The 72,089-nt window shown below is 36.4% G+C and overlaps 2 protein-coding genes, 1 long non-coding RNA gene and 1 pseudogene across 5 annotated transcripts; 3 read left to right on the forward strand and 1 right to left on the reverse strand.

Annotated features, from left to right (window-relative positions):
- Positions 1–12,771: 12,771 nt before the first annotated feature.
- LOC122585734 lies at positions 12,772–17,694 on the reverse strand. Its single transcript, XR_006321772.1, has 3 exons — positions 17,612–17,694; positions 17,462–17,508; positions 12,772–13,052 (listed from the first exon to the last, which is right to left on the reverse strand). It is a non-coding gene; the product is annotated as an uncharacterized LOC122585734 (long non-coding RNA).
- LOC122604332 (caffeic acid 3-O-methyltransferase-like) lies at positions 15,300–17,366 on the forward strand. 3 transcript variants are annotated; one of them, XM_043777232.1, is made up of 5 exons: positions 15,300–15,394; positions 15,819–16,159; positions 16,397–16,707; positions 16,791–16,855; positions 16,937–17,366. In XM_043777232.1, the coding sequence occupies exons 2-5, from the start codon at positions 15,843–15,845 to the stop codon at positions 17,231–17,233; spliced, it is 990 nt and encodes a 329-aa protein (XP_043633167.1). In that variant the 5' UTR covers positions 15,300–15,394; positions 15,819–15,842; the 3' UTR covers positions 17,234–17,366. The 3 variants fall into 3 exon arrangements, with proteins under 3 accessions (XP_043633167.1, XP_043633163.1, XP_043633158.1); XM_043777228.1 differs by having other exon boundaries at positions 15,313–15,394; positions 15,806–16,159; XM_043777223.1 differs by lacking the exon at positions 15,300–15,394 and having other exon boundaries at positions 15,706–16,159.
- Positions 17,695–18,887: 1,193 nt separating the features above from the next.
- Positions 18,888–20,476, forward strand: LOC122585007 (caffeic acid 3-O-methyltransferase-like). The gene is made up of 4 exons (XM_043757100.1): positions 18,888–19,342; positions 19,517–19,827; positions 19,906–19,970; positions 20,048–20,476. The coding sequence occupies exons 1-4, from the start codon at positions 18,939–18,941 to the stop codon at positions 20,342–20,344; spliced, it is 1,077 nt and encodes a 358-aa protein (XP_043613035.1). The 5' UTR covers positions 18,888–18,938; the 3' UTR covers positions 20,345–20,476.
- A 4,440-nt stretch (positions 20,477–24,916) lies between these two features.
- Positions 24,917–26,682, forward strand: LOC122585993 (annotated as a pseudogene).
- The last annotated feature ends 45,407 nt before the right edge of the window (positions 26,683–72,089 follow it).

The raw sequence follows: 72,089 nt of genomic DNA on the forward strand, positions 1-72,089 counted from the left end.
TGTAAACAAGGAAAAATTCCAGAAATTCCAGAAACATAAACCTGTAGATACTCGTTACTAAAAACCTGTATCTACTCGAATATGTTATCATAAATCATCCGTACTAACTTGTCATCACAATAATGTATCAAATAAATCTTACATTATTATCTTGACATAAAATCGATCATTTCTTCATTGATGTTTAACTCAAACAAATACAAACGTACATCAAAACACATTTAATGTATAATGTATGACAAAATATCATATCAACAACCTATTACATTACATCTTAGGTTGTGATGTTGATAACAAAACTATAACCTATCACACTAAGTCTTAGGTTAGTAAAGCAGATCATCCTTGTATCACTTGTAATCTCTGTAGAAGCAATTTCTGTACACCTTTTGTTGTTCATTGCAATACAATTCAAAGGGCTGACAAAACAATTCTGCCTTTAATAAAAATTTTGATATCATATATTATGAGTTTATTATCTGTAACCTGCATATTAACAAACTTCATTAATGCATCAAAATCAATAAATATGCAAAACAACCAAAAGCTTAACCTATCGATAAAATAAAATCTAAGGCAAGTCAAATCTTTGTCAAGCATACTTATCTACCAAAAACAATTGAAATTTCAAAAATTTACATGAAACATATTCAAAAATATTTTGAGTTTTCAATTTTTAAAACATTTCATTTTCTAAATTAAACAACTTATGTATTAATTAGAAAATCCATCTTTAAAAACACTTATACCCTAAGCAACAAGACTTATATAATTCACTAAGAATTAGGACTTTTAATGCTTATAAAATCTCTCGTGCAATAAGAACTAGTTTGACACACAAACTGACACTTATTACAAAAATATAAATAAACACGAAACAAAAATAAAAATAAACTAAGCTACACTTTATTTATTTACAAGAAATTCTAAGTTTCTGCAGATTAGATCAGATTAGCATTTACATAAGTCTGCAATTGAGAAATAATTCTCTTATTATTAATTATGAACAGCGATTCAACCACGATTACCAGTATATTTGTCCTCTTAAACACTCGGTACTTCCAGTTTCCTTTGAGTTATGACACTTTCGACATACCCTGGCCAAGGACAGTCACCATGTATACCGAGTAGCCTAATATGCCATTGAATAATTTGCGAACTTATGTGACCCACATTCAGATATACTTCCGTAATCGATACAAGCACTAAGATAACAAAAATTCAATGTATGTTCAAAAACATCCTTAACAAATCATGAGACATTTTTTAGATAACTGAAATTAATTACTTTGTGATTTCACTTATATGCTTTTGCATTTCATTATTCATAAGGAACCCGTGATTTTCTATGAGACCCATGTAGCGAACTTTCTGACAACCTACCCAAGTTGGAAGCTTTAGGTAGGCTAGGTATACGAAGACACCCCGAGGACATACTTGTCCGAATCTAAAAGACCACATTAGCCCTTTAATCTTCATTTATTTCATTTGCATAATAATATCACATTTACTTTCATGCTCATGATTGGTAGAGGTTTTTGCCTATACATGGAACAAATCTTATAGTAATGCTACATCTTTCACAAAATTTAAGGACCAGATCAGTTCATTACTGAAAAGCAAGCATTCTCAGCCATATATCTGAATATGTTTCCCACAAGAACATTGTATAATTTAAGTTCAGATTAAGGAAACCTTGCTACTTTGTGTCTATCAATATATCCCAAATTGTAATCACTGAACTAAGCAGTTATATTACGATTAAGCAGACTTAAAAGCTAAGTATCCTCACTTCTAATCATCTTACAACATTAACTTAAATCTCTCCATATTTTTGTCATTTTCTCATTTTTCACATTTTTATGGTTTTTTATGACACTAAGAACTCTTTTGTATTTTTATGACTCTAGCTATTTACAGACACAAACTTACAAAATTAGTTCTTTGAGAGATTTATATGAATCAGCATTTTTCATCCCATTGAGAAGAATTAACTTCTCAAATCGAGTCTTATCAAATGCTTTGGTATATAGATCAGCTAAATTATCATCGGTTATAACCTTTTCCAAATGAATTAACTTCTTCTGGGCACAATCACGCAAGAAATGATGTCTAATATCAATATGCTTGGTGACCTTATGCATGACAGGGTTATTTGTAATGTCTATTGCTGACTTATTGTCTATTCTAATAGGAGTATCAAGAAAATCCATACCGTAGTCACGAAGTTGTTGCTGAATCCACAATACCTGCAACCATATACTCTGCCTCACATGAAGACTGAGCAACACATGTCTGCTTCTTGCATTGCCACGATACTAATCTCCCTCCTAACAACTGACAACCTCCAGTCGTAGACTTTCTGTCATTGTTACAACCGCCAAAATCCGAATCAGTATATGCAACAAAATCAAACGTTCCTCCCATTGGATACCTTAGACCAAGAGCTTGGTTTCCCTTAAGATAACGTAGAATACGTTTTGCTGCAGTCAAATGTGACTCTTTCAGACTAGCTTGAAATCTAGCGCAAAGATAAATAGCGAACATAATATCTGGACGCGAAGCAGTCAGATACATCAATGAGCCAATAATAGCACGATAATAAGTTGCATCCACAAGTTCATCTTTCGGATCAAGCACTCCTAAACCATGATTTTGCTGAATAGGAGTACCATATGTCTTGGACTCTAGCATTTGAAGCCTCTCCAAGATGTCATCGACATACTTAGACTGGTGAATAAAGAATCCATCTTTCCTTTGATCTACTTGTAATCCGAGGAAAAATTGTAATTCCCCCATAGCACTCATTTCAAAAACATTTTTCATGCTCATTTCAAACTCTTTGCACATCTTTATATTAGATGAACCAAAAATGATATCATCCACGTAAACTTGTACAATCAGATAATCTCGCTTCTTCCACTTGATAAACAATGTGCTGTCTATCGATCCTCTTGTAAAGCCATTTGTCAACAAGTGCGTTGACAACTTTTCATACCACACTCTGGGTGCTTGATGCAATCCATAAAGAGCCTTATCCAATCGATATGCTCTTCTTGGATAATTTGGATCTTCAAACCCCGGTGGTTGGTAAACATACACTTCTTCTTTAACTTCTCCATACAAGAAGGCACTCTTAACGTCTAACTGATACACCTTTATATCTTTGAAACTTGCAAAAGCTAAAAATAGCCTTATAGCTTCAATCCTAGCAACTGGTGCAAAAGTTTCGTTATAGTCATATCCTTCTCGTTGTGCAAAACCCTGAACAACCAAACGTGCTTTATTTCTGGTAACGATCCCTTTGTCATCTCGTTTACATTTATATACCCAACGAGTTCCAATCAGTTCTTTACCTCTAGGCACATCTACTAACTCCCAAACTCCAAGTTTTTCAAATTGAGCTAATTCTTCTTGCATAGCTTCAACCCAACATGGATCTTGAAGTGCTGCCTTAACATTCTTAGGTTCTACTTGTGAAATGAAACCAGATTATAAACACTCAGTTATCAATCCAGTGTCTTTCACTTCACAGAACAAACTAGTTAGATCCTTATTCAATTGATTTCTAGTTCGAACAGGTTCTGTAGCATTTCCAAGAATATTTTCAACTGGGTGATCCTTATTAATTCGATATTGAGGAACCGAATCAACATTCAAACTGTCTCCTAAATTTGTTCTAATCTGAAACTCTGGAGAGTTGAATTCATCTTCCGATTCTTCAGAAATAGGATCATCATCAGGCAGTGTAACCTTCGATGGAGTAGGTGGTGTAGTGTTTGCGGGTTCATTATTGTCTGAATCTGGTGTCTTATCCTTGTCCTTACCACTTTCATCAACATCGGTAGTAGACTGAATGTTGACTTGAGCAGTATCGACATTCCGAGTAGGCGGAGATATAGAATTATTATCCATGTGATCTCTTAAAATAATCACATCGTCAACTGTCTCAGGATCTGAATAAGAATCAGGACCATGTAGTAAACTAAACACACTATCATAATCGAAGTTTTTGCCACTTCCAGAATGTATAGCGGGCTTATGACTGACAATCTTGACATTTGTTCCCAAATCAACTTTGCCGGTCTGTTTGTTGTAAACCCGTCGAATTGATGTTCTCGGTTTATATCCCATGAGAAATCCCTCTTCAACCTTTGAATCAAACTTTGACTAAGGTAGATACTTTAAGAAAGTACACGGTACACCAAATGGTTCTACATTATGTAAATTTGGTTTCTTCTTATGTAGAAGCTCATAACATGTCTTATTATAACGCTTAACCACAGTAACCCTATTTAAAATATGACAAGCTGTATTCACCGCTTCCGCCCAAAACATAGTAGGAAGCCCTGAATCTGCAAGCATAGTTCTAGCTGTCTCGATTAGAGTCCTATTCTTTCTTTCAGCAACTCCATTTTGTTGTGGTTCATACGGAGAACTGTATTGATGTTGGATTCCCTTTGACAAACAAAAGACATCCATCACATTATTCTTGAATTCAGTTCCGTTGTCGCTCCTGATTCTCTTAACACGAACTCCATAAATGTTTTCAGTTTCGACAAAGAAATTTATCAAAATCTACGGAGTTTCATCTTTTGATTTAAGAAAGAATACCCATGAGAATCTTGAGTAATCATCAGTAACCACCAAACAGTAATACATCCCACCGATACTTCTTACATTTACTGGACCAAATAATTCCATGTGAAGTAACTCAAAAGGATTGGCAATAGAATTTTCTTGTTTCGGTTTATGTGCAGACTTTTGCTGTTTACCTTTCAGACAAGGTACACATTTGTCTTCCATTCTAAACCGTTTCATGGGAACGCCTTCAACCAAACCATGTTTGACAATGTCATTCATCTTTCGGAAATTGATATGTCCCATTCTTCTATTCCATAGTAATGATTCAGATTCATTTGCTTTCGATAACAAGCAAACAGACTCCTCTGGATTATCAACACCTAACACAAGGCCATAGATGTCTCTCTTCCTAGGAGCTTTCAGCAGGATCCAGTCTTCAGGAATAACATATCCCAGTTTCAAAATAAGTGCTTCTTTCTCATTAAAATGGACAGTATTACCCTTGTCACAAATCTGAGAAACACTTAATAGACTATGTGATAACTGTTCCACATAATTGACTTTCTCCAGCGTAATCTTCCCATTGACAACATCACCTTGGCCCGAGATGTTGCCGCCCTTGGGACCAGCGAAACTAACGTACGAACCATTTACATCTTCATAATTGGACAAAACATTCTTGTCCCCTGTCATGTGCCGAGAGCATCCACTGTCAACATACCAAAGACTAATAGGCTTCCTTGGTTCTCCGTGCACATTAGACGATAAGATGGTTAGTTTCTGAAGGGAACCCAAAGGTTTGCCGAATTCATCTCTAATGATTAATTCGGTCCAATATCCATCGCTCTTTAATGGAGCCTTGGATGAAGATGGTGTCATAGACTGTTTCTTAGGTGAGGTGAAACGAGTCTTAGGAGGAGAATTCCTTGGTGAGTGAGTACCAAATCTAGGTTGACTTCCTAATCGATCATAGAATTTAGACGAACTATTAATTCTAACAGGAGGGGATCGATTTTGTTGAGTCATCTTCCTAGGTGAATTACTCCTTTGAGGTGTACGAGAACGATTCGGACTTACACTACTAAAAGTAGTATTCTGTGAAGGTCCCTGTCGTTTTGGAGTCTTAGACCTATTATTATGAGCAACAATATCTGAGTCACTAGATCCACCAGAAGACATACCCTTATCAGGACATCTCCGTTTCCTATTTGGATAGCAACTATAAACATGTCCTACTTCATAACAATAGAAACACGATTTTTTAGCTCTTGTTTCTTAGCTTAACATCAAACTCAGCTGAAGTCATACCCAAACATTCTTAAGTTCAATTGTGGCTGACTGCTCTTTTGACAAACCAGTTAACTCATTTTTACCCAAAAAATGTACTTTCTTTGAGAATTTTATGAGTCTTGTATGGAGTTAAGGGAACTTCACTAGACGTAGATTCATCCTATTCCATACTTTATCAATCTTGTCATGATCGATCTTTTCAAAATCAATTTCATTTGATGTGAAAATAGTATCACATCCTTTCATTGTAAAACATTTAATGTTCTTATCTACCGGACAAGTTGATTTTACTTGACTAGATCCTTTAGAAGTACTAGCATCATAAATCCATTCTTAGGATCCATGGTTTAACAAATGAACTTCAAGCTTATGTTTCTTGTTAAGCTCCTTAATTTATCAATCGAGTTTTTCTAACTTTTAGGGGTCTTTGGATCAACATTTTGTTTTTCTGAAACGATTGAATCAACTTCACCACTGTCAATCTTTTCAGTAAGCTGTGTTAGAGATTCTGTATAATTATCATTGAACAGACCTCTAACTTCATTATAACTCATACCCAAACCACTTTTATCCTTTGAATCTCGTGGTACAGGTTTTTGCATTTGCATTGATCGTATTAAATCAGATCCCCTAATTTGATCTAGTCTCGTATTAAGCTTAACTATCTCCAATTTTGTGTCAACTAATTCTTTTTCCTTTTTAGAAAAATCTTCAGTTAGTTGAGCATATTGTTCATTTCCTACCTTTTCCATCAGAACTGACTCCTTTAGTTTTTCTTTTAATGCAAGAATATCCTTATCAGATGCACGAATCTTATCTTGATAAAGACTTTCTGTTTTACCAAACCAGAATTTTTGGCAAACAAAGAGTCGTTTTCCTTTTTAAACATGTTGTTCTGACTAGTTAAGTTAATAACTGACTTGTTCAAAATAAACACCTCAAGTTTTAAGTCTGACACCATTCTATATACATCAATTATAGAAGATAAAGAACATGATACCTTCTGATCTGCAGCCTTGCAATCTGCCATGTATGCAACGAAATCTTCAGTTGTCAAACTTTCAGGTATCTTAAAGTTCTTCATCTGTTCTTCAATGCTTTGCATAGAAATGTCATCAACAGGATTTGATGACTTTTTCTTTTCTTCAGATGCTTTTATTGCAGTCATTTGTTCACTCTCAGATCTTACTATCTCAGCAACATTACACATATTCTTCTATACTGTCTCAGATGCACTTTCTTCACTTGAGTACACAGCATAATCAATCGTTGCGGCTACCTCATCATATAATTCTACCATATAGGCATGATTCAAGGTATCATCGGATTGTGTATTCCATTGATAAGTACCATCTGGATTTTGAACAACAACAGCCTTTGAATCCGAAAATGGTGACGAAACAGGCTGCTGTGGAGTAACAGGATATGTAATCATTGCTTGCGTCTTATGATTATTTGGTGTAACACCCCCTTGATTATAATTTTGACGACCAACAACAGTATTATCAATCCTCTTAGGCCTTTGACACTCTCTTGCAAAATGACCAAATCCATCACAATTATAACATTTCACCTTGGATTTGTCAAAACCTTTAGTGCCATTACCTATAGGTCTACCAGTTCTCTGAGTGAATCTTCTGACCTTAATAGTAAGCATAACAAGCTGCCATTGTAGATCCATTTTTTCCAAATCATCAGGATCTAGTTGATTGTAATCCTCATCAATTACTGCAGGATCAGTAACCTTTCCCCCAATAAATGCTTCATGAGCATTACAAAAGGCTGAGTAAATACTCATTCTTCCCTCTGCAGAACTCATACTCATTGGCATAGAATGGAAAGATTGTGCATTGCTCTTAACATTTGAATTTGTATTGTCATAAGCAACATATCCGGCAATACCATCAGCATCTACTATTGGTGTAGCTTCTGCACCACTTAGAAATGCATTATTTCCTGAGCTGGAACTTGCTAAATGAACAGCCTTAGCATGATATAAGGATGGATCTTGTGTAAAATCTGAGTGAGTGTCCTTAATCCTTCTCTTCATATCTCTGTTCTTTAGCTTGGAGACTACCTTCTCAAAATCCCATGTACTGTATTCCTGATCATCTTGAAGTTGATGAACATAATCAGTCCAAGTTTTAGGCAGTGCATCCAGAAACTTATCAACTAGCTTAGTTTGAGGATAAACAACTTCAAAGTATGACAATTCAGTGGTTAGATGACTGAATCAAATAATAATCTCATCAAAAGATTCCCCTTTCAGTCCATTAAAGGCTTCATATTGACGCTTGAGAAGTTTGATACGGTTTTTCTTCAAAGTTACATCACCCTCACAATACCTTTCGAGAGCATCCCATAAATCCTTTGAAGTCGTGTACTTTTTAAACAGATGTACACTATCTTGAGGCAATGCCATAGTCAGAGTTGACAAAGCCTTTCCTTCAACAGCGTATCTTTTACGTTCTTCAATAGGCATATCAGCATAAGTATACCTACTGATTACTCCATTCTTCTTATATGAAGGCCAATCAAAACCTTGAGTTATTACTAGCCACATTTCCATGTCAGTGAGACGAATATAGTCTTCAAAACGTCTCTTCCACATCCAATAATTCTCCATACGGAAAAGATTTGGAGGTGTATTACCCCGACCAACCTCATGATCATGCATGATCATCTGGCTGATAAGTAAGGCATTAGGTGAGTTTGCGGCAGCTGGTAAAGTAGTCATTTCGAATCTTTTATTAACAAATTAAACGAAATAACACTAAGTTCGTGTGAGACGAAGTACACGTGGCACGAAGAACACGAGGTCACGCGAGAAGCTCGTGACACGAAGGACACGAGGTCACGTGAGAAGCACGTGACACAAAGAACACGAAGTCACACGAGAAGCACGTGACACGAAGACACACGAGGTCACGCACCTGAGCACGAAGATCAGTTCGTGCAGACGTGGCGCAAAGCTGACACGAAGTCAAGTTAGTGCTGACGTAGGCACTAAGCAAGGATCACCTCGTGCTGATGTAAGCACGAGGTCGCGCGAAGGTAGACACGAACACAAAGAAAAACACGAATTTCGAACTAATTTGCAATCAATAGCAAATCAAACGATCTTAAACCTTCTGGTAATCAACCTTAGGGCTCTGATACCACTTATAAGGTGCCCTATTGTTGCGTGGATCATAATAAGACGTGATTCGTTATGTCAAGAGTGCGGAATCCTCTTGAGATAACTAGATTACTATTGCCTTTCGTTGATTGATGAGCAATTAACCAACCCAAGGAGATGCACAAGGTTTGTGGTTCGTGTAGAAGAACACACGAAGGAACAATTAACCTTAGCTCGTAAATTCGTGAATAGCTATCAAGGCCGTCAATCATTAACCTAATTTCGTAGATTAGGTCTTGTATTTATACTAGTTACGTATTAGATCGTGTGGGCTTAGGCCTTAATTACGTATTAGGCCCAAAACAATTAACAACCGATCTGCCTCGTGCTGACGTCAGCACGAGGTTGTTCCTACATGCTGATGAAGTCAGCACGAGGGACAACCCTTTGTTCTTTATTTGACTTTTGTTTGACTCGTACATAACATCCAATCACCGTTTAAGTGTTCTACAACACTTATAAACCTTGATTCTATGTTCTTGTACCTGCAAAACAGTATATAACACACAAACACAATAATATTGAAGTTTAAATGTAATCATTAAATATCAACACAAGTTCTTATTTAAATGATTACAAACAAGTTCCTAAAAACGTAAACGATAATTAAATCTATGTTGCGATTGTCACAACGAATCTGCATCTACAAACTATAAGTGGAAAGGGAAGTTTTTGGTGACATAATAAGAGTCAATCCTGAAATTAAGTTAGTTGCTATATCTGACATGGTTATGAAGAAATATAAGTGTGTGGTTAGTCCCAATCAGGCTAGGATGGCTAAGACATATGAACTACATGAGTATGAGAAGTCACTGGTGGAACATTATGCCATGGTTAGATCATATGCACAAGAATTGTTAGAATCCAACCCTGGTTCAATTGTCAAGATTGGTGTAACAAGGGATCCTGATGACGAGGTATATTTTGATAGAATGTACATCTGTTTTGATGCTTTGAAGAAAGGATGGCTGAATGGTTGTAGAAAGGTGATTGCACTTAATGGGTGTTTTCTAAAGAAACCTAATCAAGGTGAGTTGTTGAGTGCCATAGGGAGAGATGGTAACAACCATATATATCCTATAGCATGGGCAGTTGTTGGTGTTGAGAATAAAGACAATTGGAGCTGTTGAGTGAAGATCTTGACCTTGGAGCTGGATCTGGTATAACTCTCATATCAGATCAACACAAAGTAGGTATGTTATTTAATTTCCTACATATATGTTATGTAATTATATGGCAGCATGTCTTAATTAGGTAATGTGATTATTTATAGGGTCTCATACAAGTAGTTAAGGATGTGTTGCCAAATGCTAAGCACAGACAACGTGCAAGGCATGTATGTGACAACTTTAGGAAGTATTACACTGGTGCATATCTGCAAGGTCTTTTTTGGGCAGCATCTAAAGCCTCATACCCACAACTGTTTAAGAGGATCATGAAGAAGATACATGTTGCTAATCCTGCTGCACATCAGTTCTTGGTTGAGAAAGACCCAAAAACATGGTCAAGGGCTTTCTTTGAACTACACAGGGTTGTGAATCTGTGGATTGTGGTTTTTCTGAGTGTTTTAGTTGTGATAGCATTGGTAAGACATAAGCCTATAATTACTATGTTAGAAGCTATTAGGACAATTGTATTGGAAAGGAACAATACTCTTAGAAGGTTGTGTGAGTCATGGACAAGTGATATATGCCCATCAATCATCAAAAGATTAGACTGGTGCGAGGATCAAAAGAGGTCATTTCTTTTTTATTATTTAGATTATGTATTAAATCACTAATAAAAGTGTATATGACAATATGGAATTACTTATGTAGATACTGGAAGGCATATCATTATGGTATGGATGAATGGGAGGTAAGACGAGCTGATGAAGGCTTCAAAGTGAATGAAGCAAGGATGACTTGTACTTGCAGGCTGTGGGAGCTAACTGGATTGCCATACCCTCATGCAGTATCTGTCATATTTAAACTGGCAAAGAATGTAGAGGATCATGTCCGTATATGGTTTAAGAAGACATTGTACCAAGAAACATATGGGTATCACATGCATGCAGTTGGGGGAATTACAACTTGGAAGTTTACTCCATATAACAACCATCTACCTCCCAAACACAGGGTGATGCCTGGTAGACCCAAGAAGAAGAGAATAAAGGCACAACATGAGAGCCATGTGACTCAAAGGGTAGTAAGACAAGAGTGACCAAGCATGGTGCTACAATGACATGCCAGAGATGTCTATAACCTGGTCACAACAAAAAAGGATGTAAGAATGATCTAGTGGAAAGGCCCCCTAAACAGAAAAAGAAAATGGGAAAACCACCCAAGAATGTGGGTCAAAGTAGCTAACCACAATTTCAAGGTGGACCAACAGATGGACCTACACAATCTCAACATGATGGACCATCTCAATCACAACATGCAGGACCATCTCATTCACAACAAGCAGGAACATCTCATTCATAACAAGCAGGACCATATCATTCTGAACATGTTGGACCAACAACTCATGAGGGTGGACCAACAGATTCTCAAGGTGGACCTCCTGATTGTCAATTGAAGAAAAAGCAAAAAGTGGGTGACAAAGGGACAGATCCAAATGTGCTGCATAGGTGGACCAAAAAAGCTGTTTATGTGGACAAAGTCCTTAGTCCAAATAAGAAGATTGGTAATGACAACTTTGTGATAGGATCTTGTAGTGCAGCAACAAAATCTGGAGTGGCCATTGGTGTTTCTAGTGTGGGGTTCAGGAATCCTAAATTCCTAGGTGTCAAAGGTATATTCTTGTACTTTGTTCACAATAACTTAGGAGTGATATATATACCTTAATTATTTACAACATCCCTTATTTACGCATTATACTATAGAACATACGATTATAATTTAGAACATCCCATAATGCAAGCATATTACATAATATATAGGTCTAAGGAAACACCCTAGTTGGTGGGGGGCAGGCATATGTGTTGACCCCAAAACTGGAGAACAATTCATAGGTGGTGGTGATGGGATCCCTGTCCCAATTTGGCCAAAGATGTGCCTATCCCAAGTGCTACAGAGTTGTGGAAGCAGAAACAGGCTTTGACAAATGATAATCAAGAGACAACTCAAAGGGATCAAGAGCCAATTGGGAGTGAACCTGTCAGAATGAATTAACCAAACAAGAAGAAGGATGCAACTCCAGAAGGAACACCAAAAGGGAAGAACACTGCTACTAGAGAAAGAACATCAACCAGGATGACAACTGCTACTGAAGAAGGAACATCAACAAAGAAGACAACTGGAACACCAAAAAAGAAGAAAACTGCTACCCAGAAAGGAGGAGTGCAAGGTTAGTTGAGGTGAAAAGAAGAGTCCCAAGTCAAAGAAATGTTCTAAAGAGGCTTGGAATGAAAATTGGAAGACATGGTTCAAGTTCAGAAGATCCAATATTTATGCCATGAAAACAATTAGTATGTATGTGTTTGAAATGTGTGTGTGAAAACAATTACTATGTATGTCATGAGACAATTAACATGTATATATGCATGTAATGAACTTGTAATGTCTGGCAGTAACATGTGGTCTAGAAGCTATTTTGTGTAACATATGTTTGCTTGGATAAACATGCATAAACTGCCTTAACTAATATTATGTCTTTTGTTTTAGTAAATGTGTTTCTGTATATTGTCTCTTCAAATCAAATTATGTTTATATTGCCTGACCTAATAAGTTGCAGTATGAAAACATGAATATGCTAATTTCATTGATAAAGGTGTTACAACATTCATTATGACAACTAAAAACAAGCCTACAAACACCCTCTCATACACTTGGATTTTTCCAGTTGCCAATTTCAAATTCTCTTTCGCCTTCAATCCTTCTTCATAAGTCTGATCAGATTCGGATTCAACTTTGTAAGCTTCCAAATCATGGTGCACATCATAAAATAGATCTTTGTAATAGTCAATAGGTAGTTCTTCATCCAAAAATTGATACGGCCTACACTTCCTTGTACTATTCTGGTAATAAGCAATAAACAACACTTACAACAACATAAACAAGAAAAACCGAATCTTTATTGTATACTTAACTATTGGGCAAGATATAAATCGTCTTCCAGGGTTTTTACTCGTCCATGAAGTTCTAGGGTTAATTCGATAGCCACAATAACATAGTGTCTCTCCATCGTGCAGCGCAACACTTCGATTGTTACGTCTTGGATGAAAACTTGCAGAATATGACATGGAGGATTTCTAGGGTTTTTTTTTAAAGAAAAAAGGGGAGAAGACGGGTGAAGAAGAAAGGGGATAGAGAGAGAGAGAGAGAGAGAGAGTGGGGTTGGGTGGAGTGATATAACTTTTCAATATATATATATATGTATATATATGTACAAGTGGAAATTTGACTTAATTATTTATTCATTTAAAAAATACATGTGGAAATTAATACTACGCGTGGACTATTAAAATAAATACATAAACCGAATAAAAATAATATTTAGCCGGTAAAATCTCAATATAATTGGTTTAGCCGGGTTTTTTTCCCCCAAAATAGGACTTTTTTTTTCCATCCTCAATAAAGTAAAATATGACAAGTTAAAGTAGTTTTCAAATAAAAAACCCTATTATTAATAATGACATAAAAAGAGTCACATTTCTCCTTTTGAAAAAAAAATATTCACTATTGCCAATAGTCTATTGGAACAATCACTACACGTTTTGTTGGACTCAAATATAGTCATAAAAGCTATGCAATGATTAATATTTCAATCATTTTAGTGAGGGCCTGAACAAACACAAATATGTCTTAAGTTACCAAAATAGAAAAACTTAAGTTACCAAAATAGAAAAATGCTTTAAAGTCATGAATCCATTTATGCACCTTTTTTTTTAATACTTTGTCCCAAACGAAGATGGTGTGTCGTTAGGTCCGGTGATGGAGTTTGTACAAACAGAAGTGTTCATCCAAAGTTGGCATGCTCAAATTCCTTTAATTCCATATTATAAGTACGTCATCTTAATATATATATATATATATTATATACTATAAGACAGCTGAACTAATAATTTATTAATTAATTACATCATTTAATTTCATTAAATTGACTTTTGATAATGTTATCATTTAGATAAACTACAAATTAAAAATCTTGATGATCATTATCCAAATATACTAGTATATTGATATTTATATTAATTTGTAGAAAAAGTCTCATTAATTTATACTTTTTTGTTTTCCATCAATAATTTACACTTTTTAGCTCTGAATACTTAATTTATATATATTTTTAGCCATCAACTTGAGAGAATTATTTAAAATTTGCAATCATTTAATTAATTAAAAAAAGTTCAACATATGAAATATTGTCTACAAAAATTTATTTCAAAACCTAATGACTTATTAACAAATATTAGATTAGATTTTTATAAATTATAAATATTAATATTTAGTTTAATATTTATTATATACATAAATTAAACTCTAGATACATATCTCAAACATAATAACAGATGACGATATATAATATCATCATTTTAAACACAATTGGAATTTCAAATCAAAAGTCTTAATTGTTATCAAAGAATATAGACACAATTCTAACTGTAATCAAATTATTATAGGACATGTGATTGAAAATAAACCTATGCGTGCTTCAGGTCCGCATTATGATCAAATACATATACTTGAATGTCAAGTACAGAATCACAAGTATGTTTATATTTTAATTCTTAAATATTTTTCATAATAATATCACATTATGAGTACAACTGATTTCAAAATATTCTAATAGAGAAATTATTATATATAATATGTGCCTTGTGAAATGACTACAACAAACATATCAATTAATATGTCTAGGCTAATAATGACAGTGACGAACCTATGATTATTGTACTACAACTTGCAAAATATAACACTTAAAACCGTATTTCTACAAAATTATAATTTATGACTTAAGTGTATGAAGATTTAATATTGATAATATCGTAAATCCCGTATTCAGTGTTGGACACGGGTCTAAAATCTAGTAGCCAAATATAGTAATAGTTTTTGTTTCACCAATTATGTAAATAGAAAATAATTTTTAAAAAATAAAACATAGAAAATAATTTTTAAAAAGTAAAATGTTTATAAGACATTGCTAATTACGTGAATGTGTAGAAGTTGGTTTCTCAAAAGTAAAAAATTTATATAACAATGCTAATCACATGAATTCAATCAATTCCTTTTTTATGGCTAACTAAAACAATGGCACCTCAATGTAAAAAGGTACACACATACCGGCCTAACTCAAATGCACGAAGCGTTTAGGCCACTTAATTCTACGTCCTAGAAAACTTACCCCCGAAACCCATTAAAGGTAAAACCTTATCGCCCTTAAGATCGATCAAAGTGTGTTGTTATTTCCGCATTTATCCATTGATTTTATACTGATGAATAATTGATTTGTTTAACTTATGTTAGCATCAAGTTTGTGAACAATATATCGGCTATAAGATTTTCTAATATTTTAATCTAGGCCTTTTTACAAAATTTTAGTTTAAACACGTTAATCTATTTCTTTTGATCATTCTTGACTTTATTTATTTTGTAAACTATTTGGTAATAGTCAGTAGTAAATATTGAATTGGGCACACGACCCTATATATCATTATATATCCTATCTCTGAAACATTGTAAATAAGTAAACCAATTAAAAGAGGCAGTACCTCATTCACAAAATGGACATGTTGTGCGAGAAGCTACCTTCAAATGATGATGAACAATTCAGTTGTGCAATGCAGTTGGTTACCATTTCATCATTACCCATGGTTTTGCTTACTGCAATCAAGCTCAAAGTCTTGGAAGTTATAGCTGAGGCCGGACCGGATGCCCAACTCTCGGCTAGTGAGATAGCATCCACTTTGTCAATCACCTATCCAGGTGCCCCGATTATGCTAGACCGAATGCTTCGTTTACTTGCCAGTCATTCAGTCGTTACTTGCACTCAAAGAGAACTTGAAGAGAAGCCAGTTAGAGCTTATGGGCTAACTCCTGTTGCCAAATACTTTGTCCCGAACGAAGATAGTGTGTCGTTAGCTCCGATGATGGAGTTGGTACAAGGAGAAGTGTTCATCCAAAGTTGGTATGCTCAAATTCCTTTAACTTCTTATTATATATCATAGCCAAAAAAAAAAGGTCACAATTATAGTGATTTTTTTTTACACCAATTTAGTCATCGGTTGAATTGGTCTACTTTTTTGTTTGACCTTGTTTCAACTGGTATAAGGAGTAATATAATACCATTCGACCTTTATTTTCATTTTCGCTTCTAACGCCGTTGGCTAAACAAGTAATTTTACTTCGTTGGTGCAAACCAAAGGTATAAGCTTAAGGATTGTGTGCTTGAAGGGGGGATTCCATTCGACGAGGTTCATGGAGCAAATACCTTTGAACTTCCAGCAGTCAATGGGAGCTTCAATGAAATTTTTAACAAGGCCATGGTGCACCATTCTACTATTGTGATCAAGGAAATGCTCAAGTGCTATCATGGTTTTGATAACCTCAAACGTGTGGTTGATGTCGGAGGTGGTTTAGGTGTTACCATCAAGATGATCGTATCAAAATATCCTTTTATTGAAGGAATTAATTACGATCTGCCTCACGTGATTCAACATGCACCTACCTATCCTGGTATGTTTGTCGTAACTAGCTTGTTTCATAAATTTGAAGACAATCTTACTATACAAAGCTTGTCTAAGAAAATTTTACTATAGGTATACAACATATAGGAGGTGATATGTTTCAAGATGTCCCACAAGGCGATGCTATTTTTCTGAAGGTATTTTTTGACTTGAATTATGCATGGTTTTAATTTAAATGTCTTCTCTAAACAAAAATTTCTGGAATATGACATATGTAGTGGATACTACATGACTGGAGTGATGATCATTGCTTGAAGTTGCTAAAGAACTGCTATAAAGCATTGCCAGACAATGGAATGGTTATTGTAGTTGATGCGATTCTTAGTTTTGTACCGGATTCAAGTGTTTCGACTAAAATGAACATGAACACAGACGCAATCATGATGACACAAGATCCTGGAGGAAAAGAGCGCACAGAGGATGAGTTTTTAGCATTGGCGAAAAAGGCAGGATTTAGTGGGATCAGAAAGCGGTGCTTGGTCTGCAATTTCTGGGTCATGGAATTCTATAAGTAACTAGAATTCTGCCTACTTATTTTATTTCCAAATCATTCTGATCACACATATGATCAATTATCTAATAAGTTGAAATAATGTTATGTTTTTTTTTTATGTTCAAAAAAGAAAATGTTATGTTTTGGGATCCCAACTAGTATTCATGTAACATGCTCCTTACAAGTAGTTCTAGTTTGTGGCGGATTCATAGACTAGTGTTATGCAAGGGCAAAAAAAAAAATAACTTACTTGAACATCCAAAGAGCTATAGCACGTCCGAACAACAACGATTACAACTGCAAAAAGAATCCAAATTGTAGCATAAGAGCAGAACAGGGTCCAAACAGCACCACAAATGGCTTAAAAATAGGTTCTCAAAACTATAACAATAACACCTACGATCGGTTCCAAAAGAGCACCAAAACAGCACTCAAACAACACCAAAACAGAAGCGAAACAGCTCCTGGACAACACCAAATAACTGCAAAACATAACGGCATCAAAACAGAATGTAAGCAACCAAACTATGGGCAAAACACAACGTTTTTTTCACTAAAACATGATAAAAATAAATTAAAAAGGGAAAGATAATAGATAATATTTGCTAGCTCCTGTGAATTGGAAAAGGGATTCAAGTTTTGGGAAATGTAGGCTTTTGTTGTATGTTGGGACCTATGAGCACGTCTAAACTACAGCCAATTCAGGTGCGAAAAGGATCTAGATGTAGCATTAACAGTTGGAAAGCAGGGTCCAAATAGTACCACAAATGACTTATAATTACACAACTTCCCAAAATTGCACATTAAAACCAAAGATCAGCTCCCAACCAACACCAAAACGACTGCAAGTTTGCAAAATAGCTCTTGGACAGGACCAAATTAACAACAAAACAGTAGCAAAAAACAACAAAAAAGAACGTAAGCAACAAAAATTAGCCAAAAAACAACGTTTATTTCACTAAACCATGATTTTTTTTTATTTTAAAAAAAGGTTAAAAACTGTAACTTTCCTTTACCCTTTTTGCTAAAGCGATCACTTACATTTTCATTTTTAACATTGGCTAAGCCTTCTTGCTTAGGGTGATATTTCAAAATACTTATCCTCTCGATGGGAATCTTAATGATAGTTGTTTATTATTATTCGAATTTTATTTGAAAGTTTCACACTGATAACTAGTACATACAATTCACAAATTAGATATAAATACTTATGATACAATTCGAATAACCCAAATTATGAGTCAAGAACTCAGGATTAACAAATTTACCTCTAATACAATGATGTAATATAGCGTCTGTGAATTGGATTTGTAAATCAGATTCTATGTTTTGGAATTATGGGCTTTGTTAGTGGGTTCGTGTATTTTAGGTTCGGGCCTAGTTAAAAAGTCAGGCTATTTTATTTTAATCGGTCGGGTCACTCAGGTGGTCAGTTCTGGTAAAAATGATTTGGGGTAAATTTAATCATGCTGTAAGTTTTGTTTTTTTATTTAATTTTTCAACAATCATTTAAGTTCAAATGGGAAATATTTTATAGTTTTGGTTTGATCAAAATCTTATCCATTCAACTTTATATCAATGTCTAATTGATTTGTTTGGTTTACATCAGCATCAAGTTTATTGTCATATATCTGCTAAAAAGATTTTCTAAAATTTAACTCTATGCATTCCTCTAGAACATTATAAACGTGTAAACATAATAGTACAACGAGTACCTCACTCACGCCATGGACGAGTTGTGTGAGATACTGCCTTCAAATAATGATGAGCAATTCAGCTATGCAATGCAATTGGTTACTATCTCATCATTACCCATGGTTTTGCTGAATACAATCAAGCTCAAACTCTTGGAAGTTATAGCTGAAGCCGGACCGGATGCCCAACTCTCGGCTAATGAGATAGCATCCACTTTGTCAATCACCTATCCAGGTGCCCCGGATATGATAGACCGAATGCTTCGTCTGCTTGCCAGTCATTCAGTTGTTACCTGCACTCAGAGAGACCATGGAAAGAAGCCGGTTAGAGCTTATGGGCTTACTCCTCTTGCTAAATACTTTGTCCCGAATGAAGATGGTGTATCGTTAGGTCCGGTGATGGAGTTCATACAAGAAGAAGCTTACATCAAAAGTTGGTATGCTCAAATTCCTTTCTAGAAAATACAGAGAAGTCCACATATATAGTGATGGGTTTTTTTTTTAATATCAGTTGAATTTCTTTTTTTTTGTTTCACCTTTTTTCCATGTTCCAACTTATATAATAAACACTGACCTCTATTTTTATATTACTTCTTTGTTACAAATAAAAGGTATAAGCTTAAAGATTGTGTGCTTGAAGGGGGTATTCCATTCAATGCGGCTCATGGAGAAAATACATTTGAACTCCCAACTCTCAATCTGAAGTTCAATGAAGCTTTGAACAAGGCCATGGTGCACCATTCTACTATTGTGATCAGGGAAATTCTCAAGTGCTACCATGGTTTTGATAACCTCAAATCTGTGGTTGACGTCGGAGGTGGTTTAGGAGTCACCATCAATATGATTGTATCAAAATATCCTTTTCTCAAAGGAATTAATTACGATTTGCCACACGTGATTCAACATGCACCCATATATCCTGGTATGTTTGACGTAACTAGCTTGTCTCATAAAACTTATTACAAACTGACTATACAAATTCATTACAATTGAACTATAGGTATAGAGCATGTAGGAGGTGATATGTTTCAATATGTCCCACAAGGCGATGCTATTTTTCTGAAGGTATTTTTCGACTTAAATATATGCATGCTATTAATTTATACGTCTTCCCTAAAGAATTCGAGATATGACATATGCAGTGGATACTACATGACTGGAGTGATGATCATTGCTTAAAGTTGCTAAAGAACTGCTATAAAGCACTGCCAAACAAAGGAATGGTTATTGTAGTGGATGCGATTCTTACGTTTGTACCAGATTCAAGTGTTTCTGCTAAAATAAACATGAATGTAGATGCAATCATGATGACACAAGCTCCTGGAGGAAAAGAGCGCACCGAGGATGAGTTTTTGTCATTTGTGAAAGAGGCTGGATTCAGGGGGATCCGAAAGCGATGCTTGGTTTGCAATTTATGGGTCATGGAATTCTATAAGTAGCTAGTATAATTCTGTCTACCTATCTATTTGTATACACAATATTGTCTTTCAAAGTCAACATATATTTTCATTGCAAATCACAAAAATGTAATCCATATATATAGATTTGAGTCAAGAAGGTAAATAAATAAACTTACTTGGACATCGAAAGAGCTATGAACACGTGCAAACAAGATCAAAAAAAGATGCGAAAAGGATCCAAACTGTAGCAATCATTGCTGCAAAACAGGGTGAAAATAACATCACAAATGGGTTAAAAATAGCTTCCTAAAACTTCAAGAATAACAACCGCGGAACAGATGCTAAACAGCTCCTAGACAACACCAAAATAACGGCAAAACAAGCAAAAAATAGCAAAAATAAACCTGCGGAAATAACATTAAAAAAAAAAACAGCAAAAAAGCAGTAAAAGACAATGTAAGCAACAAAAAATGGTTAAAAAAACAACGTTTCTTTCCTTAAATCATGATTAAAAAAATAAATATACAAAATAAATATAAAAAAAAGTTACAAACTACAATTTTCCTTTACAGGGTACCCATTTTGTAGTAATATGGCTAAATCTTCTTTTTATATCAGTTGGACAAGAACTAAAAAATCCATTGCCAATTTTCATCTCTTCGCTTAGGGTAATATTCCATATCCTCTCGACCAGATACCAATGAGGAGTGATGATTTTAAGCTACATTTTAATCACTTGATGATTTCTAAACAACAAATATAACAAGACTAACCCTGTGTTCTTGAGTTTTTTTTTAGAGAAAGAAAAGAAAACAAAACAAAACAAAGGATTATAATGATAAGATGACTTCTAATCATTTTATTTCCTTCATAATTTAAACAAAGAACATAGTGCAACTAATACATACAATTCACAAGTTAGATATAAATTATGAGTTATTATGCCCTAATAACAAATTTTATACCAAATTCACAGTCGCCCTGATAACAAATTTTATGACAAATTCATAGTCATACAATTCAAATAATCCAAAAGATAATGAGTTCGGATTTTAACTTTGAATTCAGTGTCGTAATGAATAATCTATACCCTTCCCCTTAAACTTTTAACAACCAGTCTAATTTATCATCCATATTTTCATTTTATATAATGTGACTAGAATATTCTTACACAATTTACACACATATACATAACAAAAACCCTAACTCCCTCGATTCACATCCCACCTCATACGTTGTCTATTTTTAACGCTGCAATGCGTAATCATCCATCTATCTATACTATCTAATAAAACAAATCACCTATTTATTTTCCTAAAACTTTCTACCTTTGAAAAACCAAAAATACCCTTATCTTTTATTCATTAATCTAAACATCTTCATCTAATATACCTATAATATCCTTAATGAAATAATTTACAGTATAGATGTCCAACACTTAAAATAACTAAAATACCATCTTTAACATCTCTTTTACATTCACCACAATCGTCGCCCCCATCACCGTCTCCACTTTCGTCCGTACTGTCGCCCCCGCCACCGTCACCACCACCACCACCTCCGCCATTACGACTCTCACCTCCGCTGCATTGCACGAGCATAGGTATTGCAAATCCTTAAAAACATTACAAATCTTAAATTTTTTAATTTTAATTCTAATCAAATAAACATCCTTATATATATTCCATAAATAAGCAAAAAAAAATACTATGAATATCTTAAAGATATCTAAAAATATGCCATTAACTATAAATAGGGCTGTAAACGAACTAAACAGTTTATGAACCGTTCAATAGGAAGTTCATTCGTGTTCGTTCGTTTTGTTAAAGGAACGAACATGAACACAAAAGTCTGTTCGTTTAATTTAGTTAAATGAACGAACATGAACAAGGCTCTCGTTCGTTCGTTTATGTTCATGAACGTTCGATAATCTGAGCGTTTGTTCGTTTTATGTTCGTGAACCGTTCTTCGTGAACAATAGTTCGTGTATGTTCGTAACATTTGTTCGTTTATGTTCGTTTACATATATAAATACCTAACTAAGTATACTTTAAAAAATAAATTAAATGTAAATATTTTTTTTCTATCATATATAATTAATACCTATTTATTAGTAGTTTAAATAAAAATACTTACTTTATAAGTATTTCATTCGTTCATTTGTGTTCGAACACAAACGAACGAACATCCATGATGTTTTTATCCGTTTGTGAACACAACATTTTGTTCGTTTATCCGTTTATGAACACAACATTATGTTCGTTTATCTATTCGTGAACCGTTCGTTAAGTTAAACGAACGAGTCTCGTTCGTGTTCATTCGGTTCTTTAAAGTCCTGACTATAAATAGATATTTTTTGAAAAAAGCTAGGACAAACATGTTTTAATAATAAGAACGAGAAAGATATGGAAGAATCTGCTAGCTAAAAACACTCCATTGGGAATTCTAAGTTTTAGAAATTGCATGTGGTCCTTTTTTTTTTTTTATTGATTTATCTTCGGTTAGGGCCTAGCTCGAAATCAGGCTATTTTAGTTTGTTCTTTTTAGGATTTAGTGTGACAGAATATAGGTAACTAACTATGGTTCAAAAGTTATAATATGCATGAACTCAAGTAATTTTTTATTGTATGCACGAACTTAGTAAAAATGTTCAAATCATGTAACATGATATACGTGGCAGCCCATCTGAGCTACCACGTGCAAGGTATTTTTTCTTTTTAACATGCCACATGTAATCTTTTGATTGGTGAGTCACAAAAAGTTGCATGATTTGAACATTTTTACTAAGTTTCGTGCATACAATAAAGGTTTACTTGAGTTCGTGCACACTATAACCTTTCAGGCATAGTTAGTTACACATGAGTTAAGAATGCAGATTCTAGAATATTCAATACAAGGCTGTGAAGAATACCTCTAACGGTATGAAAAGGAAAGTCGTACATGCTATAACTCATCAACGACGCGTAAAGAAGACTTAGTCTGCGTTGATTTCAGCTAAGGAGAAAAGATTCAACGGTCACTTGATTGGTCAAGATACCCTCCAACGTTCAATCAACGAAGACCTGGAAGATCCCTACAATTTCGCATAGTTAGTTAGATTCTAGGTCTATATAAACGAAGGAGGCTGATCGATTTAGGCATCATATCGTATTTTTACTCACTGCATACTACTCACTCAGTCACTTGTATTTACACACATTGCATTTCTCTCATATTCATTCTTACAGTTAGATATATCGATCAACCGAATTCCACCATTTGTAAACATTTTAACAATAATTACTAAAAGAACAAAGGTAGAGCCGGTTGTTTCCTCCCGGGTTTTTTATGCCGACGATCTTTAAAGGGTTAAGGGCTTTTCCTCGTCAACAAATATCGTGTTCTTGCTCTTTACTCTAACTGTTATTTCCTCTTTAAAGATTGCATTCCTACTCGATTTAATTTGAGCTCAAGAGGTATTCATATTCCGTCTCATGAATGTCCTTTCTGTCCATTGGGAGTCGATACAATGTTCCACTTATTTGCTGATTGTGCTTTTGCCGAGGAAGTAAGACAACACTTATGCTCATGGTTGCGATTTAACATTCCATGGAATTTGCCAGAGGAGATTCAGGTGTGGATTGCTTCAAATCAATGGACGAAGAGGGCTAAAGACATGGTTAGAGCCATCTGTTTCGTGTGGTGGTGGTCAATCTGGAAACACCACAATTATATTATTTTTAACTCGAGACGGCCTACTGTGTATGAAGTGTTCTCCTCTATCGTTTCATTATCTTTCTTTTGGTTGTCAAAGCGGTGTAACACTTTTTGTTGTCAAAGCGTTTCATTATCTTTCATTATCTTTGAATCTCAACATATTTTATAAGTCCTTAACCTCACGAACGAAAGTTTGGTTACATTATTGATTTAAGTATTTATCATAGATTATCTTAGGTAAATTTTTGACCAAAACAATCATCTAGAAGAAGACTTGGTACACATGGTCTGTCATGTATATACCTTTTGTTTAACTAAGCTAAATTATGATATGTTGAACCTACATTCTTGTTATTGCGATGATTCATTACTCATTAGTTATGACTTAAATTTGTTGTGATAGTTTTTCCTTTTCATCATAAAATGAGGAAAAAATAAAAGTCAAAACTTTTTAAGTCTGACAATATTATTTTTGTCGTATATTATCAAACATGTTTCATGTTATTATTATTATACATTATAAAACGTTAAAGCTTAAAACATATATAATGGTATACATCTAAAAAATAAGTGTATACGAATTTTCCATGTTTCAAAAACATATTGAAAACACATGAAATAAAATCCAAATCAACAAATTTTAAAAAAATCCTAAGAGATTGCAAGAATTATTAACTTAATTAGGTAAGTTCAAATATGAAATATATTTTATAGTTGTAGCTTTCAATAAAATCTTATCAACTTAATTGGGTATCAATGTCTAATTGATTTGTTTGGTTTTACGTTAGCATCAAGTTCATAACAACATTTCAGCTAAAAGATTTTCTAATATTTTAATTTACTCTACGCCTTCATATAATATAAAAATGTAAAGCAATATTATTAGAAGTAGACAAGTAGTATCTCACTCACACAATGGACAAATTGTGTGACAAACTGCCTTCAAATGATGATGAACAATTCAGTTGTGCAATGCAATTAGTTACCATCTCATCATTACCAATGGTTTTGCTTACTGCAATCAAGCTCAAAGCTAGTCTTGGAAGTTATAGCTGAGGCTGGACCGAATGCTCAACTTTCGGCTAATGAGATAGTATCCTCTTTGTCAATTACCAATCCAGGTGGCCCGGATATGGTAGACCGAATGCTTTGTTTGCTTGCAAGTAATTCGGTTGTTACTTGCACCCAAAGAGACCATGGGAAGAAGCCGGTTAGAGCTGACGGGCTTACTCCTGTTGCCAAATACTATGTCCCGAATGAAGATGGTGTGTCGTTAGGTCCGGTGATGGAGTTAGTACAAGGTGAATTGTTCCACCAAAGCTGGTATATATGCTCAAATTTCTTTCAAGTTATAAGCATACCATATAAAAAAACAGAGAATTCCTTTCATTTTTGTTTGATCATGTTTCCAATTATATAATACAAATTTTTAGACCTTTATCATCATTTTTGTTTTCAAAGGTGGTAAGGTTAATCAAGTTGTTTTCTTTTTTACAAATTAAATTAAGGTATAAGCTCAAAGATTGTGTGCTTGAAGGGGGTATTCCATTCCAAGAGCTTCATGGAGCAAGTACATTTTGAACTTCAAGCACTTAATGAAGTTTTTAACAAGGCCATGGTCCACCATTCTACTATTGTGATCAAAGAAATGCTCAAGTGCTATCATGGTTTTGATAACCTCAAACGTGTGGTTGACGTCGGAGGTGGTTTAGGAGTCACCATTAATATGATTGTATCCAAATATCCTTTTATCAAAGGAATTAATTACGATTTGCCAAATGTGATTCGTGATGCACCTACCTATCCGTTATGTTTGTCGTAACTAGCTTGCTTCATAAAATTAAACACCAGGGGTGGAGTTATTAGGGGGACTGGGGGTGCTTAGCCCCCGCCAACCATTCATGTTTTCCATTGCAAGGCTAGCTAGCTCATAACCAACTAATACAAATGTTGTTTTGAATCAAGTCACTCTCAATCTATAAATATATAATTTCTAGCCATGGTAGTTCAAATAAAACATTATATTCGGTCCATAAAAGTAAACCATCGCAATAAAGTTCTATTTTACTAAAATTTTATTAAATGATTATGTCTTTCACATTATATTGTATACAACGATCGGAAAAGAAATACGGTTGAGTCTCCCTCAACGTGAAATCTTGACTCCGCCTCTGTTAAACACAATCTTACTCTACAAAATTCTCATCTCATAAAATTGTACTATAGGTATAGAGCATGTACGAGGGCCGGGATATGTTTCAATATTTCCCACAAGGCAATGCTATCTTTCTGAAGGTATTATATCGAGTTATATATAAATGTATGTTTTTGATTTAAATGTCTTGCCTGAACAAAATTTTCTGGAATATGACATATGATGTCGATACTACATGACTGGAGTGATGATCATTGCTTGAAGTTGCTAAAAAACTGCTATAAAGCATTGCCAGACAAGGGAATGGTTAACGTACTAGATGCAATTCTCACTTTTGTACCAGATTCAAATGTTTTGACTAAACTAAACATGAACATAGATGCAATCATGCATGATGGTACAAGATCCCGGAGGAAAAGAGCGCACCGAGGATGAGTTTTTGTCATTGGCGAAAGAGGCTGGATTTAGTGGGGTCCGGAAGCCATGTTTGGTGTGCAATATCTGGGTCATGGAATTCTATAAGTAACTAGAGTTCTATCTACTCATTTTGTATACACATTATTATCTTTCAAAGTTAACATATATTTCATTCCAAATTGGAAAATGTAATAATAATGTTGTTTTAGATAAATATAAATATATAATATAATGTTGGGTTTTATGTTGAACAATTTTATTATCAAAAAAGATAAAATACAATGGCTGCAGGATCATCGATTCTTTAGTTAAAATTGGAATATAGATGTGATATATAGATAATTTGTAAAACAAATAATAAAGTAAAACAAATAATACAAGATCTTGATCTTTAGATTATGATTAAATTGATACATGAAGATTCACGAAGCAATTGATGCATGATAATTTTCATGATATACAGTGATTTTCATTGAAAATAAACCTATTATTTTATTTGTTTTACTTTAATACTTGTTTTATTTTACTTAAAAAACCTAGATAATATAGATATATATTTTTTTGAACAACAGTGGTGTTTGGACTTAGCGGCATGCCTCTTTATTGTTCGGTAGATCTCGACCACGTCACCAGTACAGTTAATCCGATGGCATGACTGGCGGTGGAAGTCTAACTACCGTTCTGGAGGAAACTAGCTAAATGCTAGAGAAAACCGTCATGCTCCACCTCATTGGCAAAGACTTCCGAATATGCCTTTCAGAGATTTTGAACATGTAACCAACATTTGGCTGAAAGACATAAGGGCATTAAGTGTCCAGTTGGGCTAAATTCCAAGGACAAGATAATATATACTCCTTCCGTCCCAATTTAAATGTCCAAGTTTGATTGTTCAAGTCTTTCTTTCGCAACTTTGAACATTAATATTATTCTTTATGTTTTATAATACTTGGCGAAAGTTATATCATTATAAAATACATTGAAAACTTAATCGATTCATATATATTACATCAAGTATTACATTACACAAATAGAATTATAGACGGTCAAAGTTAATCATAAAAGACTAAAAATGTCAAAATAGGACATTTAAATTCGGATGGAGGAAGTATATTGATGCATGCATATATCTATGGATCATTGATTTTGGTTATAAGTTATAAAAAATATGGATATCTTTCGAATATATGTAGATTTGTATATGTGTAGATCTGAAGAGGAAGAGCAAAGAACCCATATCAGGATTAGACCCATTTCGATCGAAGAAAAAAAATTGTTTAGAACTAAAAAGACCAATATACCCTCATACGTAATGAACATGATGGGATTAACAGAGTCACATTAATATCCGTTAGAGTAAGGGATATGTAATTATATAAAAAGTCGTCATAAGGGTATGTAGTGATACGGAAAAACAATAGGGGTGAAAACTGAAAAACTGATTACCCCGGAGGTATGTAATGAAATAAACTCCTACGGAGTATTATTTAAAGACTTTGTATTGTTTTTTATTTGGGCCGTTAATCTCTTCATCAGCCCAACACATCAGACGCAAAAGGAGGCCCATATTCTTGTTTGGTTCTGTCGGCTCACGAAAAAGAAACAAGTATATAAAGCTATTATTTTCGAAGAAGAGAGGGTCGACACATTCTTTGGCTGCGTTTTTTACGAAGGGACGAAGGAAGATGCAACCTATGGACGAGTTTTCTCATCAAATATTATGTCCGGCTATATTTAACTTACTAGTCCTAGTACGGTAGTTAAGCTATAATAAATAGTATGACCGTGTGTTATTTTAAAGATCGATATAGTCCAATTAGGTGTCCAGTTTCACCTAAAATATTTGTCATGCTAATAATTCTTGAAGTGGGCATGAAAAGTAGATCTTTACAAACTTCTTTTTCTTTTTATGTTACAATTGGTATAGAACAAAACATTACAAAATTAATTTGTTTTGTTGGATTAAAACCAAGATTACTCTTTCTTTTATTTTGCGGCTACAATAAGAACCCTTTGTTGCTCGTGCTATTTATGTTTTAGACGGAGCCATATGATTATTAATTTTATATATATATATATATATATATATATATGTCTTTTACCTGCACGATGTTCGGCTAATTAAAATATCGTAAAACCAGTCAACAAAAACATTAAACAACATGAGTTGAATCTGGACTCGACTACATACGTTATAAAGAAAGATTATAACATATTTTCTATAAAATACATAGCAACAATGCAACTCAAAAAATATCCCAATATGTCTTATTGTATGTATGTCAAAATGGTAATCGATTTTTACAAATGATTATACATCAACAAAAAAACCAACCAATTACATACATAAAAATCTAAAAACAACCCAATACTTATTTTAATAAAATAAAAAGTTAGATAAATAAAATATTTAATTCTAATCTTTATATATACTAAAAGACAACTGACCTAATAGTTTATTGACCAATCACATCTCTCGATTTCTTCTAATTGAATTTTGATGATGTCATAAATAAATTAGATAAATAATAAACTAAATAATTATAGATAATTAAGTAAAGCTAGCTTATCAAATAAACATAAAACATTCGGACTTTTAATTGTTTTCATAAAGATACATGAACTCAATGTTAAATTAGTGATAATCACAAAAGACTTTTAAGGTTACCGAATTGGTAGATGTTCAACATCTTTATCTTAGTATAGATTAAGATTATGTATATATTTTTTATTTAATATTTTATCTTAATTAATCTTTTTATTTTAATTAATCTTTTTATAGACTTAAAATATAGTTGTTCTAATATTTTATCGATCAATTATAATTGTTAGTTTACCAAGTCGACTGTCTCAAATATGTGGTAAATAACCATGTATTTGACACTTTAGTTTACCCAAGACTATCTCAAATATGTGGTAAATAACAATGTATTTGACACTTCGCTAAATTTAAATTTAGTATATACTAAAAGACAACTGACGTAACCTCAATTGAACAATTACAACTACTAATCTTTCTAATTTAAGTAAATTAACATATTTGGGATAACTCAGAACATAAATAAAAAATATAATAACTAATAGCTACATTATTATTCATAATATATGATAATATAAAAAACTGTCAGATTATGACTGATACAAAGATTAAAATTATATTTTATGAATATGGGTCAATGTTTCAGTATTAAGTTATGTTACTTTGATTTTTGTTACATTGTTTATATTTTAATTTTATCGTTATTTTTCATAATTTTAATTACATTTTTTATATATGAATTCACCGGTTTCTTCATTCACAACTTTTTTTAGATCACATATATATTTAATTTTAATTTAATATATCATAAACAATTCGTGTATTTGACACGGGTCTAAATCTAGTATACACTATATTATACGTAGGTCCATGTTTCAATAATCAAAGTAGCTATCGATGATGTATTTAATTACACGTGATCTTCAATTTTGGTTATGAAAAAAAACAAATTTTTAGCTAAAATAAATAGATTTTAATACCTATATAGCATTAGAAATTAGGTAAGTCATTACTTTTTAATATTTAAATTAATTTTATTTTAAGAATAGAAAAATATTATTAAAAATATGTGGAGATGCCACATAAGATTTATCCTATGTGGCAATGTTATAAGATAACTTTTAGTTGATGATGCTTTAGAATCGTTCGGATTCCTACTGTTTTAATAATTACTAGGTCTTTTACCCGCACGACGTGCGGTTATTTAAAAATGTTGTTTTAGTTATATGAATATTTATAATAACTTTTAACAACTATACATTATTTAGGCATGTACATATAAATCTATATTATCATTAAATGAAAATTTTTACATTTATTGAAATAGATAAATTCAAAATATAACTCTTATTATTTATGAAAATCTTTGCATTTATATAAAAACATACGTTATCAAATATTCATATTAACTATCACATATTATACTTCATGAAAATCTTTGCATTTATATAAATACTTCATGAAGTTAAAATGTAAATATAATGTAAAATCATAACGATCTTATATTTTTTGCAAAGTGATATGTGACTTATTAGAATTTCATCACACTCTTTCAAAGAAAATAGTTTCATAAAACTTACTTCATCAAATAATAAAATTCATAAAAGTTGAAAAGCTTTAATTAGATATAGTTAGAAACCAAATTCAAATTATAATTAGATTACAAAGAACAAACCTATGATTCAAATTACGTTGAATTTACAGTAATTGATAATCGTTTTTATAAAACGTAAAATCACCACCACGAAAAGGATAAAAAACTATATTACAATGTGATATATAATATTGGTTATATGAGATAGTAAAATTAAGAAATAAATAATTTGAAAACCAAATATATTCCAATTTTAAAAATAGATTTTAAATTCATACGGTTTCTATTATGATATAAAATGTGATTTTTTACTTTTATTTTTGTAAGATTTTGTTTATATATAGATTTATTTTTATTTAATTTAATAGTTTTAGATAATATAATTTTGTAGATTTATATATTGTAAAAAAATATAGAGATGCCACATAGGATAAAGACCTATGTGGCAATTTTTAAAAATAGCTTTAAATTGTAGAAGGCTTTAAAATGTTAGGATAATTATTGTTTTAATATTTATATAGATAGATAGATAGATATAGACATTTAAGAGGATTTATCGTAAAGATTTATAGATATTAATTTTAATTTGTACTTGTATTATAAGGAATACAATAAGATTGTTAAATATTTGAATAAAATATGCTAAATATGGATTAGTTGACAATATAATTTAATTAAAAAAAAATTAGGAAACTTAACTTATGATTTAAATGGGACAGATGTCATTCAAGAAAATCGCCATGTGTCGCATTAAGGATGCTGCAATCCTGTTTTAGTATATTGGTAGATATATCTTCCGATAAATAATTTAATAAACTTTACTTTCGGTCATATACATTAATTTTTTTTATTATTATAATTCATATAATCGATTGAGTATTTATTCACTATTATATAATTTGAATTTTCGTAAGACACTTTATTGTAAGTTAATGGTTTGAGTCGAGTCCCAACATTAGAAATTAAGACAAATCGTTTAATTAGTATAGGTTGTGCTCAAAAACGTTCATGTCAATTAATAATTAAATTTATGTCTATGTAAATTAGAATAAATACTCGGTAAAGTTTATTTAGTGAATTGATGCGACTTTGGGGATTTGGGAAGAGTACACTTTATTATTATTGTTTATGACTTTTTTTATTATTTATTTTTACAGCGAGTTAGTAATTAGTAGTTAGCATTCGAGACACCACATTGACATTCAAATGGATAATATGTGGAGCTTGAACCATGCATGTTTGGGATGAAACCAGGACTCTCGAAAACCCTCATAATAATCCATTCCTAGGAATTGTGGTTCAAAATCTAATGGAATTTTTTTGGTACAAACCCTTACCAATTTGCCACCAACCTAGTGACATTATTTTATCTTTTTAAGTCTAGCTAATTAACTTTATCTTTAGTTTAGTTAATTAATTTTACTTTTAATATTATCTTTAAAGCCAAACAAATTGTTACAGTTTAATTATAACCACATATGTTTTTGGTGAAAATTATATTTACTTACCCTATCTGACATAAAATATATAGATTTAATTTTTGGTCGTCATTTCAACAACGATCAATATTTACCACACATATAGTCTTGTTTGTGTGTTTCTAGAAAACAACGATAAGAAGAAAAAAATGGGGGTGCTTACGGTTCAACAAAGCGGGACAAAAATATTATTAAATAAATTGTATGTATTGTACGGATAATTGTCCATCAAAAGGTCTTATGAAATCAAATAATACCTAACTTTTTAAGGTCGAAGGGAATGGGCCAGGACAAAGATATTATTAAACAGGTTACATGTATTGTATGAATTGTCAATCAAAAAGTCTTAAATATCACCTAACTTTTTATGGTCGAAGGGAATGTACCTGGGGCGTAATAAAGTCGGACACATTGTCAAACTCGAACTTGACTAGATTATAAAACTCGAAGCTTGAAATTTGATTCTAGCTTCACCGAGACTTTATTTTTAAGGTCGAGTGTGACTTACAAATCGACACTTTTAAGTGCGATTCGGCTCGACTTGATTAAGTATTAAATTAATATCTAAATCAAATTAGTCATATAAACTTGAAAGCTTTAAGCTGGACTCGATTAAGTAGTATATTAATTATATAAAAATATATAATATTCAAGGCTAAAATTGCACGTAAGCACAAATTTGTCAAGTTCGCGAGCTATTTGAATAGGCCATTTGAAACTTGATCTCGACTTGAAAGTCTATTCGAGTAGCTTGAGCTCGGCTTGACTCAAAAGGAACCAATTTTGAATAATTTGCAAGTTGATTTCGAGTAGCTTACGAACTGTCTCTTCTCATTTACAAGAGCGAATCCAACCCTTCGCTGCCTGCTTTTTCGCTTTGGTTCGTCTAAAACACTACTCCCATTTGGTTACTTGGCAAAAGTATTTGTTTTGGCAACTTCTCTATATCGCCTAACATTCTTCTCTCGCTGACTATCTTTACCAACTCTCTCTCTCTTAATTTTTCACTCTCCAACCAATTACCTATAGCCACTTGTCGAAAATCCCCCAACAAACTTAGCTAGGCCAACTCCCATATCTTTTGAAGGCTATTAAATGTATAACTAGGCAGTGCAAGATGCAAGACCCTACTTGGGTCCTCTTAATCTAAAGTTTGAAATGCATCATTTTAAAATGTATTGTATGAGAAAAAAAAAATAGTTTTATTTACAAATGTTTTATAACTTAAGAAGGTGCTTCCATTCATCTAATGATAAAATAAAAAATCTCAAAATCACATACTTAAAAGATGTCTTTATACATACAAATTTACAATTGAAGAGAATATATATTACTTAGTATACTACTTATAGCGGGAAGGCTAGAAATGATAAGATATTCGAGCAAATAACAGTATTCATTGACAAGGTGTTATAAAAGATCAAGCCAATAAGTTTCTTATGGTAAAGATACAGTAGGTAGAGCTAGGATTTTTATTATGTGATCGCCGAACAGTTTTGATGATACTAAGTGTAAAATTAAAATACAAAATTTAATTACAACTAGTTTGGGTTAACAATTGCCTTAAAACTGAATAAATACTTAAAAATAGTACTAGAAATATAAAAATTTATAAGAATTGGAGTAAATGGCCGATATCGTCTTTGTGGTTTACCCTAAAAATCAAGTTTCGTCCTTAGATATCGGAAATGACATTGGCAGTCCTTTTGGGGAGCATAAGGATCAAGTCCAATCAATTATGTAAACGGACGTTATCTTTTCTCGATTTTCATTTCCCTCAATAAAGGACAAATCATGATATTTTTTCCCCTTTCTTTTCGTCCTTCTAAATATATACCATCTATAATTTTTTTTTCTCACAACCTTCAGCATCTTCACCAACAACAAAAAAAAGTTCAACCCATAATCAAAATCATTCACAAAATATAGTCATTGCCCGCGCGATGTGACGGTACTGCAGTGGTGATGTCGGTGGGGGCCAGTCTTGTGGTGGCGGCGGCGGTAGTGGTTAAAGGATATATGTTGTAAATAATTTAATTAAAGGTAATATATGTATATTATGTGGAGATAATTAAGTTAATAAATAAATGAGATGAGTAGTTTGGATATATTAAGTTCTTTTTCGAAAAAATAATAGAGCTAAATGTTTTATAAGGTAGTTAAAATATGAGAGAATTAATTTTGAAACCATAAAAAAGTTTGACTATATCTTGCCCGTCCAATTCCACTCACAAGAAGGAATGAATGAATTTTACAACTCTAATGCATTTATGAATTTCCTCAGGTTAACCCTAACATGACTCATGTTAGAGTAATTTGAGTGTTTGGATGAAAATTAAAGGCTAAGATTTAAAAATGATCCATTAATTTATTCTATTGATTTTCATTCAACGGTCAAGATCTCCCTAACTTGACTTAAGTTGATTCTTCAACTTGAGAGAATCCTCTCCCATCACAAAATTAGATTCAATCCAATGCAATTCCTTTCACGCGTCAATCTCATTTGGTGTTCGAAACTTAAACACATGTAAACCAAAAGCTTTTGATATAATCAAATCATCAAATATAAAATAGTTAATGATAACAGAAAATTATAGTAACAACAATAATAATGACAAAATAATAAGAAGATGAAGCAACAACAGTAGCAATGCTTCTTCAAATTTTTCTTCACCTGAATTTGAGTTCTTTACTTGTTTTCCCAACAAACCACTCTAGCGGCATCCTTCCCCCCTTCACCGTCCCACCACCAAAGACCACCCACCATCTAAACATTCCAACGACAACAACCGACAAGAAGATACAATTAACTATGGCAACAAACAAGAAGTTATGATTACAAGCAATGGCGTATTTAGACATTTAAGTTGGGGTATGCACTTACACTAATTGTGTTTAGTTACTGTTGAGTCTTGGATTCGCTGACCAGACTTGCTCGCTGACGTGTGTCGTCAGCGAGTCCAGTGACTCTCTTCAGCGGGTTGTATGCTGCCCAATTTATTGGTCAGGGTGGGAAGATTTCAAACCAGATGAAGACAAAAGTCACATGGTGGTTCTTCCAACTGTAATTTACCTTGTATGGCAAAGGTACAGTTGGGACCAAAGCAAGGGTTTTCTCTTTCATGCCCGTTTTGGTAAAGAAGACAAAGGCTCCTGCATGCAAGTACTTCGAGCCAATGGTAGATCGACAACCACCATCATGTCACGATCAATGCAAGGTTGTGCTGCCCTAATTCTCCTCTATAAAAGGCAACACAACCGCAACACATCAATTGTGTTTCTCACCATAAAAAGTGTGTGTCACTAATTTTGTAATTGTTTAAGTTTGTAGTGTGTCTAGACTTAGCAATTACCTTGTTCATTTGTATTCTTGTAAGACAAGTTATAATATCGACCATGTATTCATCGTTTAATCAATGATATATATGATTAGACTTGCTTAGATCTTTTGCATTTGAACTTGTTATTGTTCTTGTTATTTACTTTCTTCCCTTTACTTTTTGCCTAGTTAATCATAATATAAGTTGTGCATTCGTGGACCATCAAGTGGTATCAGAGCCACCGTTCCTAAATTATTGGAACAAGATATGTTTGCCTTCTTGTATTTACATTAACTTTATGTTCTCCTTTCTCTCTTTAAAACTTTCTTTTCGGTAAAACAAGAACATGTCTACTATTCCTTCCCTTGTGAATACACGTGACTTTGGTTATGTGTCTGTTCCTCCCAAGTTTGAGCCCAAAGATTTTGGGTCTTGGAAGGAAAGAATGCTTCTTCACATAGTAGGGGTGGAACCTTATTTAATGACCATCTTAACAGTTGGTCCCTACGTACCCACTTATGTCCAAGGAACTCCAGGAGCCACACCTGAAGCTCCTGAGATTGTGACTGATCTGGTAAAACTAGAAGTCTAATGGACAGATGATGAGCGGAGACTGGTAAATCTTGATTCCAGACTTAAAAACATGATTGTCACCACCCTTCCTACTGACATCATGAAGCTCATCATCAAATGTCCCACTTCCAAGGAAGTCTGGGATAGATTGTGCAGCATGTACGAAGGTTCTGTTGACACAATTAAGACCAAGAAAATTGACCTAAAAAGGGCCTATGAAAACTTCTTCTCTCTTCGTGATGAAAGTCTTGACAGCACCTATACCCGTTTCAAAGGGTTGCTAAATGATATGACTAATGTTGGCATTGACCATGATAATTTTGAGTTGTGCCATAAATTCATCAATTCCCTTCCTCTTAAATGGCAAAATTTGAGACAAATCCTTCGTACCACCACACAGATCCAAAATTATGATCTCGAGGAACTTTTTGGTGTTCTTCAGTTCGAAGAAAAGGCTTTGGCTCAAAACATACGAGCTGCTACTGATGCTCATAGACATGCAGGTCCATCTTCTTTTACCAGCACGTCCACCTTTTCTGTCTCTGACCCCCTTGCTCTTGTTTCTGCTATACCCATAAATCTTAACGTGGGTGTCAGCAACTCAACTCTTCCTCCCTCTATCCAATCTCTTGTTGATGATCTTGACGCTGAAGAGAAACAAGAGATGTTCAACAATTTCATGGAATTTTCCCTGATCGATGGGGAGAGGTATTCTCGAAAATGGAACAACTGTAAGTCGGTTGCTCCATATATGATAAATCTCAAGAGGAATGCTGGAGGTGTGGCAGAAAAAGCCATTACCGAAAGGAATGCAAGGTTTCTATTCCTACCCCTGCTGCTCCTAAAACTAATCCTTCCAAATCTGCTGATGAGTACAGGAACAAATACTATCAGCTAAAAGCAAAAATTGCTGAAGAGGAGGAGGCCAAAACACCAGCCAAAGGACTGGTCACTGAAGAGCATGATTGGGCCGACTCTGATGAGTTTGATGATGAAGAGTACGAGGATGCAATGTGCTTAATGGCACTTGCTGATGGTGATGCACTGACAAAAGACCAAGTCTCTTCCAGTCAGTGGGTGAATGTCACTGTCAAAAAGGTACACTCTCTTTCTTCAGCTACAAATGAGGATAAGACCAAACTTATTAAGTCTTTGTCCTGTGATCTTCAGTTCGTAGAATCTCTATGATCATAAAAACTCATGAAATTAAAAAATGTTCATGTTGAGCTTCAATCTTATGAGTTGCTGACTCAAAAGCTTCAACTTGAGAACGAACAACTCAAGGGTGAAATAACTAATCTTAAGAAGATTGTGACCTCTTGGTCAAAAGCTTCTAAGTTTCACCATCAATGTTTAAGTGAACAAGTCCCTGCAAAAGTTCAGGCATTGATAAGTGGTGATTATGACACTGCTGCTTCACTGGCTGACTCGTTCAAAGATGATGTGAAACCATAAATCTCCATTCCCCATTCTGTTGTAGTCTCCTCTGATGAGATGAAGAAATGGTACTTTGTCATTGGACAAAACAATTACCATAAAGAAATTGAAGTAGGTACTACCTCTTCTTCCTCCAGCAATCAAGCTATGCATGCTGAGGAAAATGGTAGAAGCTCTTTTACTAGCATCATCAACATCTTCTTTCATCTTCCCATTGTTGGCATGATGCCAAATGAAGGAAGAGTTCAGTACTCTTCTGGGGAATCGTTTGAAGGTGACATCAATAGCGATGGTTTTCAACCTATTGCACCTCAGCAGCTCACCATAGGAGCTGCCAAACCTTTCAAACGTAGCTTAATTCCTGTTCCTTATGACTATAGCACTCCTCTGAGTGCTAATACTGGTAGTCAGCAATCCCAATCTTTCTCTATCCCTTCTTCCTCCAGTTAGCAAGAAAACACACATGCTGTGAACAATTATGTCCAGCATGAGCGTCTGATAAAATGACGTGTTAGGTTCGCTGATGTGAAGTCTGATCAGCAGATACAACCTGTACTTACTCGTTCAAGAAACAATTCTCAAAACAGGTCTAACACTCCTTAGCGTGGGAATGTGTCTCATCAGCAAGTAAGATCGATAACCCCTCAAAGAGGATACTTGCCTCATCAGCAAGTAAGATCGATTACTCCACAAAGAGGAAACTTGCCTCATTAGCACGTAAGATCGATTACTCCCCAGAGAAGACACTTGCCTCACCAGCAAGTGAGATTGATCACTCCCCAAAGAGGACAGTTGCAAAACCAGCAAGTGAGACCCACTATCCCACAAGAACGTCTCTTGCCAAATCAGCAAGGACAATCCTTTGTTCTTAATAAAGAGTATCTACCTCACAAGCAAGTGAGGTCAGTGACTCCTCATCGCCAATCCAGGCCTATGACTCCCAGCAGAGTACACAAATCTCATCAGCAGGGTCCCTCTACTTCTTCTCTCCCTGCTGAAACACTAGCCCGGACAATAATCAGAGGATCACAAATTCCCCAAAATCCTCCAAATGAATCAAATAGAGAGTCCATTCTTGGTCCTATTCCATAGATGCCTCCACCCAGACCTAAGCAAAGAAACAAGTCTAAGTCTAAACAAAAGGGTAAGGCATCATCATCTTCTGACCCTCAAATTAATGAGCTAACTCAGTGAGTTAACGATCTCTCTTCCCAACTAAGAGAATTTCTCATTCAGAATCGAAAAGGTAACTCCTCTGACAAAAAGTGCTACTTGTGTAGCAGCAAAGGACATGTTGCTTCTGAATGTGAATGCGTTAGCTCTATAGAAGCTCCTGAGGTCATTCAGAAAAATTCTTCTCTTGCTGCTGAAGCTTCTTCCTCCACCAGAGTCAATGAGAACCCCTCATCAGAACCTGAGTCTAGTGATGCCACTGCTATTACTGAGGAAAATGTTGCTGAGTACATCTCTTCTTAGCACATCTCTTCTCCTCACTCTCAAATGGTAGTTACCAATGGTTTTGGTGAACCTGCCATGCTAGTGGAATACAGTGATGCTGATGTTGTCAGCAACTATGTGTTTCTCAGCAGCAATGGTGGAAACATCATGCCTCATGATGAAAATGATAGACCCCTGATGATTTGTGAAATTATCCCACTCTTGAAGAAGCTCTTTCTAGTGAGGATTCTACTACCTCAGTTGTACCCAGTTTTAGTCCTGCTGACATAGCTGTCAGTGAGGTTGGAAGTGAGCCTCTCTAAATCCCTCTGTTGTATCCATGCAGGGCTCGCTGGGAAAAGGAGTGTGGTATTTGGATAACGGATGTTCAAAGCACATGACTGGCGCTAAGTCCCTGCTAGATAACTACACTGAGGCTCCTGACCCTACTGTTGTGTTTGGTGATAACTCAACTGGACAAACTGAAGGGTATAGTCTTCTCTCAAATGGACTCATCAAGTTCAACAAAGTAGCTTATGTAAATGGGTTGAAACACAATCTCATCAGCATAAGTCAACTTTGTGATGCTGACTACAAGGTAATCCTTGCTAAACATCAAGGCACCATAGTAAATGTCAACAAGGAAGTCGCCTTGGTTGCTCCAGGAAAAAGAGATGTATATCTTGTCGACTTCACTCCTGTCAAAAATGACAGTGAGACTTGTTTCTTTGCTAAGTCAGCATCTGAACTCAATTGGTTATGGCACAAGCGCATGTCGCACGTGAATTTTAAAACCATCAATTCTATGGCCAAAAAGTACCTTGTTCGAGGCCTTCCTCATCTCTCCCTTGAAAAAGATAGACTTTGTGGTGCTTGTGAAAAAGGTAAAAGCCATAGATCTTCTTTCAAAACAAAGCAAGCCAATTCTGTCAAAGGCTGCTTTCATCTTCTTTCAAAAAGGTCCATGTGAAGAAGATGAAAACAACCTTTTACTGAATTGGCTTGTTTTGTTTTAAAGGTAGATCTATGGCTTTTACCTTTTTCACAAGCACCACAGAGTCTATCTTTTTCAAAAGAGAGAGGAGGAAGGCCACGAACAAGGTTCTTTTTGGCCAGAGAATTAATGGTTTTAAAATTCACATGCGACATATGCTTGTGCCATAACCAGTTTAATTCAGCTGCTGACTTTGCGAAGAAACATGTCTCACTATCAGTTTTGATAGGAGTGAAGACTACAAGATATACATCTTTTTTCCTTGGTGCTACCAAGACGACTTCCTTGTTTATGTTCACAACAGCCCCTTGATGCTTATCAAGAATCACTTTGTAGTCAGCATCATAGAGTTGGCTAATGATGATGAGATTATGCTTTAATCCATTTACATAAGCAACTTTGGAGAACCTTATGAGACCATTGGAAAGAAGACCATACCTTTCAGTTTGTCCAATAGAATTATCACCGAACACTACAGTAGGACCGGGTGCCTCTGTATAGTTATCCAAGAGGGACTTAGAGATAGTCATGTGTTTTGAACAGCCGCTGTCCAAGTACCATACTCCTTTTCTCAACGAGCCCTGCATGGATACAATAGAAGGATTTAGGCGAGTTCACTTTGGAACTCATCAATGGCCATGTCAGCAGGATTAGGAGTGGGTACAGCAGAGGTAGTTGTAGGCTCTGTAGAGAGAGCCTCCTTAAGAGAGATATAATGCCCCAAACCGACATATCCATGGGATCTATCGTTCTCATCAAAGGTAATAATATTAATACCATTGCTGTGTAGAAATACATAGCTGCTGACAACATCAGGAGCACTATATTCTATTAACATAGCAGGCTCACCAAAATTGTTTGAAATGATTCTTTGAGAATGAGGAAGAGATATGCGCTGAAGGGAAATATGTTTAGCAACGTTTGCATTAGTGACAGAAGAGGTGTCACTGGAGATAGGTTTAGGAGAACGAATCTTAATGATCCTAGTAGAAGAAGAGGATGCCCCAACAGATAAAGATGAAGGTGGTTGTATATATAGCATTTTTTGTCAGAGGTGTTGCCTTTTTGACTTTGAATAAAAAAATCTTTCAGCTGAGACGAGAGATCGTTAACTCGCTGAGTTAGCTCGTTGATTTTAGGGTCAGAAGATAATGCCTTACCCTTTTGCTTCAACCTAGACTTGTTCCTTTGTTTTGGTCTTGGTTGAGGCATCTGAGGTATAGGACCAAGAATGGATTGACCATTGTGATTATTTGAATGATAAAGAGGATTTTGTGATCCTCTGATCATAGTCCAAGCTTGTCTGTCAGCAGGGTGAGAAGTAGAGGGACCCTGCTGAGATTGATGCACTCTACTTGGAGTGATAGGTCTTGATTGACGATTTGGAGTCGCTGACCTCATTTGCCTATGAGGCAGATACTCCGTGATAGGGGCAGAGGATTGAACATGCTGATATGGCATTTGTCCTCTTTGAGGGGTAATGGGTCTCACTTGTTGATGTGGCAAGTGTCCTCTCTGAGGAGTAGTAGACCTATTTTGAGAAGGTACCCTTCCTCTTTGAGGAGTGTTATGCCTTGGAATGGAATGAACAGACACAAACTGAGGTGTCTGATGATGAGATTGCACATCAGTAGGTGCAACCTTTAAGGGTTTCACTTGTTGATATCTCGTATCAGCGAACCTAGACGCTCATGCTGGTCATCTTTGTTTCCAACATGTGCAGGTTTTTGCAGTGAAGAGGAAGATGGAGCACTAGATTTTTGCTGGCAGAAAGGAGCATCTCGCTGAGGAGTGCTATAGTCATAGGGCACAGCAACAGTGCTTCTTTTTAAAGAGTTCAGCAGACTTGACAGACAGCTGCTGAGGAGCAATGGGTTTGTAGCCATCACTTGAGATATCTCCTTTAAAAGTTTTTGGAGGAGAATATTGAATTCTCCTTTCATTTGGCATCATACCAACAATAGGGAGGTAAGAGAACATATTATTGGTGCTGGTTGAAGAACTGGCACCTTTTACCTCAGGAGAGGTAAAAGGATCGTTGGAGGAAGAAGATGGGGTAGCACTGACATCAACTTCAGTATGGTAGTCATTTTGTCCCTTGACAAATTACCATTTCTTTATTTCTTCAGGAGAGATAATAGAGGATGGAGGGATAGAAATTTCAGGCTTCACATCATCTTTGAACGAGTCAGCAAGTGAAGCAGCAGTGTCATAATCACCTTCAATCACTGCCTGGACTTGTGCAGGGACTTGTTTACTTAAACATTGATGATGAAACTTAGAAGCTTTTGATTAAGAGGTCACAATCTTTTTCAAATTAGAGACTTCAAGCTTGAGTTTTTCATTCTCAAGTTGAAGTTTTTGAGTCAACAACTCATGTAATTGAAGTTCGACATGAACATTTTTCAATTTCATGAGTTTTTCTGATTTATCACTTAACTCTGTTCCAGCAGAGTTAAGTTTGGATTGAAGTTCAGCACGTAGAGTTTCTACAAACTGAAGATCACAGGACAAAGACTCAACAATTTTGGTTTTGTCTTCATCAGAAGAGCAGAGAAGAGAATGTACCTTTGGTGACATTTACCCACTAACTTGAGAAAACTTGATCTTTTGTCAGTGCATCACCATCAGTGAGTGCCATTAGGCACATTGTGTCAACAAATTCTTCATTATCTGATTCATCAGAGACAACCCAATCATGCTCTTCAGCCACCAACCCTTTGGCTAGTGTTATGGTTTCCTCTGTCTCAGCCATCTTAGCCTTTAGCTGATAGTATTTGTTCCTGTACTCATCAGCAGACTTAGAAGAGTTAGTTTTTGGAGCTGCATGAGTGGGAATAGTGTTGGTGCATTTCCGGGTGACAACATCATTATAGAAGTTTTAGAATTTTCAATCTTGATTTTGTTTAGGTTCCGAACTTGTCTAAAGTATTGAACTTGTAGACTCTTATGAGTTTAGGTTTGATATTTGTAAATTGACGGTTTTGGACTTGTAAACGTGATCAACTTTAGATTCTAATTTATTGTTTTTCGAATTGTCAAGAACTTGTAATTTTGATTTAGTCTTGATCTAAGCTTGTTGGAATATTGAACTTGTAAACTCTTTGAGTTTTGGTTCGAATTCTATAATAAAGCAATAGACTTGAAAACTAGATCAATTTTAGGTTCTATATTTAGACAACTCGAATCAATGATGGCTAGAGTTCTATCCTTTATAGAAGATTCTGAGAAATCTTAGAAGGAATTCAAAACCATGCCAAAAAGGTTGTTCTGACAAGGAGCTACTGGGTTATCTCTTGATTGTTTATGTGAACGACTATGTCATGATGTTGTTATGGCAATGAGCTACTGTGTTATCTCTGGATTGCATATGTGAACAACCGAGGGATGAAGATGAGAATGAGAGACATAATGTAACCAAAAACAAACATATAGGCTGTTTTAAGAATTTTGTAGAGAAAAAGGGGGGATAAAAATTCAAAGCTTCCATGTTTTCTATGCAAAATTCTTGGGTGTTCGTAGCAATGAAGATCATGGTGTTTTGTCAGGGTTTAGTCATGGCATCTTTCTGGTTTTGAATTCGTGTGACATGTGTCCGACCTAATTTTTGGATCAAAGGCGCCTGATTTAAGATTAGGTGATTCAAATTAATCAGATGAAGATTGAAGACCGTGATTTAAAATCCAAGTAAACTGTTCATGATCTTTGCTTAACATGTGTTTGGGATTTTGTCGAAAAGCTTTTGTGATAAAGTTAATCATTTGTAGCTGAGTAATTGAAAATCAAACCTTTATTTAATGCCAATGATGTAGAGATGATTAATCCGGTGACTAGTGAAGAGGTTGCAGATTAAGTGGTTCTTTATGTATTTTGGAGATGCTTACCTTGAGGGGGAGATTTGTTATGAAAGACTTTAGGTGATTGGTGGATTCATGAAGATACAAGACAAAGTCAGACACTATTGGTTAAAGACATAGATCTTGTAAGTGCTGCATATCTGAAATTCAAGTTACAGAATTTCTTTTCGTTGTGAGAGCTGATTAAATTCAATGCTGATTGTTGGAGATTCAATTTCTTTATCATATGTTGGTTAAGCTTGAAGATCAAAATAGATTGAGCGATGTTATTTTGCATAATGTCTGGAGTGATGATATCCGAATTGCATGAGGAGGCAATGATTTACTTTGAAGTGATGACGTTTGGCATGATAATATTGCTTGGAGCTTAATTTGGTATTGTTCAGGGGGAGAATTACAATCTGAGTATTGGATTTATTAATTGTCATAAGGATACAGAGATTTTGCAGTTTGAAGATCAGTGTGCAGCGCATAAAGATCAAGTCTTACCGAAAGAAAAAACATGATATTATTAGTTAACGAAAATTTGTTGATTGCAGATTTTTTAACTTATGATTGTCAGAATTCATAGCAATAGTCAAGGAGTGCTTGATTGAGCATTTCTGTTACTATCTCCATGTATTACAAGTGAAGACTTTGAAGATCGATGAAAACTTCTAAATGCTGATGTCAAGGGGGAGTCTGTTGGTGCATTTCCGGGTGACAACATCATTATAGAAGTTTGTCTTGAGTCTATTGAATATGTACTTGTAATAAACGTTAAGTTTTCGCGTATAATAAAATCAACCTCAAATTGGTTAACACGTTGACTTGGTCGAGCTCGAACTCGACCTGGTCAAGCTCGAGTTGGTCAACACGTTGACTTGGTCGAGCTCGACCTGGTCAAGCTCGAATGGGCATATGAGTTGGGCTCGGTCCATGAAATTCGAGGTCCGTCTAGTCCATTTAGTTTTAGTATAAATAGAGATTAAACCTTATGTTTAAGGTGTATCTTCCAGTCGTTTTGTTTTTCATATTTTCGTATTCCGAACCTGGTGTGTTACTTGTAATTGCATTTACCGAAGTAATATACGGTTCCAGTTTATCCATTCGTGTTCTTATTCATATATTGTGTTGATTGCTAGTGTATAAGATTTTCCGCACTTATACATTAGATACTTAATCTCGTTTGATCCGGTGGCAAAAGGGACTTTCAAATAGAAACCCTGCATTCCTTTTGGTAGTGGCCTTTTCAGCCACACCTCCAGCGTTCTTTCTGTGATTTATCAACAGGAAGCATAAAGGGAGCACCCGACTTACGGTTGTTCCATTTTTTGGAATATTTCTTTCCAGAAAAAAGGGCAAAGACCATGAAGTTACTAAACATATCTTGTTTTTCATCAACATCAAGCTCGTCAACAAGAGTTTGAATAGGATCAGGAAGATTTAAGGTGTTGGCGCCATCATAGAGATTGATGGGCTCAGCAGAGACAAGAGCAAGAGGGTCAGAAACAGAATAGGCAGACGTTCTGGCGGAGGAAGAAGAGCCAACATGTCTCCTAGATTCAACAGAGGCTCGAATGTTTTGAGCCAATGCCTTCCCTTCAAATTGAAGAGTGCCAAATAGTTCCTCAAGATCTAACTCCCGAATTTTCTTGGTGGTACGGAGGATCTGTCTTAAGTTCTGCCATTTAAGAGGAAGAGAATCGATGAATTTGTGGCATACTTCAAAGTTATCATGAGTAATGCCAATATTGGTCATGTCATTGAGCAACCCTTTGAAATGGGTATAAGTGCTCTCAAGACTTTCATCGGGAAGAGAAAGAAATTTTCATAAGCACATTTTAAGTCAATCTTTTTGGTTTTTATTAAGTCAGCAGACCCTTCATAAGTGCTGACAAATCTATCCCATACTTCCTTTGAAGAGGGATATTTGATGATGAGCTTCATGATTTCAGTAGGAAGAGTGATGACAATCATGTCCTTAAAGCCTGGCATCAAGATTGACCAGCTTGCGCTCTTCATCAGTCCATTGAACCTCTGGTTTTACCAGGTCAGTCACAATCTCAGGAGCTTCAGGTGTAGCTCATGGAGTTCTTTATACATACATGGGTATGTAAGGGCCTTCGGTCAGAATGGTCATGAGATAAGGTTCCACCCCAACAATGTGAAGTAGCATTCTCTCCTTCCATGACCCAAAGTCTTTGGATTCAAATTTAGGAGGAACGGATACGTAACCAAAGTCACGTTGGTTCACAAGTGTTTGACCAAAGAACCGCATGATCCCCCGATTGAAATAAGGTGAGGGTTTTGACCGATTCGTTGGCGATTCCCTATCAGTGTAAAGCTTTGTGAAACTTAACGCCACAAGATTGGGTGTATTTGTGTGGGCGGTGGAGACGAATCCGTAGAGGAGACGTCCACCTTAGGTGATCGGGTGAATGGCTTAGTGTCTCATAGAAAGAACTTATTGCCTATTCGTGAGGGGATACCTCTATTTATAGGGAAAACTTATCTAGGGGGATAAGTTAGGGTTTTAGGGGGATACCCTAATTATTTGGGTACAAGATATGGTAGACATGTTTATAGGATTTACATGTCATATAATAAAAATATTATAATAATAAAAGATAAGGAAACTTACCTTTTCTTTAGGAGGAAGAAAATAAGAGATTTCTTCCATATTTGGCGGAGCTCCGTTCTGACGGATTAGCTCCGTTTTCCTGAGGTCACCTCCGTTCTAACGGAGGTGAGCTCCGTGAGCTTCGTTCTGACGGAGGTGAGCTCCGTAATTCTGGCAGATTTACCTCCGGAGATAGAGCTCCGGAGGGGTATATCATCAACATGGGAAGGAACAGTAGTCATGTTCTTATTTTTAAGAAAGAAGTTTTCAAGAAAAAAAATCCAGAAATTAATGTAAACACAAGAGTGCAAATAGATCTTGTTCCAATGATATAGGAACCTGGCTCTGATACCACTTGACAGTCCATGAATGCACAACTTGTATTATAATTGGCTAGACAAGAGAGTAAAGAAGAAACTAAATAACAATAACAATAACAAGTTCAAATGCAAAAGATCTAAGCAAGTCTAATCGTATGTATCATTGATTAAACGATAAATACATGGTCGATATTACAAACTTGACTTACAAGAATACAAATGAACAAATTAATTGCTAAGTCTAGATACACTACAAACTTAAACAATTACAAGCAAAGTGACACACACTTTTTATGGTGACAAACACACTAGATGTGTTGCGGCTGGGTTGCCTTTTATAGGGGAGAATTAGGGCAACACAACCTTGTATTGATAGTGACTTGATGGTGGTTGTCGATCTTCTATTGGCTTGATGTACTTGGAACCATAAGCATTTGTCTTCTTTACCAAAACGAGTATGAAAGAGAAAGCTCTTGTTTTGGTCCCAACTGTACCTTTGACGATCAGGGCAAAATACAGTTGGAAGAACCCCCATGTGACTTTTGTCTTTCATCCAAGACTCAACAGAGGGACACTCCAGTAAGTACCCAAATTAGACCATACTGGTAACCTCAAACATGCACATCAACTAATATAGACAAATGAGAGGGACACATTTACAAAGCGACTGAAGTCACCTTAAACATGCACTTCAACTTATCCAATACTAGTGCGAGGGACACATTTACAAGGTACCAGAAACATTTTCCAGAAAATTTGTCTAGTGAGAATAAATTAATAGATTCCCCCTGAAATTTAGACACTAAAAAAAAGTGGTCTGAGTCTTCCCCCTGGAATGGTGATCCATAAATCTATCAGTGTAAAGATAGTATCACAAAGGCGTTCGATAGCTTTACTGGTATAGATTTACAAATATGGAAATCAAAGAACCAAGCCAGTGTCACAAAGGCGTTCATAACAAGGGTCCAGATTTAAGGGTTCAACATTCCCAACTCGCCAACAAGATGTTCAAAAGTTTTTACATCCAGAGGTTTAGTAAAAATGTCAGCGAGTTGTTTGTCAGTGGGAATAAAATGGATTTCTATGTCATTTTTCATAATATGATCTCGAATAAAATGACACCTGACATCAATGGGTTTCGTCTTAGAGTGCATGATTGGATTATTGGAGATAGCAATGGCACTGGTATTATCACAAAATATTGGAGTTTTGGAATATTTAATACCATAATCAAGCAACTGGTTCTTCATCCAGAGTATCTGAGCACAACTGGCTGCAGACACATACCCAGCTTCAGCAGTTGATAATGAAACTGAAGTGCTTCTTACTGGTCCAACTGACCAGTTTGCCACCAAGGAAATGACATCCACCAGTAGTGGATTTCATGTTTATCTAACAACTGCATGATCTGAATCTGAATAACCCATTAGATCAATGCTTGAGCCTTTGGAGTACCAAAGACCCAAACTGTGGACGCCTTTAAGGTATTTCAGTATGCGCTTTACAGCAAGCATAGGAGATTCTTTTGGATTAGACTGGTTTATGGCACATAAACATGTTGCAAATATTATGTCTGGTCTACTGGCAGTTAAATACATCAGTGAACCTACCATGCCTCTATAGACAGTAGAGTTTACTGATTTTCCATTTGGATCTGAGTCCAGGGTTAGTGGTGCAAAAATTGGAGTGGGTTTAGATGGTGAAGAGTTCATATCATATTTCTTTAAAAGATCTCTAACATATTTTTCCTGATTAATAAAAATACCATCATTTGTTTGTTTAATCTAAAGTCCTAGAAAATATGTTAATTCACCCATCAAACTCATTTCGTATTCAGAGGACATGATTTTTGAAAATTTCTTGCACATGTTTTCATCAGTAGACCCAAAAATAATATCATCAAGATAAATTTATACCAGTAGAAGATTACCTTTTTCACGAAGAATAAATAAGGTATTGTCAATTGCACCTCTTTTGAAACCATGTTTCAGCAAATGTTTAGTCAGAGTATCATACCAGGCACGTGGGGCTTGTCTTAGACCATAAAGTGCTTTGCACAGACGATACACCCAGTGAGGATGCTTTTCATCAATGAAGCCTGTTGGTTTCTTGGCATAAACTTCTTCCAATTTTCCATTTAAAAAATGCACTCTTTACATCCATCTGGTAGACCTTGAATTGATGATGAGCAGCAAATGCTAAGAACATTCTGATCGCTTCAAGTCTAGCCACTGGAGCAAATGATTCATCAAAATCAACATCTGACTGGCAGTACCCTTGTGCTACTAGTTTGGCCTTATTTCTGATGACGTGGCCATCTTCATCTACTTTGTTCTTAAAGACCCATCTTGTTCCAATTGGTTCTTTCTTGCCAACTGGGAAAGGAACTAGGTACCATACCTTGTTCCTTTCAAATTGGTGTAACTCTTCTTGCATAGCTATCACCCAGTTTGGATCTTTTATAGCCTCGTCAATCTTCTTCGGTTCAATCAGTGATAAGAAGCTAACATATAAACATTGTTCACTGGAGGCTCTTCTAGTCTGAACCCCTCTACTGGAGTCACCTATAATCTAATCAATAGAATGAGCTTTTGTCCACTTAGAGTAATTACCAGGATTGTTTCAAACAACAATATCAGTGAAAGTATTCAGTTGATTTCCCTCTACATTTGCTTTAGGAAGAGGGCCTTGCCAGATTATTTCAACATCTTCATCTGAATCAGTAAGATCACAATTTGCATCATGAAATTCTTCAATTGAGGGTATTTCTTGAAGTACTGGTTCAGTATCAACTGAAACTAATACTGAAGGAGTAGTACGGACATTTGATCCAATAACAAGTTCAGAGGGTAGTTTGAAACTTATTGAAGGATAGAAAGGAATACTACTGGGAGGTTTCTTACATAAAATAAGTTCCAGATCAGGATGACTGGAAACTTCTTCAGATAAATCTTTATTGTAGTTGATAGGATCTGATTCACAAAAGATAATTGGATTTTCTAGGGGAGAATTAAGGGTTGGCTTTTTATTGATTGCATTGTTTGATTCATCAAATGTGATGTGAATTGACTCCTGAACCCTTTCTAGTCTCTTGTTGTAGACTCTGAAGGATTTGCGAATGGCTGAATATCCTAAGAAGTATCCTTCATCAGCTTTGACATCAAATTTGCCTAACTGACTGGAATCGTTAAGGATGTAGACTGGACATCCAAAAACATGAAAATAACCAATATTTGGTTTTCTATTTCTTAACACTTCATAGGATGTCTTCTTGTGTCGCTTCACATACACAGATCGATTCTGGGTATGGCATGCAGTTTCAATTGCCTTAGCCCAGAATTTCGTAGGAAGACCAGATTCAACGAGCATACTTCTGGCAGCTTCTATCAGCGTTCTGTTCTTTCTTTCTACAACTCCATTCTGCCCTGGAATTCATTCTGGAATTCTATTCCATTATCACTTCTTATCTAACATACTTTTCGCTTATGTTTGAGTTCAATTTGCTTGATAAGAGCAATGATTTCTGCAACAGCTTCACTTTTTGACCTAAGAAAGATTACCCAACAAAATCTGGAGTATTCATCAACTATCACCAGGGTTTATCTTTTACCAGCACAAGTCTGAAAATTCACTGGACCAAAAAGATCCATATGAAGCATATGAAGAGGTTCAAATATGCTAAAATTCTGCTTGGTCTTGAAACTGGCACGTTTCTGCTTTCCCATCTCACATCCTGGACATGACCTTTCCTTTTTGAAGGAAATAGAAGGTATCCCATCTGCAAATTGTTTTCTGGACAACTTATTAATATTTTTGAAATTTAAATGGGATAACCTTTTATGCCATAACCAGTTTGTCTCTTCATTAGCTTTGGTATACAAACACTGCTCTGAAGGAGAGCTTTCCATATCCATCACATACACATTCCCTTTTCTGAGAGCAATCAATACTACCTTCCAATCCTTATTAAATACAATGCCTTGAGAAATGTTAAACAACACCTGGTAGCCATCATCACACAGTTGGCTCACACTTATCAGGTTATATTTTAAGCCATTAACATAAGCCACCCGTCTGAATTTGACTTGACCATCATTTAGGACACCATATCCCTCAGTCTTTCCAGAACCATCATTTCCAAAAGTAATGGAGGGTCCATCAGAAATCACGAACTCCTCCAGCAGGGTCTTACATCCGGTCATCGTCCTGCCAGCTGCGTTGTCAAGATACCGAATATATTTCTTTCGATCGCCCTGCACATCCACCAGATTAATTAGTTAGTTTCGGGAACCCATCGACAGATGGGTTCCTTAGATCCTGCCATATGGATCCCTGGAGGTTTCTGGTTGAGTTCACTTTCTTCAATAGTAGTCTTAGTTGAAAAGACTATTGGAGTTGACTGTTTTGAAACCTTTTTCTTGTTTTTCTCAACAGGAGCAACATTTTTATCCTTTTTTGAAAAAGGTTTGGAATTTTGTTTTGGGCCAGATGAAGTACCCTCAAAGTTGTTTAATCTTGAATTACAGCTTTGAACCTGCGAGCCAATAGTTGAAATTGACTCTCCAACCTTAACAAAATTGATTCTTCAGATGAGACCTGAGCCTTTCTAGATGACTGGACTTTAGGCTTAGGTATGGCAACGTTCTTCTTTTTCTGAACCTGAGGTTCACTAGAAGCAGATTGAGGCAAAGGTTTATTCTGCTTAACCTTTTTGAGTGGAGCATTCATCCGGGGTGCTCCAGTTTTGACCTCGGACAGTTGAACTGGTGGAATAACACTAGTTTTGGGGGTCTTGGGTTCATCATAAATGGTACTGGGTTTGACTTCTTCTAGTAAACGGTCAGTTACAGGAATTAAAGCTGCAACTTAGGTATTTCCATCTAAATAGGCATGTTTTTGAGATGGAAATTGATTAACTCTAGCATTATATGGCTTTTAGTTTCAAGCCATGATTTAATTACCCGTTTTTCTTTTTCTAAGATTATTTCTAGGTCTTGTTTTTCCTTTACCAGTTGTTCAGTGACCAAAACTTGTACTTTAAAGGCCAATTCAATATCTTGAAGTTCTTTTAACTTTGATTGTAAATTTGACATCTCAGAGAAATCTGTTTCAAAATTATTTGTCATTTCTGATCGAACAGTTTCAACAAAAATTCAGAGTTTAGAGCTTCAGCAATGTCCAATTTTAGTTCAGGATCAACCTCCTTATCATAATCAATTACCTTTTTGATGAGAATGTCCACCCATCTTCCAGATGTGACACCTTCTTTCATCAAATGCTCCTGATCAGCCAAAGCTATATAACAATCTCTTTCCTCTTCATCATCAACTGATGAGTCATCAGAGGGAACCCACTTCTCTTCAGCAACCATGCATTGATTTTTATCATTTTCTGCAAACATGAGAGCAATTTGAGCCTTAAGCTTTTTGTATTTCAACTTGTAGCTATCATCAGGATTGTTATAAGAAGTAGATGGACCAGACTGGGATACAAACTGATGGGACATACACTCCTTCATGAAATGACCTTTTTTGCCATACTTAAAGCATGTCAGATTAGCCTTGTCAGTAGAGGAACTGGGTGCGTGTTGTCCAGTGGGACTGTTGGCTCTTGCTTTAAAACAGTTGAACGTTTTTGCAATCATAGCCACCAGATCATCACTATTAGTTTCGTCATAGTCATAAGAAATACTATTAGTGACTCCAGATTCCATTAATTCAGACATCATCTTCTTCATGGAAAATACATTCTCGGAAGACATTAATGCCGCACAGGGTGGTTCAGTATGACTAACCACAGGGGAGTTACTGGAAGCATGAATTAAAGCATCTTTTTCAGTCTCAATTCTCTAAGCTTAATTTTCTTTAGTGAATCTAAAGGCTCCATACAATGTTGACAAAGTATGGGAATGCAAGGTTTTGCCTTGCCTTAAGACCACAATCATATGTGACCATTTTGAAGGAAGAATATCACAAAATTTCTCCAAAAGTATATCCTTGTCTTTTTCTACTCCCAGTCCTCTTAACTGGTTTATGATGCTCATAAATCTGGTGTAAGTACCAGTTAGAGATTCATTGGGTAGAGCAAAAAATGACTCATACTTCTTGTTCAGAGAGACTTTTCTGGTAACAATAGTGTCATCACCACCTTCATACTGTTTACTAGTTTATCCCACATGCTTTTAGCACTAGGATAAAGAACTAGTGTGGGAATAAGAGATTCAGGAACGGCCCCGAGGATCATATTTTTTAAAACAGTATCAATATTAACAAGTCTTTTATCCTCTTTAGACCAGTGTTCCCCTCTTTTTTCCCTTCTAAATCTTGCTCTAAGTGGGTCAAGTAGTGGATTGAGAGGGCTTCTAGGAATATAGGGTCCTTCATTTAAATTTTTTATCTTATTCCTCTCAATTCCAGTAATATGTAATATCATTCTAGCTTTCCACGTGCCAAATTCATCACCATTCCCGCTGAATTTGGGAACGGGAGTGTTTGAGTAATGCACATGCACGTGTGGAGAAACTGGAGGTGGTGGTGGGGGATTATTGTTAATAGGTGGTTCATTAGTTTCATTAAAAATAGGAGGAGGTTCAACATCTAAAGGGTTTCCTTGTGTATTCTCTTGGTTGGCCATCAAGAAAAGCAGATCTAGGCAAGTATATTAGCCTTTTACTCTGATACCAATTATGAAGTCTCTCACTCGATGGTTTAACCCACAAGTGTAGAATAACAATATCAAGTATGCACTAGATTGGACTAGTATTGCTTATAATATAAATGCAAGTATATAAATAAAGCAATAAAGACTTAACTAATAAATAAGTAAACAAGTATGTAAATGGTGGAACACAAATGTAATTTTCAAGTGTATTTTACTTATTGATGTTAAATAAAATACAAGGTTGTTGCGAAACCAAGATATTAAAAAGTAAGTATCTAAACAACCTTATGAACTACAAGTGATCTATATTTGCTAAATAAACTCCTTGATCGAAATACTTAAAGTTGTGAAGTATAACTGTTAAGATCGAGAGTATTTAGGCAAACACACCAAATTTCAAAAGTGATTTGGACGGGGGAAATGACTTGGTATTTATAGACAAAAAGAATAATATAATATTCTTTTTATCGTACAAATAAAATTTCATACATTTAAGGATATAATATTTATACCTTAAATGTATTGATTAAAGTGTAAGAATAAAGTCACATTGATGTGACCTTTCATACTTTAACCAACCACCTTTACACACGTGTAAAACTTTTAACAAGGGACAAATATATTATCCGGATAAAAGCGTGTAAAGGTAAGTAAGTCAATTCCTCGTAATCAGTGTTCAGACTTGTAAGGTCAAGAACGCTGATAGTGGGCTCCGCCATTTTTCAGTCTTCTTTTTTCAGACTTCAGTCTTCGACTTCAGTGAGAATCTTCTTCAGTGGCATGATCTTGACTGGAGTGAAGTCCAGTGAACCAATCTGGTGGAATCCAGCTTCCTGTACAAGTAAATGACTCACTAGTCTTCTCATAATTTCTAGACAAATTTTCAGAGGGCTCCAGTAGTCTCGTCTGGAGCGAGTCCAGTAAATCTGGACCTAACAGCATGTAACCCCTCAAAGAGGACACTTGCCACTTCAGCGAGCTCAATCCTCCATTCCAATTGGAGAGTATCTGCCTCACAGGCAAGTGAGGTCAGCGACTCCCCATAGTCAGTCTAGACCTATAACTCTTAGCAGGGTGCATCAATCTTCCTAGTAGGGTCCTTCTTCTTCTCAACCTGCTGGAAGATAGGGATGGACAATGATCACTTGATCACAAAATCCTCATAGTTCACTCTTAGAAGACCCAAGAGGAAAGTCCATTTTAGGTCATGTCCCTCAGATGCCAAGGGTCTCCCACAAGCAGAGATCTAAGTCAAAACCCAAACAAAAGACTAAGGCATTTACTTCTGCTGACCCTCAAATTAACGAGCTCACTCAGCGAGTTAATGATCTCTCCTCTCAGTTGAAGGAATTCTTCCTAAATCAGAAAGGCAACCCTCTGACAAAAAATGCTACCTATGTGGTAACAGAGGACATGTTGCATCTGAGTGTGACAACTCAAGAGAGGCTCCTGAGGTGGTTGTTCAACCAAATACTTCCTCTTCAGCAGATGCTCCTTCATCGAGCACTGTCAGCGAGAATGTCACTCTCGCTGAACACGATTTGAGTTTAAATAATTCTACCCAAATCACCGAGGAAAATGCTACTGAGTACATCTTCTCTCATCGAATTTCTCTTCCCCATTCTCAAAGAATCATAACAAATGGGTTTGGAGAACCAGCCATGCTGGTTGAATATAGCGATACAGACACTGTCAGCAATGTTGTCTTCCTTCACAGTATTCATGATGGAATTGTTCCTATCAACAGCGACGATCCATCCCATGGATTTGTTAATATGCAAGGATATCCTCCACACCCTGCTGATCTTCTTCCTGAGCCTGAATCAGAATCCTCTACTACCGAATCAAACTCACAAATCTTCAATCCCGCTGATATGGCCATCAGCGAGTTTGAAACTGAACCCGTCTAAACCTTCTATTATATCCATGCAGGGCTCGCTCGGAAAAGGAGTGTGGTATTTGGACAGTGGATGTTCAAAGCACATGACTGGCTCCAAAACCCTGCTGGATAACTACGTAGAGGCTCCTGGCCCTACTGTAGTTTTTGGTGACAACTCCACTAGACAAACTGAAGGTTATGGACTTCTCTCAAATGGTCTTATTAAATTCACCAAAGTTGCCTATGTAAATGGATTAAAACATAATCTCATCAGCATTAGTCAACTCTGTGATGCTGACTACAAAGTGATTCTTGATAAGCATCAAGGCACTGTGGTAAACATAAACAAGGAAGTCATCTTGGTAGCACCAATAAAATGAGATGTATATCTTGTAGACTTCACTCCTATCAAAACTGATAGTGAGACTTGTTTCTTTGCCAAGTCAGCAGCTGAACTCAATTGGTTGTGGCACAAGCGTATGTTGCATGTGAACTTCAAAACAATCAACTCACTGGCCAAGAAAAACTTGGTTCATGGTCTTCCTCACCTCTCATTTGAAAAGGATAGACTCTGTGGTGCCTGTGAAAATGGTAAAAGCCACAGAGCTACTTTCAAAACCAAACAAGCCAATTCTATAAAAGGCTACTTTCATTTTCTTCACATGGACCTCTTTGGTCCAGGGAATGTCCAAAGTCTAAAGGGTAGCAGATACACTTTAGTAATTGTGGATGAATATTCACGATACACATGGACTATCTTTTTTCATTCTGAGAGTGATGTTGTTGATGAAATTATCAAATTCAACAAGAAAATTGAAAATCTCAACAGCATAAGGGTTAAAGAACTTAGGAAAGATCATGGCACTGAGTTCAAAAACCACACTCTTGAAACCTTTTGTGTTGATTAAGGGATCTCACAAAATTTTTCTTCTACTAGAACTCCTGAGCAAAATGGTGTCGCTGAGAGAAAAAACGGAACTCCTTTTGAAGTAGCACGCACCATGCTCAATGAGTCCTCTTTGCCCAGCAACTTTTGGGTAGAGGCAGTCAGCACTGCATGCCATACTTAAATTCATTGTCTTATTTGGATGTCCTGTTTTCATTCTCAATAATAAGGATCGCCTAGGAAAATTTGATCCCAACGCTGATGATGGCTATTTTGTGGGATATTCGTCCATCAGCAAAGCCTTCATAGTATTCAATACTCATCTTCAGAAAGTAGATGAATCCATTCATGTCACTTTCGATGAAAGCTCATCATTTCTCAAAGATATTCAATCTTCCTCTACTGAGATCATTTTCAATGAGCTCGCTGATTCTCTCACTGAGGCAGCTGACTCTTTTATTGATGCTTCTTGCTCGCTACCTGAAAACAATCTGCATATCCCACAGGATAGTTCAGCAGACTTTGAACTAGAGCAAGTCGCTGCTCATATCTACTCGATTGAGCCAGTTGAGCCTATCTTTAGATCAATCCATGTTGCATCAGCCAAACCTAGATCACTGGCTGATGATGTGCACGCTGATGACTCTGTTGAAGATGAGTTTCATGATGCTTCAGCAAGTGCTGAAGATATGGAGCCTGCCTATGATTCCAACATCAATGATAACTCAGTTCAGTCGAATTGCTCTACTGATCAAACTTCTGAACCCATTCTTACCATTGATCTCTCCTCCTATAATACTCATGCTGCTCCCATCACTCAATCTTCCGCTGACACTCAGCTAGGTTCATCAAGTGTTCCATCACTTAAATGGACATCTAGTCATCCAGCTCACCAAGTAATTGGTGACCCTCTGCTGGGTATTATCACTCGATCCGTGACAAGAAAAATATGTTTGTATGTTAACTTCTTGTTTATGATCACTCCCAAGAAGATTGGAGAAGCAATGGTTGACCCATGGGTTGCTACCATGCAAGAGGAACTAACTCAATTCCAGCAACAACATGTCTGGTTTTTAGTTCCTCTACCTCCTGGCAAAGAACACATCGGAACCAAATGGGTTTACAGAAATAAAATGGACGAAGATGGTGTTGTTATTTGTAACAATGCTAGGCTGGTTGCATAAGGTTACCTTCAAGAAGAAGGTGTCGATTATGATGAAACCTTTGCTCCAGTGGCCCGATTGGAAGCTATACGCTTATTCTTGGCACATGCTACTTATAAAAAATTCACAGTATATCAAATGGATGTAAAGAGAAGTTTATGTTGAGCAGCCACCTGGTTTTGAAGATCCAGCCAAGCCTCACCATGTTTTTCGTCTATACAAGGCATTATATGGCCTTAAACAAGCTCCCAGAGCTTGGTATGACACACTCTCTGAGTTCCTTCTCTCTAACAACTTTCAGCGGGGATCCATTGATAGCACCCTCTTTATCTTCAAAAAGGGTGCTCATGTCCTATATGTTCAAATATATGTAGATGACATTATCTTTGGGTCCTCCAGCAAGAAGCTTTGCGAAAAATTTAGCTCGCTAATGTCCTCTCACTTTGAGATGAGCATGATGGGTGAGCTGACCTTCTTTCTTGGTTTGCAAATTCGCCAACTCTTTGATGACATTTTTATAAATCAAGAAAATATATTAGAGACATGCTGGCTAAGTTAGATATGTCCAATATCACTCCTAAGCCCACTTCTATGTGCCCTCCCAATAATCTCTATGCTGATCCTGATGGTAAGCATGTGAACCCCACTCACTATCGGGGAATGATTGGCTCGCTGATGTATCTCACAACGAGTTTTCCGGATATCATGTTTGCTACTTGCCTTTGTGCATGATATCAAGCTTCTCCTAGGGAGTCTCATCTTCTCGTTGTCAAGCGAATCTTCAAATACCTTGAAGGGACTTTTTCCTTAGGCCTATGGTATCCCAAAGAGTCTTAACTTTGACCTAGGTGCATACTCAGATTCTGACTATGCTGGATGCATGTTAGACAGGAAAAGCACCAGTGGTGGATGTCAACTATTTGGGGAGGGGGGGGGGAGGCTGACTAGTTGGTCTAGTAAGAAACAACATACAATGTCCATCTCCACTGCTGAAGTATGTATCTGCAGCGAGTTGTTGTGCACAAGTCCTCTAGATGAAAAACTAACTCACTGACTATGACTTAGACTACTCTAAGATACCCATCATGTGTGACAATACGAGTGCAATTGCCATCACACATAATCCTGTTCAGCATTCCAAGACCAAACACATAGATATTAGGTATCATTTCATTCGTGACCATGTCATGAAGGGAGATGTCGAAATCTACTTCATTCCCACTGATGATCAGCTCGCTGACATTTTCACTAAACCCTTAGATGAAAAGAGATTCAAGGATCTCGTTAGTAGGTTGGGTATGCTGAACGGTGAATCTGCAACTTAGCTTATATTTCTCTTATAAGTTATAATTGACCTGGTGGTCAAAACTCTTCTCAGCAAGTTTAAGTCTGTCTTAATTGTTGAACAATAAGGCAATGAAGAGCCATAAGTCTTCACCTAGTCCAGCAGCAAACGGCTACTGGTAAAGAAATCTAAAATCCGTTTTTCCTTGTTGCTTTGGGAAAAAGCAAAATAAAAGTAATAGGGTGCTGAAAGTCCATATCTAGTCCAGCAACAAACAGTTGCTGGTAAAGACATCTAAAATCCGTTTATCCCTGTTGCTTTGGGAAAAAGCAAAACAACAGTAATAGGGTGCTAAAAGTCCCTATCTAGTCCAGCAGCAAACGACTGTTGGTAAAGACATCTAAAATCCGTTGATGGCTGACAATTTGCCAAAAATTGTACAAAGTTGATCAGCGACCTGTATTCTTTATAAAGTCGCTGATCAATAACAATAAAATGGTAACCAAACTTCTTTTTCTAAAACTCTTCAGTGGATACTTTCTATCTTATCCTCTCAATCATTTGAGTGTATTCCACTACGTATTTTTATTAGTATTTTATTAAGAATTTCAAACGGTTACCTTGATTTTCTCCCTAATGGGCAACTTGTACACTGTACCCGCCGTATGCACTCAAGTACAACTGAAATCGTGGTACAAGTTGTCACATCATACAACTCTTATACGTTACTCACATGCGTACACATATATACAGTTTTAATTGTTTAATATACGTACACATCATACAACTCTTATGTGCTACGTATGAAAGAGAGTACGAGTGACGTTTCACTTTTGCAGTCATAGGGCCCATATCCATACCATATATACTCAAAATTGTTTCCACTTCCATCCATTATACTTTCTCAATTCACTTTCCTACTCTATTCTTGAAATCCTGAATATTCTCCTAAATCTTTTCTAAATTTCTCTCCAATCATATTTAGTTCATCTTCTTTTAAGTTTCAAAACTCATTCTCTAAATAGCTTCTTCATCTGATCAACATGCTTCTGAACAACAAGTTCATGATCCCTCTTCTAAAAATCCACCAAAATCACCCTCTCTTGTTGAGTTGCCTGAAAATGATCTAGCAACTCAAAAGGCTCTCAAACAAGTACCCCTTTATATGCACTCCAAAGTATTCGATCTAGAAACCATTCCCTCATCGTCTAAAGTAAATTTTCAAGCCCAAAGACTCAATATAAAACCTAATGATTATTTGGGATCCCTTGAAATACCCTCCGGTGTTATAGGGTATGATCAAATGTTGGATTTCATCAAAGCTTGCCCGGTCCGAAATGCCATTTACTTTGATCCAAAAGATTTGTATGTTTATCTTCTCAGGGAGTTTTGGTGGACTTGTGACTATCGTGTGGGTACCGGTGCTATCACTGGCATAGTAATGAAGAAATAACAGACAATAATTATCACTCCGGAGATCATCCGTAAAGCTCTTGTTCTTCCTAATCAAACTCCAGAAAGACCATTCGTTGACCGAGCCACCATTGATCAATGAAAAGAGTGGTTGGCAACAATCGGGTGTGGAATTGATGTAGATCCTCTAGAAGCGGTACCCAGCAACCCCCTGAAGAAACATCTCCCTGGTTCATGGAGATTATTGTTTGTCCATGTGATCCAGTGTATTGGAGGAAATTCTGGTTCGTTTGATCAAGCCACAGCAGCAAACATGCAAAATATTCATGCTATGGCAACTGGAAGATTCATCGATTTTACTGGTGTAATTTTTGAAGATATGAAGGCGAAGGTGCAGGTCAGCAATCACTCAAACCCATTCCTTTTTGCAAGGTTCTTTTCACTCATCTTTAAACAAGAACTGAAATAAAATTATAATCAGTTTGGTGCAATGGTTGGCAAAGCACCAAGAATTGGTCTATCTGTCTACAAGCAACCTGCTTGTGATCCTAGCCTCTTTGATAGAAAATTCGTTGTTCTCACTCCCCATATTAAAGAAGTTCTGTTCTCATCCTACCCATCAATATACAAAAAGATTGGTGCCAGTATGTCTGTACCATCATCAGCAACCACTAAAACTCAAGGGGTACCAGTAGTACCAAAAGTTGCCAAGCCAATAAAAAAGACAAGGAGCAAAAAGACTTCTGCTCCATCATCTCCTATTGCTGCTGGTAAGAAAAAGAATAAACCAGCCAAAAGGCCTCAAAATTGAAGGAGTTGAATCTTCTCAACTTCAACTTATTGATGAACTAGCCACCGATGCTGCTGATGAGAATGTTTCTCTGATCACTTTCACTGAAGATTATGTTCCACCCTCTCCTGTTGAACTAGAAGCTTGTCTCCCTGTGGATGAAACAACAGAACAACAGCAACATGAATCTGAGGCTCCTCTTTCTCCAACTCCTCTTAACTACTCCTTGACAGCGAGTGTGCCAACAACAACTGAGACACTCTCATATGAGGCTCAAGGAGGGACAACAACTCTATTTACAGATGATTGTGGGGCACCTGATGGTCTGTGTGCATATGATAAAGAAGAAGCTGTTGAAAACTTTGATATGGATAATGAAATTGAAAGAAGATTTGCTATTGATGTAGCTGGAAATGAAAGCCCAGCAGTTCAAAGAAATATAGCTGGGTATGATGACTTTACTGAAGGAGCTGCTAATGCAACGCAGGCCTTAGAAATTGAACAAGACAATGCTAACACTGATACAGTTGTTTTAAGGGTTGAAGTAGGAAATGAATCTTCTGATGATGATAAGGAAGTAAATCTGGACGACCTCAATGCTGATGACTTTGATGTTGTGGTTGCTGAAAAAGGTCATGCCAACGACGTGGACACTAAACCTCTTGTCCATGATACTGATAAATCATCACTTACTGTCAGTGAGAGACTTGCAAGAGTTGAAAAAGGTCTCGCTGATCTGACCAAGACTGCTAACGAAATCATTAATATCACTGGCAGTGACGAGACTCAGCTGGTTAAAACTCTGACCACCTGGTATGAAAAACGAAAGGCCAACAGTTCAGATATTCAAATGATCATGAACACTATTGATATTGTGGCCAATAATCAAACTCGAGATATGTTTTTGCCTACAATGTTCTTCATCGGGAGCAGCAGCTGCTTAAACTTAAAACTCATAACATTTAGAAAGCAGTCAGCTCATCCAACTATGCTACCCGAAGAGCTGCTTCAGCTAGTCGTACAGCAGCTTCTGAAGCCAAATCTGTTCAGGAGCTAATTGCTCCACTTAAAGAACAAATTGCACGCCAAGCTTCTTCCATCTCTTATCTTGAAAAGAGAATTGTTGAACTTCCGAAGCCTTATGCCTCCTTCACTGAACTTGATATGCAATGGCATGAACGCATGGAAGTTGAAATGGGAGAAATCAAGACTCTGCTTCAGCAGCTGGTGTGTCAATCTGCCAACAAAGAAGTTGTAATGATGGAAGTTGCTACTAATGATGCAACTTCCAAGGGGGAGAAGGTTGACAAAGTTGCTGTTGATAAAGCAATACAAAAAATTGTAGATGATGCTGTTGAAAAAGCTGTTGATAAACTGTTGGAAGAAGCTGCTGAAAATGTCTTGGATACTGTAAATGTTAGTAAAGAGACTTCTGCTGGTGACAATGAGGTCACTGAGCAAGCAAAGGGTGCCTTGGATGCCGGTGTGTGGGAAGGACACTTGATTGAAGATGATGTTAATGTTGAGGGGGAGCAACAGGATCAAGGTATACTGGCTATTGCTCAGTGGAGATGGCAATTGACAGATCGAATGAAATGTTGTCAAATTTTGATAGACACTATCTTTGGAATGCCCAATAACTCCCCTCTCTGATGAAAAACGAAAGCAACTTACTGATGCTGGATTTTTCTAGAAGCCATCCACCTCTCATCCAGCAGGACAAGATGCTTCTACATCATCAATCACTCCTAATCCTTCTGATGACACTCTAGAAGCTGCCAAGATAGCTGAAGAAAAAGCCCTCACTGAAGCACAAAGAAAGAAAGAAAATGAAGAAAATGCGAGGAAGAATCTTGAGTATATCAAGCAGATGGCAATCCTTGATAAGAAGAACTTTGATGCTGAAGATCTCATGCTGTTGGAATCCTCTGGTCACTATGCAGTCTATCAGAAGAAACAAGCAGATGTGGAAGAGAGACTAAGAAATCAGAAAGAAGATGTTGAGAAGGAAAAAGCCAAATTCCTGAGAAATATGGCAAGAAGGGCACTACCCTAGAGGATTGTGGCAGTTGGGGTGAATCTGACAAAAGGTGGAGCTGTAACAAATCTGAGAGTGGATAGAGCTGATGGTCATACTTCACTTCTCAAGGATTAACTGATGTGCAAAATCGAGCTTTAAATTTATAAAACTAGAACTACCTAAAAACTCACTACTACGTACTCACGGGCAGTGGACCCGATCGTTTGTAATATAGTTAAGAGATAAGTCTGAGTTCGTTCTCAGGGATTGGAAATGACTAGTTGCTTATGAAATGGTTTGGAAAATGGGTGATACTTTGAAAATCCTCTTGACAATTAAAGTAAAATTGGTTTGCAAAATAAATGCATAAATTTGTAAAGAACTTCAGACAATATAATTAAAAGTCATCCACCTTGACTTCCCTCGACTTCAAATGTGATTGCATTTAATTAAGAACAAATTCTCTAGAGTTTAAAGATAATCGTGACAAGGTTAAGGTGCTCACGTGGTACCACCAACCGTGAACAAAATACCGAATCACCTAACTGCTAGTTAAATTACCCAAGCCGGTACCACCAAAACAAAGACAATTCTTCCAACAATCAGTTTTATTGACTATCAAATTATCAATTGAACCTATATGACAATAATGTGGTACCACCAACCGATATCAACCACGTTGACAAAATTAATCTTTTCTTAAAATGATATTCACTATCATACCATGAACTAGTGATAATTACTTATAGACAACTAACCGTTTTAAAATCACATACACATTCAACTGGTACCACCAACGAAGAATTATATGCAACCAATATCAAAATTAATTAATAAAAAGAATTAACATCATCAAGATCACAGAACAACGATAATTGAATAAATTCTTTTGAATTAGAAATATTGTAATCACATTATCCGTCTCGTTTCATCAAGGTGGATGATTAAACGTTTAGCCACTCCTGATCAATCCAAAATAATAAATAAAATAGAAGAGAAACATGATGTACCAATTGTTTGATGAAAAATAAATTGCAAGACAGTAAGTAAATACGATCTAGATGGGTGCCCGTGAATCTTCAATGAATCCGCTTAATAAATTATCTTGATTGGAGAGTGAAGAAACCTTGTAGAACAACTCCTAGAAAGACCTTTGATAGCCTAATTTTCGTGTAGGGTTTTTCTTTATATATGCCTCCAAAATCTGATGCAAAAACAAGGCAAGACTTATTCTCCCGTGCACCCACTGCGGCGCAGTGGGGTTGTGCCTTCCCTCACTGCGGCGCAGTGAGGCTACTTTGACTTTGACTTTGGCTTACTGCGGTGCAATGGCTAAGCAAACCACCACTACGGCGCAGTCTAAATCTGCGTCCTCTTTTTTCCCTTTCCTCACTGCGGCGCAGTGGGGATTTGTCAAATAGATTTCGTGGATAATGGCTGCGGCGCAGTCATAAGCTTGTTGTACAAAACTTATCTTTCGAGCTTGAAACTCGCTATCTCTTCCACTTGAAACGACTCTCGATATCAGAAATCACTTCTAGGCCAATAATCATCCGAAAATGCACCAAATGAACGCGTTACCTGTTAAGAGCCTGTACACACTAACAAACACCATAAACGCGCCAAATGCATACGAAAATTACTTAAAACATATAATAAAATGGCCAATAATGATGTGGGTAATTGGTATAATTTAGTCACATCAAATCCCCCCACACTTAAGCATTGCTTGTCCTCAAGTAAATACAAAATTTAAATAAGAGCATTCCTTGACAATCAAACTATCAAACAAGTGACAAGTATCAAAAAGAAGCAACACCAAGCATGTCGAATGACAAAAAGCGGGTGAAGCAGTTTTAATCTTAAATGAAAACTCGAAATGTTTGACAATACCTGAACAATCCACAAGCCACGATAATCAACTAAGCATAAATGAAACAAACTTACTTACGGGGTTGAATATATGAAGAACCACTCATAGCTCAGTCGTGATGTATACTCTTTTACCATAGGCTTGAACCAGGATCGTCATTCCACCATTAAGGCGCAAGGATCAAGTACATCGTCAAAATAGGCATTAAGGGTGGTTGTTTAGTTAAACTAAGGCTATGTATAATGGATATGTACAATAGAATATGGGAAATTTATTGGTTGAAAGTGAAAGGTAAGAATTTATAGTATAAGTTATATTAAATATGAACAAAATAGTCTAATCAACCCATACCATTGATTGCCAACAAACCACTAACCCATAAGATGCTATCCCGCGAACACCTCCAAAGTACCAAGAAAGCCCGACACCATTTTGGTGTATCAACTTCAAACAACTTACAATCAACCAAATCTTACAAAATAGTGATACAAAAACTTCCTAAACATTTAAAAATGAGAAATACCTACTAGTAGCCCAAGTTCTTTCTTTCCTTTTTTTCTTTTTAATTTTTCTGTTTTTTCATATCTTTTTATTCTGCTTGATCCATTTTTACTCTACTAGTAGATACCCTCTTACAATGATAAACATGCCTATAACACTTCACTTTCTTTGTTTGAACAATCCAAGATAATCTTCAATAACCTAACCCATTTACATATTCTCATAGACAAGAACATTCCACAAATCAAACCACTGAAATTCTCCCAAACCATCCAAACAAACCAATGACAATCAATGGCCCCCCAGATTAGACTATCGGTATGGTTAGGTATAATTAGGTGAAGTTTACATGAATAGGTGGATTTATACAATGGAAAAGGTAAAGTTAAAGTGATGTATATGTGTATAAATTGCTAAGGCTTACATAAAGGAAAATTGTGTGAATATAGACAAGTATATATATATGGTTGTATAATAGGGGTATGGATATACAAAAGAAAAGTGAAAAGAAAGAAAGAAAAAGTATGGTCAAACCTAAATGCCAATTCGTCATCCAATGTACTCGTCACGATCACCAGGCCAAGTTCTAGAATCAACACATCACCGGTATACTCTTATCAAGAAAAGAACCCGGAAATGGCTTAGAAATACCTCAAACACGCACATCTTAGTGCAGGGCATCAGAATGAAAACCCTTACTCCCGAATAAATCCAAAAGCCTAAGAGAGGGACGTATTTACGAGGCAAACAAACCAAGCCCGTCACCTGACACACTATATATGAAATGATGAAATCTCACAATTGGGTGTTTTGGATACATATGAGTATGCAAGTAATGTTATCAATCCCAAAGGACTAGCCAAATAACCGTTCAGAACACACTTCGCCAATTAAAATTTTTGTCAAGGAAACATTTTGTAGTAAAATTGCTTAATAAGTAATAAATTAAGTGTCAAAAGCAATTTAACACAAGGACAAGTTCAACTCAAGTTTTAAAATTCATATCAACTTCTATTATTCCGCCAAATTAATAGCACCAGTTTTAAACATGCACATCACAGTTAAGAGTTCAAAATAGAAACTCATACCCCTAGATAGAATCCAAAGGCCTACAAGAGGGACACATCAACAAAACTGATTAAAATCTCAATGACAAAACAACAAAAATGATAAACCCGGTAGCTTAAACCTATTTGCCACCCCCCCTACACACACACACACTTAAGATGGACAATGCCCTCAATGTCCATATTTGGTCAAACAAAAGTAAATAGGGTAAGCGACATAGAAAAATAAGTGCACATACCGGAATAAGGACACATTCCGTTTTGAAACAAGTTATGGAACCCGTGTCACAAATGGCACTTCCGAAATAGGAAGGACACTTTGGTTAGCGGGATAAACAACTTGTACCAAAACGGAAGGTGCGAGAGTTGTGGCGCTGAACTTACTGCCAGCATACGCACACCATCACACAATCAACACACTGATGCCATAGAATAGATGAGAAGGGAATCCAAGGGGTTCCCCCCACACTTGAGTTGCGCTATAGCCATCAAATGTAACAACCTGCTCATATTGCATCAAAACAAACCATAAAAATTCAAAGCAATACTTATACCTACTGTTCATGCAACAAACTAAAAGAAAAAGAAAAATAACCAAATACAATGTTTCATCACCCCGTAGGGTGGATACCAACATAAATAAAGAGAGAAGATAAGAAACAATGTATCGAGTACAGTCATCCATCTACCAAAATGAGTGAAAATCAATCAACATATGACCCCATCCTACGGTACCGGATGGAGGTCATCATCATCACTGTCATCATTGTCATCATTGCTGCTGCCCATGATAGCCATAAGGAGCACCAGGTAGGCCAAAGAGATCATCCACCCAACTAGTGGCCTGCTCTGGCGTGCCTCCTGAACCTGAACCGCCATAGCCGCCTCCCGGCTGATCATCTGCCTGTCCAGAACCACCAGCGGCAAATCCTCCCGAGCCTCCAGCAAAATCAGCGAATCCAGGGTTGGCACCTGCAAAGAAACTAGGCATGGAAGAGGAAATCCCAGCATCACCACCCGTATATCGACCAAACTGAACCGGCCCTCGAGGAGATCCTCCCAAGTCATGGGGCCGTGGGGACATCTGGGATGGCATGAAAAAGAAAGAACCGCGGTCCTGTCGATAAGGTGGAACACGGATAGGTGGTGGGCTGAAGGGTGGAATCGGGTCAGGCCTCACAAACTCCGTCCCTATATACTAGGCCTACCACATCGGCTGGTAATAATCAAGAGTGTAGTTTGTATGGGCCTGCTACGACCCCAACCATGTCACCTCCTAATCCATACGCCGCTGATAGTCATCAAAAGTCTGGCGGCTGGCCTGCTGCCCCTCATAGATCTGCTGGAGCTGGGTGCTCAAAGGGGTCAAATCTATACCTGCATGAGCCCGCCTCCTAGGTTACTCCTGTGGAGCATCCCTCATCTCCACGTCCTCAGCTTCCTCCAAAACAGGAGGCGGTGCAATAACCCCAATGTCATCAAGCAATCTAGAGTTCTCAGTCTGTGTCATCTTCTTAACAATCTTAGCCCTAATCAACTCAGCCTCACTCAACATCTCTTGAAAAATCGGGGGAGAAAGATCGGTCTGGCACTCATCCGTATCAAATATGCCCATACGCCGATAAATCATCGTGATGAAATGCCCCAATACCAACTCCAAGTTGGAGTGGTTCCACATCCTGTCAAGAACAACAATGGGGGCCAAAGCAAACCTCCTAGGCGCCCTCTCTGAAAACAACTTCATCAACCAAAGATCAATCTGGTACGCTTTGTCCCAGTGAGTGGACCACTGTACCAAAAATGTAACAATCATGCGATGGAGCATCCTCAACCTAACACTCCTGATCTTTGAAACACTATCTAACCCCCCAGACGGCCAAGCTTCACCACCAGTAATATGAATCCAATATTGCGGAAGGGACTCACCATCAAAAGCCTGCTTAACAAACAACCCCTACCTCAACAAACTCCTAAACTCACTATTCTTCAACTGATCCAATGTGTACATACCAGTATAATAGCCGAACTGGGCTATAGAAATCTTCCTAGCAACACCTCCACAATAGAAAGTCACACACCTCTCCTCAAAAATATCCTTAACTTTATTCAACTCTTTTGTAACCTTCAAAGTTGAATAAAACTCTAGACATAGCTCCCTATAAACAGGTTCCCGGTTATTAAACACATTATACCACATGTCACTGACAACCAACTGATCACCCACTTGAGCCTTTATTCTGAACCATCCAAATATTTTGGCTTGAATGCCGCAATGTTGAGCTACAGTAGGAGCAAGATACCTGGGAGGGCAAACCACCTCCTTATGGATGGAGTACAACTCGTTAAGGAAGTTGTTCTTATGGGGTTGTTTCACCCTGCTGAACTCAAGCCACGTGTGTTTCTCATTCAATTGCCCGGGCCAGAACTTAAGTGTAGGCGCTTCAACCGCCTCCCTTGTTGCCTTGGCCTGCTTTTGAGCTGACCCGCTTCCTTCGCCTGCTTCTACTTGTTTCCTCTTATCAACTCCGGTGGCATCCTACAATCACAAACCATAAGGCAAACAAACATGTTAAACGAGGAATACAAACCGGGAACCATATTGAAAACAAATAAATTCTGGGCAGGAAAGTGCCCCACTGCGGCGCAGTAGGCATCAACACCCCCTTACTGCGGCGCAGTGAGGCAAAAGTCACTATGAGTCAAGGATTACCATTGTGGCGCAGTGGTCTGAGGCAACCCTCACTGCGGCGCAGTGAGGTTCTAAACACTTGCGGCTCACAAGCACCCACTGCGGCGCAGTCACCTAGACCCCTCACCATTGCGGCACAGTGAGATGGTGTTTCTGGGCATGTTCTTGGTGTTCATCACGAATTTCCAGATTAAGGGGGTGCAACAAACCAACTTAATAGCAATCTTTCAGCAATTTAACACTATAAATTCTTCCATTAACCTCCCCCACACTTGTTCATCAAAAAGCTCTAATTTTTTTTTTTTGAAACCCTAGGTTTGATTTCGACTCAAATCCGGATGAACAAGTGTTAGATTCGTGAAATTAAACATCACATTAGCATCTATACCCCTTAATTGAAGAAACCCACCAAACAATTTAACAATTAAACCTTAAAAATCAAGAAATCAAAATTAAAAGGTTAAAAGGAAAATAAATAAGGAAACTTACATTCTTTCCCATGGTAGTGATTGAAAGATGAAAAGCTAAGATAATAGAGAAAGAAAAGTGCAAGATGTTGGTGGATTAGAGGGTGATTTTCGGAGTCCTTGGAGGTTTTTGAAAGATTTTCGTTTTTTCCTTTTTAGAGAAAGAGATAAGATGGTTTGAGATTTGAGTTTGTGGTGAAAACAACTCCCTCTTTCCTTTTTTTACTTTAAACCCCCACTCCCCCTCTGACCAGTCAATATGCCCACTGCGGCGCAGTGGACTTCAGTCTCCCCCACTGCGGCGCAGTGGGGCTTAATGCAACTGATGCCGAGCATTTGGACTGCGGCATAGTCGACTCTTCACACCCCCACTGCGGCGCAGTGGGGTGAATGTCAATATTGGGCGAGGATATGGACTGCAGCGCAGTCTAGGTCACCACCCCCACTGCGGCGCAGTAGGGGACTTTTCCAGAATTTTTTTTTCGGTTTTTCGTTTTTAAACACAAACTTACCTCAATCCGCTTCACACCACATTTAAACCTGCACAGTCTTGACATAACAAAGTAAAACTATCTAACAAAATGAAAATCAAATTTGGCAAAACAAAATTAAACACGGGTTGCCTCCCGAGAAGCGCTTAATTTATTAATGAGTCGTGAGCTAGACTCGACCATTTTTAAGTTTCTGAATCAAAAATGGGGATTTCTTCAACCATCCCCTCCTCCTGCTCTTCTTCCAAATACAACTTTAACCTATGACCATTGATAATGAAAGACCCATTTCCATCCCTTTTAAAAAGTTCAACATAACCGGACGGATACACATGTTTTATCACAAAAGGACCTATCCATCTAAAAGTCAACTTGGGTTGTTTAATTTTAAATTTCGATAAAAATAACAAAACTTTTGCTCCAACCTTAAACTCCTTTCTACGTATCCTTTTGTCATGGTAAACTTTGGTTTTCTCTTTGTAGATTCTTGAATTCCCATATGCACCCAACCTAAGCTCATCGAGCTCATGAAGTTGCAACAACCTAAGTTCACCGGCCTCCATCATGTCCGGGTTCAAATTTCTCAACGCCCAATACGCCTTATGCTCTAATTCAACCGATAAATGACAAGTCTTACCATAGAACAACCGGTATGGCGTGGTGCCAATCGGCGTCTTAAAGGCGGTCCTAAATGCCCACAAGGCGTCATCTAGCTTTTTCGACCAAACCTTGGGGTTATCCCCGACTGTTTTCTCTAATATTCTTTTCAATGCCCTGTTGGTGTTCTCCACTTGACTACTGGTCTGTGGGTGATAAGAAGTTGAAAAATAATGACAAACACCATACTTTTTGAGAACCTTATCTAATTGATGATTAGCAAAAGGTGTTCCACGGTCACTAATTTAGGCTCTAGGGCAACCAAATCTGCTAAACAACTGCTTCAAAAATTCAATGACTACCCTCGCGTCGTTTGTAGGCAAAGCCTTGGCTTCGGCCCACTTAGACACGTAGTCAACAACAACTAGAATATACTGAAACTTGTTAGACGGTGGGAATGGTCCAATGAAGTCTATGCCCCAAATATCGAATACTTCACATACCTGAATTCCTAGCTGCGACATTTCATCTCGTCTAGTGATGCTTCCTTGTCTTTGGCAAATGCCACAGGTTTTGACCAACGTTTAAGCCTCTTTGAAAATTGTAGGCCAATAGAAACCTGCATCAAACACCTTTTTACCTGTAACCGACGGACCATAGTGGCCTCCAATTGGTCCGTAATGACAAGCATCCAATATCTCCCTAGTTTCAGCTCCCGCGACACATCTTCTCACCATACCATCTGCACAAGTACGAAACAAATATGGGCTATCACAAAAATAGTGTTTAGCATCTGATATGAGCTTCTTCTTCTGTTGACCAGAGAAATCATTTGGTATTTCACCTGCAACTAAATAATTAGCAATATCAGCAAACCAAAGACCTTCATCAGAGTTAGAAATGACATTTAAATATTCATCGGGGAAGTTATCCTTAATATCCCCATCTTCAAGCTCCTCCCGGTTTGGGTCCTCCAACCAGCTCAAGTGATCAGCTGCTAAGTTCTCGGCACCTTTCTTATCTTTGATTTCGATATCAAACTCTTGCAACAACAAAATCCATCGAATAAGTTTAGGCTTTGCATCTTGCTTAGAAAACAAATACTTCAAAGCAGAATGGTCAGTGAAAACAACAGTTTTACTCAATACTAAATATGACCTAAACTTATCGAATGCAAAGACTACCGCAAGCAGCTCCTTCTCTGTAGTAGTGTAATTTTGCTGGGCGGGATTCAAGGTTTTACTAGCATAGTAAATAGGCTTGAAATGCCTATCATCCCTTTGCCCAAGCACGGCTCCAACAGCATAGTCACTTGCATCGCACATCAACTCAAATGGTAAATTCCAGTCCGGACCAACCATAATGGGAGAATTAGTCAACTTCTCCTTCAACACCTGAAAAGCACTAAAACAAGATTCATCAAAAACAAAAGGAACATCCTTCTCCAACAAGTGGGTCATCGAACGAGTAATCTTAGAAAAATCCTTAATGAATCTGCGATAGAAACCGGCATGACCAAGAAAATTTCGAACTCCTTTCACATTGGAAGGCGGGGGTAATTTGGCTATCACATCAATCTTAGCCCTA

This window comes from Erigeron canadensis, chromosome 1, assembly GCF_010389155.1.
Source record: "Erigeron canadensis isolate Cc75 chromosome 1, C_canadensis_v1, whole genome shotgun sequence".
NCBI lineage: Eukaryota > Viridiplantae > Streptophyta > Magnoliopsida > Asterales > Asteraceae > Erigeron > Erigeron canadensis.

Bases quoted from the DNA above. Each gene is read 5' to 3' on its own strand.
- LOC122604332 (XM_043777223.1), top strand. From the start codon at position 15,756: ATGGACATGTTGTGCGAGAAGCTACCTTCAAATGATGATGAACAATTC. The intron at 16,160-16,396 runs GTATGCTCAAAT...TGCAAACCAAAG, and splicing joins GAAGTGTTCATCCAAAGTTG to GTATAAGCTTAAGGATTGTG. The intron at 16,708-16,790 runs GTATGTTTGTCG...ATTTTACTATAG, and splicing joins ACATGCACCTACCTATCCTG to GTATACAACATATAGGAGGT.
- LOC122585007 (XM_043757100.1), top strand. From the start codon at position 18,939: ATGGACGAGTTGTGTGAGATACTGCCTTCAAATAATGATGAGCAATTC. The intron at 19,343-19,516 runs GTATGCTCAAAT...TACAAATAAAAG, and splicing joins GAAGCTTACATCAAAAGTTG to GTATAAGCTTAAAGATTGTG. The intron at 19,971-20,047 runs GTATTTTTCGAC...TGACATATGCAG, and splicing joins GCGATGCTATTTTTCTGAAG to TGGATACTACATGACTGGAG.